This window comes from Rutidosis leptorrhynchoides, chromosome 3 (assembly GCF_046630445.1).
Source record: "Rutidosis leptorrhynchoides isolate AG116_Rl617_1_P2 chromosome 3, CSIRO_AGI_Rlap_v1, whole genome shotgun sequence".
Lineage (NCBI taxonomy): Eukaryota > Viridiplantae > Streptophyta > Magnoliopsida > Asterales > Asteraceae > Rutidosis > Rutidosis leptorrhynchoides.
The window spans coordinates 569,021,049-569,093,137 of record NC_092335.1 but is presented as its reverse complement, the minus strand read 5'-3'; the positions used below and the strand labels follow the sequence as shown (position 1 = coordinate 569,093,137).

Sequence of the window (72,089 nt, the reverse complement as noted above, 5' to 3'; positions counted from 1 at the left end):
ATCTAGGAGTTTGACAATCTCCTTTTTAACAACTTCTTGCATATTAGGGTTGAGTCACCTTTGTCTTTGTACACATGGCTTATAGTTATCTTCCATTAATATCTTATGCGTACAATAAGAGGGACTTATACCCTTGATGTCATGAATTTTCCATGATAGAGCCGTTTTATGGGCTTTTAACATGGAAACAAGTTTAGACTTCTCACTTACAGAGAGTTCGGATGAAATGATAACCGGGAGAGTAGAACCTTCTTGTAGGTAAGAATATTCCAAGTGTTTTGGAAGTGGCTTGAGTTCTAAAACGGGAGGTTCTTCAATCGATGTTTTACATCGGTACTCATTTCCTAAATCCAACTTTCTGTATTCTTCATCATTTGGCTCATAACCGTTAGCCATCAAGGTGGTCAACATCTCCACTTCTTCCAACATATTCTCTTCATCACCTTCCGCAAAAATGCATTCTCCCGTACCTTGCAATTCTGGAAATTCCTGCAACAACTCCGAATATGTGTCTATGGTTTGCACATAATAACATTGATCATCAGTAGACTCGGGGTATTGTAGGGCATGGTCAACGGAAAAGGTAACCTTCATATCCTCAATACTAAGGGTCAATTTCTGCCCATGAACATCTATCATAGCTCTAGCGGTATTGAGGAAAGGTTGACCTAATATAAGAGGCACACGTGTGTCCTCCTCCATGTCCAAAATTACAAAGTCAGCCGGAAATACTAGGGTACCTACTTTTACTAACATATTCTCTAAAATTCCACGAGGGAATTTAACAGAGCGGTCCGCTAGTTGAATTGCCATTCGGGTTGGTTTTAGTACCCCGGGGTTTAGCTTAACATATAATGAATAAGGCATTAAATTTATGCTAGCCCCTAAATCCGCTAATGCTTTAATGCATTCCAAATCTCCCAGGAGACATGGTATGGTAAAACTTCCAGGATCTGCTAATTTCTTTGGTATTTTGTTCATCAAAATTGCTGAACAATTAGCATTCATGGTGACGGATGAAAGTTCCTCCATTTTCTTCCGATTAGTAAGTAAGTCTTTTAAGAACTTAGCATACTTGGGCATACCTGAGATTACATCAATGAAAGGCATATTTATGTTAATTTGTTTAAACATATCTAGGAATTTTGACCTTTCGGCCTCTAGCCTTTCTTGTTGTTGTTTTCTTGGGTATGGGAGCGGTGGTTGATATGGTTTCACTACGGGTTTTTTCCGTTCTTCCTTTTCAACCACTTTTTCCGGCTCCTTAACCGGTTCATCATTTCGGTTCAACGGAACACTAAAATCAGAATTTTTGGGCATTTTTGGAGCATCGTATGCTAAACCACTCCGTGTGGTGATAACATTGGCGTGCTCATTTCGAGGGTTCTTATTTGTATCGCCCGGTAAACTACCTGGTTTTCTCTCACTAAGTAAATTAGCTAAACCACTCATTTGTTTCTCCAAATTCTGAATTGAGGCTTGTTGATTTCGAAACTGGTGTTCGTTTTTCTCGTTGGTTTGGTTTATATTTGTGACAAGCTGAGTTTGTGATGAAATCAACTTTTCCAACATACTCTCCAAATTTGACTTTTTTCTTCCTGTTGGGGTTTTTGATAAAAACCCGGAGTTTGTTGTTGGAACCCACTACTTGACCCTTGTTGGTAATTAGAATTTTGACCTTGAGGGTTGTAGGGGTTGTTAAAGTTCCGGTTAAATTGGGCTCTTCCTTGAAATTGATTGTTATTTCTTTGGCTTATGAAAGCCACTTCTTCTTTTTGAGCCATTGTTAAACCGGCATCACAATCTTTTCCTAAATGAAGACCACCACAGTATTCACAACCTACTTTCATACTATGAATTTCCTTGGTGATTTTATCCATGGTTCGAGCAACACCGTCTATTTTAACACTTAGGGAACTAAGGTCATCATAGGCGCCGGCGCTTTGGACTTGAGCATTACGAGTAATTGGACATTCTTGATGCCACTCATGAGAATAATCGGCTAGTTTCTCGATTATTTCATAAGCCTCTTGCTCAGTTTTGTCCATAAGAGAACCACCGGCCGCTTGGTCAATTGAAATTCGGGTTGCTACATCACAACCTTTGTAAAAGATTTGGACCTTTTGAAAGGTATCCAAACCATGGTTTGGACAACCTCTTAGCATTTTGGAAAATCGATTCCATGCTTCGTACAGGGTTTCCATCGGCTTTTGACAGAATTGGGTAATTTCATGTTGGAGTCTCGCGGACTTGGATGCTGGAAAATATTTCTTAAGAAATTTTTCCAACATACCATCCCACGTTTCTATCGTAGCCTCGGCCAATGAATCTAACCAACTTCGTGCTTCCCCTTGGAGTGTCCAAGGGAAAAGTCTTAATAATATGGCCTGGTTAGTTTCTGGTTTAAGTTTAAAAAGAAGACATATCTCTTGAAAGAGACGAATATGTTCGTTTGCATCTTCATTCGGACCACCACCAAATTGACACATGTTATTAATCATTTGAAGAATAGGTCCTTTTATTTCAAAAGTTACCTCACCAGTAGGTGGAGTAATAGCACTACCTTGTCCGGTCCGGGTTGCTTTCATCTTTGCTGCCATTGATTGTCGTGGTACCAACGGTCTTTCTCCTTCCATTTCAAAATTTGGAGGTTGAACGGGTTTACCAAAGTCTGAATATCGAGGCTTGGTCGTACTTGATTCTGAATCAAAGGTTTCTTGCTTTGATGAAGATTCAAAAATTTCAAGTACTTCTTTTGAAATCCTACCAAGCTTTCTATCAGGTTCTGTAAACGGTGTAAGTAATGGAGATTCTGAACTTCGGGTATGTGGCATATGCGACCTATAAACTGTCAATCACACAACTAACAAAAACTATTAAACATACCGATTCTATAAGTTTAAAAAAAAAATCAAAGACTATTAATAATTTAAAATAATTAAGAAACTACTTAATCACAAATCAGTTAATAATTCTATTTTGACACAAAACTGTTCCCCGGCAGCGGCGCCAAAAACTTGATGTACGAAAAGTGGTATATGAATTGTTGTATGGAAAATACCGGTTTTAAAGATTACACACACTAACGGGCAGTGTACCCGATCGTGTAGTAGTATAGATAATGGTAAAATCCGTGTATCGTTCCAAGGACAGTTGTATTAGTCAAACTAGAATTATAAACTATGTTATGATTAACTAAGCAAATGAAGCTTAAAGGTACAAGTTTTATGTTTTGTGGCTTATTTAACGATTAGCCAAATCAGAGAAGAGTTAAAGTAAAAACAATATTTTTGGTCTTTTAAATTTATAAGTGCAAGGAAAGCAATTAAGATAGTTTTGATATCAAAGAGATGAAATATGCTCATCTAGACTTTTTACCCTCGATGTGAATGTTTATTTAGGATTAAGATCGGATTGATTGGTTATGCACGAGAACTAATTGATCGGTTTACCAAGAGTAGTCTTGAATAAACACTCAAACGGGATTACACGACGCAAGTGATGTTCTTGTCATCTAAGACCTCCTATTTGTAATCAACTAATTCAACTAGTCTAAAGACTTGAAGAATGATCAAGTCAATGGTGTGTTGATCATGATCCACTCCTATGTCAACTAATGGTTTAGCTTAGTTCATTCCCTTGATCTGGTTAAATGTTCAATTCACCCAACCCAAGTAAACAATTAAGTGTGGTAATAAGATCCCTATAAACGTCACTAGATAAGGCAATTTACTAACACCTATTAGTTATATGGAATTGAGTAGTAAAAATATGTATAACAGATTCTAGGGAATTGATCGTTCACCTAGACAACTACACATATCAATTAAGCTATCTGAGAGTATCTACAAGAGTCGTTCTTACATTCCTATATAGATTGACCGTTTGAACGCAACTTACCCCTTTTGGTAAAAGATGGGCAAACACTTGCCACTAGGTGTAAATCAATATACTAAATCAGCAAGATGGTGTTTCTTAGTTGAACAAGTATACTAACTAGTTGAATCGAAAAGATTAAACTTAACAAGAATGGTTCTTGTATTCAAACATCAAACTATCGTACATGGTAACTATCAATCAAAAGTAAACATTCAACATCTCGGTTATTTATCTAGATGAACATAAAAGGAACTAGCCAACAATCATGCTAGAAAACTTAAACATAACAGTAACAAAGATAGAATTCATTGTAAATACAAGATTGACCTTTTTAGAGTAATCTTGGATGAAGCCCTTGAATGATCCTTGAATCTTTAATGATTTTAGTGTTTAGATTCACTTTGATAAGCTCAAGAACTGTTTTGAATGATATGTTTTCGTCTCTGAACAGAAAGAAAACTGGCACACTTGGAATGAAGCTGGAAAGAGGTTTAAAAAGGCTGAAAAGTAGCTGGAAAGCACTGTGCGCGGCGCGCACATAAGGGGTGCGCGGAGCGCACTACTCACCTACCACACTTTTACTTTCCAGTTCACGATCGCACTTCAATTAGAACGTTTCAGGTATTTGTGCACGGCGAAGTGCGCGGCGCGCTCTGTTGTGCGCGGCGCGCTCTGTTGAACTTGCGCGGGGCGCTCTCTAGTTTCCATTTTAATCAAATGTTCTGATCAAAGTCTTGAGTGCGCGGTGGTGTGTGCGGATAGTGCGCGACGCGCACTGTAGCTTTGATCAGAACATTTGATTAAAATGGAAACCAGAGAGCGCCCCGCGCAAGTTCAACAGAGCGCGCCGCGCACAACAGAGCGCGCCGCGCACTTCGCCGCGCACAAATACCTGAAACGTTCTAATTGAAGTGCGATCGTGAACTGGAAAGTAAAAGTGTGGTAGGTGAGTAGTGCGCTCCGCGCACCCCTTATGTGCGCGCCGCGCACAGTGCTTTCCAGCTACTTTTCAGCCTTTTTAAACCTCTTTCCAGCTTCATTCCAAGTGTGCCAGTTTTCTTTCTGTTCAGAGACAAAAACATATCATTCAAAACAGTTCTTGAGCTTATCAAAGTGCATCTAAACACTAAAATCATTGAAGATTCAAGGATCATTCAAGGGCTTCATCGAAGATTACTCTAAAAAGGTCAATCTTGTATTTACAATGAATTCTATCTTTGTTACTGTTATGTTTAAGTTTTCTAGCATGATTGTTGGCTAGTTCCTTTTATGTTCATCTAGATAAATAACCGAGATGTTGAATGTTTACTTTTGATTGATAGTTACCATGTACGATAGTTTGATGTTTGAATACAAGAACCATTCTTGTTAAGTTTAATCTTTTCGATTCAACTAGTTAGTATACTTGTTCAACTAAGAAACACCATCTTGCTGATTTAGTATATTGATTTACACCTAGTGACAAGTGTTTGCCCATCTTTTACCAAAAGGGGTAAGTTTCGTTCAAACGGTTAATCTATATAGGAATGTAAGAACGACTCTTGTAGATACTCTCAGATAGCTTAATTGATATGTGTAGTTGTCTAGGTGAACGATCAATTCCCTAGAATCTGTTATACATATTTTCACTACTCAATTCCATATAACTAATAGGTGTTAGTAAATTGCCTTATCTAGTGACGTTTATAGGGATCTTATTACCACACTTAATTGTTTACTTGGGTTGGGTGAATTGAACATTTAACCAGATCAAGGGAATGAACTAAGCTAAACCATTAGTTGACATAGGAGTGGATCATGATCAACACACCATTGACTTGATCATTCTTCAAGTCTTTAGACTAGTTGAATTAGTTGATTACAAATAGAAGGTCTTAGATGACAAGAACATCACTTGCGTCGTGTAATCCCGTTTGAGTGTTTATTCAAGACTACTCTTGGTAAACCGATCAATTAGTTCTCGTGCATAACCAATCAATCCGATCTTAATCCTAAATAAACATTCACATCGAGGGTAAAAAGTCTAGATGAGCATATTTCATCTCTTTGATATCAAAACTATCTTAATTGCTTTCCTTGCACTTATAAATTTAAAAGACCAAAAATATTGTTTTTACTTTTACTCTTCTCTGATTTGGCTAATCGTTAAATAAGCCACAAAACATAAAACTTGTACCTTTAAGCTTCATTTGCTTAGTTAATCATAACATAGTTTATAATTCTAGTTTGACTAATACAACTGTCCTTGGAACGATACATGGATTTTACCATTATCAATACTACTACACGATCGGGTACACTGCCCGTTAGTGTGTGTAATCTTTAAAACCGGTATTTTCCATACAACAATTCATATACCACTTTTCGCACATCAAGTTTTTGTGCGCGGCGCGCACTGTAGCTTTCATTTTTCTGTTTCTTCGTTTCTTGTTCTGGTTTTGATCTTTGAGTTGTTTCATTCATTATCTTCAACATTTCTTCAAGTATTCAATGATTCTATGCTTAATTACAATACAACGGAATAATAATGGAAATATTACAAATTCGTATGAAATAACCGACGATAGGACTTGATATTGTGACTAATGATATGTCTATTTTGAGTAATATCAGTCCTCGCGATCCAAGCCGCATGACAAGGGGGAAGATAAACCAACACGAATTCTTCGGGCTCCCAAGTAAACTCGGAACCCTTACTACGACGCCATTGAACTTTAAAAGTCCTAACCTCTTTATGCCTCAACCTTTTGACCTTCTCATCGAGTATGGCAATCGGCTCCTCAATATACTCTAACTTATTGTTTAGCTCAATTTCGTCTAACGGCACCCATGATGAATCATCCGCAAGACACTTACGGAGATGAGAAACATGAAATGTATTATGAATCCCCGCAAGCTCTTCGGGTAATTCCAAACGATACGCAACTTCACCAACACGAGCTAAAACTTTAAAGGGACCAATAAATCGAGGAGCTAACTTTCCCCGTTTTCGAAATCGAATAATACCCTTCCATGGCGAAACCTTAAGCATCACCATATCGCCTTCTTGAAATTCGATCATTCGTCTACGTTTGTCGGCATACGACTTTTGTCTATCTTGAGCCTTTCTCAAATGTTCCCGAATAATATCAATCTTGTTATTCGTGTCTAAAACCAAATCGGTACTCCCGATTTCTCTTTGACCCACTTCTCCCCAACAAATGGGAGTTCGACTCCTCCACCCATATAGCATCTCATAAGGTGGCATCCCGATACTAGTATGATAACTATTATTGTACGAGAATTCCACCAAAGGTAAGTGCTCATCCCAACCACCACCGAAATCAATAATACACGCCCGTAACATGTCCTCCAATGTTTGATTCGTACGTTCGGTTTGACCGTCCGTTTGAGGATGATACGCCGTGCTCAATTTCAATTGCGTACCCATATCTTCATGAAACTTTTCCCAAAACCGAGATGTAAAACGGGTATCTCGATCCGAAATAATAGATATAGGAACCCCATGTCGCGAGACCACTTCCTTGATAAACAACTTAGCTAAGGTCTCCGACGATATCGCTTCTTTAATGGGAAGAAACAAAGCGCTTTTTGTCAATCGGTCAACTATAACCCAAATCGAATCGAATTGGGTTCTCGCCGTCTTAGGTAACTTCGTGATGAAATCCATGGTAATGTGCTCCCATTTCCATTTCGGGATTTCTAACGGTTGCAACTTACCATACGGCTTTTGGTGTTCGACTTTTACTTGTAAACACGTGACACATTGCTCAACATACTTCACAACATCACCTTTCATGCCCGGCCACCAATAATCTTTCTTCAAGTCATGATACATTTTTGTCGCGCCCGGATGAATGGAATATTTTGACTTATGTGCTTCATTAAGTAGCACTCGTCGGTAATCACCCATCTTAGGCACCCATACCCTTCCTTGGAAAGACAACAAATCACGCGGACCCATAGTAATAAACTCCGATTGGCCCACGATTCGCTCCGTATGCTTGTTGTGAACATAAGCCTCTATTTGAATCTCACCAAGCTTTTCAAGAAAATCGTTGGTAATAATCAAACGTAACGATCCAACTCGTATCGCCAGATGTTGACTCTTTCGACTCAACGCATCCGCGACAACGTTCGTCTTACCCGGATGATAAAGTATCTCACAATCATAGTCTTTCACCACATCCATCCACCTACGTTGGCGATAATTCAAATCTCGTTGATTAAAGAGATGTTTCAAACTCTTATGATCCGAATAAATCGTACACTTGACACCATACAAGTAATGGCGCCAAATTTTTAACGCATGCACAACCGCCGCCAACTCAAGATCATGAGTCGGATACCTCGTTTCATGTTCCTTTAATTGTCGAGAGGCATAAGCGATGACTTTACCTCTTTGCATTAGAACACACCCGAGACCATTTAAGGAAGCATCACAATAAACCACCATGTCTTCAACACCTTCCGGTAACACTAACACCGGAGCTTGACACAACTTCTCTTTTAACAATTGAAAAGCAATTTCTTGCTCGTTCTCCCAAACAAACCTCGCATTCTTCCTTGTCAATTTCGTCAACGAAGAAGCGATCTTAGAAAATCTTGGATAAACCGACGATAATAACCGGCCAATCCAAGAAAACTTCGGATTTTCGTAGGCGTAGTCGGTCGTCCCCAACTCTTCACCGTCTCGATCTTCCCCGGATCTACTTGAATACCGTTTTCGTTCACAATATGACCAAGGAATTGAACTTCCCTTAGCCAAAATTCACATTTGGAGAACTTTGCATACAACTTCTCCTTTCGTAGCGTCTTCAATACTTCACGCAAATGATGTTCATGTTCGTTCATACTTTTCGAGTAGACTAGTATGTCGTCAAGGAACACTATTACCTACTTGTCCAACATAGGTTGGCATACTCGGTTCATAAGATCCATGAATGCCGCCGGTGCATTCGTAAGACCGAAAAGCATCACAACAAACTCAAAATGCCCATAACACGTTCGAAAGGCCGTTTTCTCAATGTCTTTCTCACGGACCCGCATTTGGTGATAGCCGGACCGTAGGTCGATCTTAGAGAAATACGTTGCACCTTGAAGTTGATCAAATAAATCGTCAATCCTAGGTAATGGATAACGATTCTTGATCGTCACTTTATTCAACTCACGGTAATCAATGCACATACGCATACTACCATCTTTCTTCTTCACAAATAACACCGGAGCGCCCCATGGCGAAGCACTCGGTCGAATAAAACCCTTCTCGAGCAACTCTTGGGTTTGATTTAACAACTCTTGAATTTCCGTTGGTGCTAAACGATAAGGAGTTTTAGCAATGGGAGTAGCTCCCGGAACCAACTCAATACGAAACTCAACTTGTCTTTCCACCGGAACACCCGGTAATTCGTCCGGAAAAACGTCTTCGAATTCACTAACAACCGGAATTTCACGAATAGGTGGTGGCTTATTGCGAGTATCAACAACATGAGCAAGGAAAGCCATGCCGCCGGTAACAACAAAATGACGTGCTCGTGCAAAAGTGCATATCGGCACCGGTCTCCTTCGCTTATCACCATGAATAATTAACTCTCCCCCACTTAGGGTCTTCACACGAATAAACTTATCATGGCATGCAATATCGGCTCTATAACGATCGAGCCAATCCATACCAACGACAATATCAAAGTCGCTCAAGGTCATTGGAATAAGATCAATTTTAAAGGTTTCGGCACCAAAAACAACATCACAATTTTCACACACATCAACCACTAGCACCGTCTTGCCGTCCGCTATTTCGACTTCTATAGGACGACTTAACTTAGCTAATGGTCTATTAAGTTTAGGCACAAATTTAGGAGACACAAACGACAAATTTGCACCGCTATCGAAAAGAATCCTCGCCGGATTAGAATTAACCATGAAAGTACTTGAGACAACTTCGTTCGATTGTTTGGCTTCATCATTAGTCATCATGTAGTTGCGACCCCTAACCGTACCCGCCGCTTTCTCTAACCGCTTCACATCAACATTTCGCAAATCGGGACACTCCGGCTTCTTATGCCCCTCTTTGCCGCAATTAAAACAAGTGACTTTGTTTCCGGAAGATGGTTTCGACACTCACGAGCCATATGACCCGGTTGCCCACAATTGTAGCACGTATAAGAAAACCCACCGGTAGTGCCCTTCTTTGCACTATTGACACTTTCGGCCCCCCTCTTGCTCTTGCTCTTCTTGCTTGAGGCGTTAGAGTAACTAAAACCTTCAAACTTTCTTTTGGAAAACATGAAATCACTCTTTCTTGGAACCTCCGGCTCAAAACCCCGAGCCAACTCGAACAATTCATCAAAAGTCTTAGCCATACCCCGACTAATCTTCCCCTTGTACTCATCATTCAAAGTACGATAGAAATCCTTCATGAGCTTATGATCATCACCAACATATTCCGGGCAAAAACGAGTCTTTGCCAAGAATGTGGACTTGAGGGTAACCAAATCCATGGAACCTTGTTGCAAATGGTGCAAATCGTCCCGGATTCTATCGAGGTCGGAAGAAGTTCGGTATTCTTTGAAAAACTCTTTCTTGAAGTCTTCCCAAGTCAAACCCATACATTGTTCTTCACCATACAAGTTGATTTTATCGTCCCACCACAACTTAGCTTCTTTGCGTAACATGCTAGAACCATACCTCGTCTTCTTTTCGGGATGACATTCCGCGGTACGGAAAGCTCCCTCAATATCGAAGATCTAACATGTACTTTTTAAAGGATCCCGCACCCCATTAAACATCGAGGGTTGAGCATCCTTGAAGTTCTTGTAGTGGAAGTCCCGCCTTCCTTCGCCTCTTTCACCGCGAGGATAGATATTCTTAGTGTCAAGGGCCTCTTCGATAGTGGCCTTCATTCGTTCATTAATTAGATCGGTTATTTGCTCATCAACCGAATCTTGAAAGACCTTTCGGACGTCCGTAAGAAAATCCGCTTTTAACTTTTTAAAGACGGCCTCAACCTTGGCCGAAAACTCGGCATCCTCGCTTGTACTTCCGTTACATGATCGGGACCGTTTCTCGTCTTCATTCTATAAAACGAAATAGGTTAAACCACAAAACGAAAGGACAATTTACATGTGTATATACATATATGCCACACTACTCCATCTCGCTCAACAATCGTCGTACATTGCTTGTTTAACACGATTTGCGCAGGTAACAATGGTAGCTAATCATTGTTACGAGAGCACGTCGCATTAACTTGCTAGTACAACGTCCATCTCGCTTGATGATTGCTAAAACAACACAAAACGATTAGTGCAAGGTTAGTTCACATAGACCTAAGCACTAACCAAATCCCCGGTCCGACCCGTCTCCTACAAGTCCCGCAAAAAGCGCATACACATTAAAGTCTAAGTCTAGGCACCTATCTCAAGTCGCCTAAATCCCTTAGACCATGCTCTGATACCACTTGTAACAACCCAACCCGATAACCGACCATAAACAGTCCCAAAAAAAAAAAAATTAAAAGCTGCTGGACAGGGGAGTGCGCCGCGCGCATCCCCTGTAGTGCGCGGCGCGCACAGAGCATTCCAGCTTCTGTCCGAACTGTTTTTAACACACAAAAAGATGGACCACTTCCCGACATTTTTAGACCGAACGCTTTTCACAACAAACTTATATATGTAAAACTAACACGAATCAAACATAAAAATGATGTTTTACAAGCGGGGCCCACACGACCCAAAATACAAGTTTAATACAAGTTTAGAGTTTCGACCACCAAAAAGTTTAAGTTCCAAGCTACACAATGAGCATGGCGTTTGGGATTAAACTACCCAACTACCGGTCAAACTCCAAGGGCTACTAAAGCCAAAAGCGTCCCCTAGCATCAACCGGGATCTCTAGTCCAATACGATGCCCTTACCCTTGTCCAAAACCGAACCTATAAAATGGTAAACAACGAGAGGGTAAGCAAAGGTTAGTGAATGCAATAATTAAACGAATACATATATAATTATACCTACTTGCATACACTTACACAAACCGCAAACATGCTAGCAACACAATTAGCTTATCGTCACATTAACAAGCTATAATCTCCAATACCACAAGCTAGCAACAGCCGCATAATAATATAACTCGAAATGATATAATATGATTACAACACAAGTAACCATGGTCGACCAATAGTACAAGGGAACGGCGCTCGCGAAAACGCCATCGGTGTTCATAACATCCATTAGGGCACTTAACACCTCGCACCACTAACCCTTAGGGTGGCACCTTAACACCTCGGCACATCACCCCGAGTGGCATCTTAACACCTCGATGCAACACTCATTATTTTACGGAGTGGTATCTTAACACCTCGACACTACACTCCTAGGTGGCATCTTAACACCTCGATGCTACACCCGAGTGGCATCTTAACACCTCGATGCTACACCCTTCACGTAAAACGTGGTGTCTTAACACCTCGACACTACACCTTTCACGCTACAACAAATAGATACATTATATACATACGCATATAATTATTCCACTCACCTTAACAATTAGATGACGATTTCAACCTCCACAAGCTTCAAAGCAAAGTACCTAATATAATAAGTACTTGATCAACACACAAGCTAAGTGGACTCAATACTAACACTTACACATGAGCATTTAATGACTTAATGTATTAAATCGCCCATTTATACCAAAACCGCCCAATTAAAGTCAAGACCACCACTAATCACTTAAAAGCTAGTGATTAAGGTCCAACAACACCAACTAATACATAATTAGGGTAATTCATACCCATCTTTCCAAACTAGGTCAATTTATTACCCAAATAACCATTTTAAGACAACACACCCATTTCAGGTCATCCACTAACTAACCAACACCCATTTACTAAATAACTAGGTGTGTTAGCAATTAACTCACCAATTAGGGTTCGTAAACATCATTTAATACTTTGAAACCCTAGACTAGTCACCAATTAGTATTCAAGACTCAATTTTACCCAAGAACACCCAAAATCACCAATAATGGGTTTTGTGTTCATCATTTACTCAAACCCTAACCCTTACACTAAATTAAAGTAAGGAAAATAAAATTAGAACATACCACACCTACCACAACGAAGCTAGAGATAAGATGAACGACTTTAATGCTTGAACTTTAACCCAAAACAAGCTCCTTCCTCTTGGATTTAAGCTTTCTCTCTCAAAAATCACAATCTCTCTCTAGAATTAAAGTTAAAGTGATAAGGTTGTTGATAATGGAGTAATGGTGCTCCACAAACTGACCTATCTGTCTTTAACCCGTCCATAAGTGAATTTACCAAAATACCCATCAAAATATCTGATTTAAAAAGCTGGAACCCGGCTACAGTAAGGGGTGCGCGGCGCGCTCCCTTTAGTGTGTGCGGCGCGCACTAGGCTCAGCTCACTCAGTGACTTCTGTTTAACTGCACAACATCACCCACACTCTATGTAACATATTTACACTGCTGTACAAACTGATTAGGGTCTTACAAAAAGGCTTTTCAAACTAATGATTATTATAGAAAACCATTACCGAATAACACAGTTAGGAAACCTAAATCAGAAGTTAAGAGTGTTCAAAATCCTGAAGGTCCTTCTGGATCTAAAGGACAATGGGTGGAGTTGCCAGTTGTTGGTGTTGATGGGAAACCTACTGCCATTAGGGCATGGGTGGCCCTTTCTAACTAATCCTCTTACTTTAATGTGCAGGTCGCCTACAATCCACGCTGCAGTACTTTGATTGTTGATAGTGGGGCGTCCAGGCACATGACAGGGAACTTGTCTTTGCTGTCTAATGTGAAAACAGTGAATGGAGGACCAGTTTCTTTTGCAGGTAGTGAAGGAGGTTTTATTACTGCTCAGGGTGTTATTACTAATGAGAACGTCAGCTTTGATAAAGTTAATTATGTAGAGCAGATGTCGAACAATCTGCTTTCAGTTTCATAAGTTGCTGACAAAAAGTATACCATTGCTTTTGATGATAAGTTTTGTTATATTTTGAGAAAAGAGTTTGTAATTCCGGAAGACATGATTCTGATGACGGCTCCAAGGTGCAAGGATCTCTATATCCTTGATATGCGTAAGGCTCATGTTAAAGCAGCTACAGGCCATCAGGCATTTGTTTCTAAGGCTACTGAACAGGAGTCGATTATCTGGCATAAGCGTATGGGTCATCTGAGTCTAAGGAAGATGAATAATCTAGTCCACAATGAATTGGTTGAAGGTGTGAATGTTAAGAGTTTTCATATTCCTGAAGGTTGTCTTCTGTGCAAGCAAGGGAAATAGACTGGAAGTCACATACTGCCAAGAAGCATCATTCAGTTAATATTCCTTTGGAATTGCTGCACATGGACCTCTTTGGTCCAGTTAACTGTAAAACTCTCACCGGAGAGTCTTACTGCTTGGTGGTTACAGATGAATATTCCCATTTCTCGTGGGTTGTGATGTTAAAACACAAGTCAGATACTTTTGATCATATTAAAGTTTTGATTCTGAAGCTCAAAAGTTTGTATAAGTTGAAGGTTAGAAAGATTCGTACTGATAATGGTACGGAATTTAAGAACAATCAGATGTTGCTATTCTGTAATGAGAAGGGGATACAGCAACAGTTCAGTCCTGCTTATACACCTCAATCAAACGGTGTTGCTGAAAGAAAGAACAGGACTCTAATTGAAACCGCAAGAACAATGCTAGCAGATTCATGTCTTCCAATTATTTTCTGGGGTGAAGCCGTGAGTACTGCATGCTACGTGGTGAACAGAGTTCTAGTGGTGAAGAGACATGGTATAACATGTTATGAATTGTTACACAAGAGAAAGCCAAACATTAAACATTTTGAACCCTTTGGTGCACCTTGTACTATTCTGGTACGAGACGCTGGAGAAAAATTTAATTCAAAGGTGATCTCTGGTATCTTCTTGGAATATGGAAATCCGAACAAACGGGTGTATAATACTGAGTCCAAGTGTGTGGAAGAACGTTATGAGGTTGATATTCAACGCAATGCTCCACCCCGTGTCAGTAAAGGATTCGCATGGCAGTTTGAATATGATAAGTTATTTGATTCCTTCAATCTTCCGCCAGACGCTACAGATGAAGAAGTTCTGACTCAGATATTGTTTGATTCTCAAAACACTTCTGAAAATGTTATCACTACTCCAGTGCAGGTTCAGAATCGGGTTTCTAGCTTGCAACCAAGTCCGCAGAGTGTTAGAGGTGATTTTGATTCAAATGAGGACGGGGTAGTATATACAGATGAAGATAGTGAGCTTGAAGATGACGAGGAAGTTATACGAACACAACTGACTGAGGAACATCTTAATCCTCTATATAATCAACCACCAACTGTAACAGTGACTGAACCGCCAACTGAAGCAGGAGGTGTACGTAGATCCAATCGTGTGATTCTACCACCTAAACGACTTGATGATTATTATGTGGATTCAAGAGGCATTCCGCACATTAGTATTCCTCTAGGGAAGTCTAATGAAGCCTCTACATCTGAAGTTCCGACTACATTAGAGGTTCCCGTGACTAGTGTAAGTTCAACAGTAGCGGAAGATGTTCAGACAGAGAGTGCGAATGTGGTAACAGCTTTTTATTCAACGTTGAATAAGACAGGAAGAATATTTGTGCTTGCTCACTCATGTTATGTGTGTCAAATTGAACCTAAAGATGCTTATGAGGCATTGAAGTTTGACGAGTGGGTTAGTGCAATGCAAGAGGAGCTTTTACAATTCAAACACTTAAAGGTTTGGAAGCTAGTCAATCCACCGCATGGTTGTGTACCCTATGGTCTTCGATGGGTTTTGAAAAATAAGAAGGATGAACAGGGTATTGTTATCAGAAACAAGCTAGACTGGTGGTAAAGGGATATCAACAGATCCCTAAAATTGAATATGATGAGGTTTTTGCTCCGGTTGCAAGACTGGAAGCAATCAGGATTTTCTTGGCTTTTGCATCCTTCATGGGTTTTAAAGTTTTTCAGATGGATGTTAAAAGTGCATTTTTGTACGGCGAGATCAATGAAAGAGTGTTTGTTGAACAACCACCTGGTTTCGAAGACCCGCATTTCCCAGAAAAGGTTTATCGACTTGAAAAGGCACTTTGTGATCTTCACCAAGCTCCTAGAGCATGGTATGCTACATTGTCAAGCTACATGATTGAAAATGGTTTCAGGAGAGGTGTTATTGATCAGACACTTTTCATCAAGAAGAAGGGACAACATCTTATGTTAGTGCAGGTTTATGTTGATGATATTATCTTCGGGTCAACAGATCAGGGAATGGTTGATGAGTTTGAGAAAGTCATGCAACAGAAGTTCAAGATGAGTTCAATGGGAACGATAAAGTTTTTCCTAGGTCTACAAGTAGCTCAGACAGATAAAGGCATCTTCTTGCATCAAACCAAGTATGTTGCTGATATTCTGAAGAGGTTTCAAATGGAAGCAGAAATACCTGCTAAGACTCCATTGTCTGTGAACCATGGGATATCACCTGATTGTGAGGGTGCTTCAGTGGACCAAACGTTATACAGGGAAATCATCGGTTCTCTAATGTATCTTACAGCTTCTCGACCAGATATCATGTTTGCGGTTTGTCTGTGTGCTCGTTATCAGGAAAATCCTAATGTTCATCATATGTTAGTGGTTAAGAAGATTCTGAGGTATTTGAAAGATACACCGAGCTTAGGGTTATGGTATCTGTGTGAGGATGGTTTTGATCTCACAGCGTACAGTGATTCTGACTATGGTGGATGTAAGAAAGATTTTAAGTCAACATCAGGAGGTTGTCAGTTTCTGGGAAGCAAAATAGTTACATGGCAGTGTAAGAAGCAGACAGCGGTGGCTCAGTCCACATGTGAAGCAGAATACATTGCCGCGACCAGCTGTACATCTCAAGTCATTTGGATTCAATAGCAACTACGTGACTACGGTTTGCAAATTTCTAACACTCCTATTTATGTTGATAATACTGCTGCCATAGCTGTCACTAAAAATCCCGTAAATCATTCTAAAACGAAACACATAGGGATTAAATACCATTTCATTAGAGATTGCTATGAGAAAAAGCTGATAGATGTAGTGCAGATAGACACAACAGCCCAAAGGGCTGATCTCTTCACAAAAGTTTTTGATAAACCGCGATTTGATTTTCGGTTAAAGGAAATAGGTATTAAATTGCTTACTGACGTGGTTCCTGAAACTGAGGTTCCTGACACAGAGGAATCTAACAAGAGACTGAGTTGTGAAGGATTTGCAACTGCCTGTATTATATGTGTTGCTTTGTATGGTAGTTTGTAGATCATCTGCATATTTACTTTTCATTTGCATGGTAGATTAGTTTTTGATAATATTTCTGCATGTTTGCTTATGTTTTTAGATAGTTTTATGTTTTTGTACAGAGAAAATCAAAAGGACATAAAAATCAGAAAAACCAGAAAACAAAAAAAAAATAGAAAACCCATAAAAATTTTAAAAAAACCTGAAAATGAGTTGCATATTCTTTATTGTGGGAAGTGATTGCAACACTGAACTGACATGTAAGTTGTGAAAACAAGTGATACAGAATGACTGATAATGTGTTAGTGGACTTTATTGATCTAATTCTAGATGGAGATGATCACATTAACAAAGCGTAAATATCATGATAAGGAAATCATGGAAAGGTTTACAGCGGTTGAGGGTAGTCACCTACTTATCACTGAATATGTACTGAGAAATGGTTGTTCAGAAACTCAACAGACGGTTGAGGTCTCCCCTACTACGATTTATACTCGGTAGCAAAAGGATAATTTTGTGAGTCCCCAAGGTGAGCATACTTTGTCTAGGATGCATACTTATTTCTATTTACCTTTATTACTTGGACCGAAATTCAATAACATACATATCAGGTACTCAAAGGGAGGTGTTTTCTCTAAAAGGGTTGAGAAGTGCAGTCTTGTATCACAGACACGGAGTGATTTGTATATTGCAACATCATCGGGTTCTAGCTTTCAACATCAGAAGTTTGACTTTCCGTGAAGTTTTTACTAAAGTCAAAGACAATGGTGCATCATCATCATGTATAGTTGTATTCACTTATTTATTTTGTTTGTTTTATTTATGGAGAAAAGGCAACATCGGAAAATTCAAAAAAAAAATAAAAAAATTGAATCTGTTTATTTCTTTAGTGTTGTATATAATATGGTGCATCACCTAACTGCCAGAGAATCTTGGATCAAGAATTGAACAAAGTTTCAGCGATTCCTATGTTATCTAAGTCTAAGACAACGGATAATGAACGATTTTGTTATCTACATCCAAGGGGGAGAAATTAAATCATTCAGATATAGAGAACTTAAATCATTCAGTTCAACTCACATTTGGTGATCTTTACTTCTCTTGTCTGTGGTATGGGATTGTACCTATTGACCTGGATAGAGGGAATATCTTCTGGAGGATATCTTAGCGTTCCATCACTCAAATATATTTATCACTTCCATCCATCAAACATCATACATCATACGATTTCCATTTAAGTATGGGGTTTATAGCGGCCGGTATGCGTCTTTTCAAAGTATGCAATAAATTTGAGATTCACAAGGTTATCTGAAACAAAAGGTGTAAGTTTAAGGTAGAAGCTCATGGCTGATAGGGTTGCTAGAAACATCGTGAGATGGTTCTGTTCAATCAAATTGAAAGTACATTGATGTGATAAGAGGACAGCGTCAACATGTTGTGCTCAATTGTTCTACTTGAAACATCGTGCGATCTCAAATGAGGACTGACTTCGTGATCAAAGTCTAACATTGAAAAGTGTTAAGGTAATTAATATAACGTGATCATCGAAGCCTAGGGTGAAAGTTGATAAATGTTTACTGATATATTTGAAAGTTGTTCTGTATATGCTTTATCAAATAAGTTTGTGAATGAACTGTGGAATAACTTGTCAATATAGTTCAGTTCTGATCCCCGAATCAAAATATTTAATCAATTTGATATATCAACTCACAAAAAGATGTGCTATACTTCTTGAAGTGTAATTCATGATAAGCACTTTTACTTGTTCTTATGTCGATAACATCATGCATTTGTTAATGTTAATATTTAATGAAACTGATGTTAGAAGTTAATTCACTACAGATATAAAAGGTTAAATGTTACTGATTACATCTGTTATAATATTGCTAATCATGACACACTGGGTCTTGTACAGTTATTTGCTTTGTGTATTTGCATGAGCATGCATATCTGAGATAGTTTGCATTCATATGTTAGTTGCATGTGCATTTCTGTTTCATCTTTTAAGGTTAACTCCTCAGTTCTCGGAAAGGTTTTCTATGAAAAGAACCCTATGTTTCTCATTAATTTGAAAATAAGTTGTTTAGATATTAAAGGAACAAAGTGTGTTTGATTTATACTGTGGAGATCAGTCCCAGGGGGAGTAAATGTGATAAAAGAAGTATAGTTTGAATTTGAAAAGGGTTAAGTTTTAAAGTTTTTCAAAAGCTCAGACCACCGGCCGATTGTAATTACATCCGGCCGATGGACAAAGACACTCAACCGAGTGTCAAGGCCCTCGGGCCGAAGGATTAGACCATCGGTGGATGGTCACTGACAGTGTATAAAAGGACCCAGAGTCCAACGGGTCAGTCACTTTGTGCAAATTGTGTGATTTTACCATCGATTTTCAAGTTTGAGGAACGAGCTTTTGATTTTAAGTCGTAGATACAGCTTTTTACTGTGATTCTAGCGCCGTTAACGAGGTAATCTAACTCGTTTCCATTTGGTTTTAAATTGTTAATTGTAGATTCGTAGTTTGTTTTTTTTTAAATCGATTGTCTTTTGCTCGATATCTGTTGAAGTTGTTGATATATATATATATATATGTTAATCGGCCCCTTTAGCAGTTATTGTGACCAGAAATCGATCCAGAAACAACAGATTGATCGATTTGAACTTTTTACAGAAACAGATCTGATGAACTACCTCCGGCCGATGGTCTTTGACCATCGACCGATGGTGTCTCACACTCGGCCGAATGACACTTCACTCGGCCGTAGGTCCTAAATTGATCAGTTTGTAGATGTGCTTTAGACCAACTGCCGTAGGTCTAGACCATCGGACCGATGGTCCAGTCCATCGACTGATGGTCACTTGATTGAACCGATGGTAGATTTTTATATTGAATTTAATTGAATTTTTTGGTCACTGGTATTTTCTGTTATGCCTCTCTAATGCTAGTGCTTGTAGTATGTATTAGAATGTCAGGAGGTTCCTTTGTTGGGCAATGGATGTTTAACATCGACCGTAGGAGAATTCTAGCTAGTGGACGACCCATCTTAGTGGAACAAAAGGTCATTGCTACTTGACAGACCTATATTCCTTGGGAACAAATTGGATGTCAAGCATTCTTAGACATTGGGGATTACTTTTGTCCTGATTTGTTGTGGGAATTTTATGCCAATGTTGCCTTAGAAGATGGTAAGAAGAAATTTGTGCACTCAGGCCTATTTAACCAACAGTATAAGTGGATTATGGAGGAATTCTCAGACCTGTTGAATGTTCCTCACACCGGGGTTAAGATACTGTATCCTAGCAAAGATCTGAGAAAGATCCCCAATAGATTCAAACTATCTGACATAGTTGCAAGGTTATGCAAGCCAGGGAAAGTAGTTAATGCTGGTAGGGTTGAGGTTAGAGATGATGATATCTTACAACAACATGAGATACATTTAAGGATTATCAAAAGGAATGTGACCTTTAGGAAAGAAGTAGATAATTTGCTGTCTGGTACCGAGGCTTTATTTCTATATTGTCTACTAGAGGGTATTCAAGTGAATGTGGGTCATTTTCTCATTCATGTAATGAAAGATTTTATTGAGATGGAAGAACCATTTCCATACGCAGCTTTACTATATACCTTGTTTGAGAAACTTGGTGTAATCCAACATGAGGAAAAGCTAGTGCCAGAGGATTCCATTATGGGATGAATGATTCTGAATTTATGTTTATGTGTTTGTTTATTTTCAGCTTGTTATGTAATTTGATAATGCTAGCTTGTTAGCATTAATACACTATTCTATGTCTGTATTAATTCTACTTCGGACATGTAATCGTGTAACTGAGATCCTGATCTATTAGTCTTTATAAGGTAATATATTCTGTGATGATCACACTGTGATATTGTCTTTATAATGCTGATTTGAATTATGTTTGCAGTTATTTTCATAATGTCAGGTGTTCAAGCTGATCCAGAAAACATTGCACATGATTCCGATACTGAGTCATCGGGAGGTCCGTTTTCTATTGATATTCCAGGATTGAAAGCTAACAGTGGCTCCAATCTCACTGCATGTCTAAATGAGAAAGGTCCTAATGCTGGTAAGTACAAGGGTGTAATTGAGTTTCTGAAACGTTCAAGAGTATTTGCAGCCATCTCTATGCCCTGTACGACATATTACTCACATCAGAGAGAGTTCTGGGAACGTGCAAGAATTGAGACTGTAGATGACATGAAGGTAATTATGAGTACTGTTTGTGGTCAGGAGATTCAGATTTCTGAAGATACGATTCGAAACACTTTCTTGTTCGAGGATGATGAGAATATGCCGAAGAAGTTGTCAAAGACAAAGATTACTGGATGTGTGTTAAGATGCAAGTATTCTGGTGATATTACGAGAGCAACGATTAAAAGAAGTGGATTCACTCCACCGTATAGATATCTGTCACTTGTTGTGCTGAGGTGCTTAAGCCCATTGCAAGGAGGGTTTGATGAACTGAGCGAGATTTATCAAGGAATGTTTGCTGCTTTGGTTTTGAAGGCTGATTTCAATTTCTCAGGAGTTATCTTTGATCTACTGGTGGAGAATGTGACGAGCAAGTCATATCTAATTTATCCGAGGTTCTTACAAATTATGATCAATCGTCAAACTGTTGATTTGCCTAGATTGAGAAAAGACGTCATTGAGTTGAAGCATATGACAGATCTTACGTTCAATCGATTGAATCAGATGAAGAGTGCTAATGATGGCAAGCTTGTGTGTCATCTTGCGAAAGAATCTTATCAGTGTCCTCCAGGAAAGAAGTGGAGAAATGAAAATAGCTTATCTGATCAAGAACCTAATTTTGAAGTAGCGAATAGTGATGAAGAGGTGGAACAACCGGTGAATACTCAAGCTGCTGGTGGGTCAGGTGCTGGTGGGTTAGTTGATGAGATTGGTGATGTTAATCCAAATGTTGGTGTTGAGGAAGCTTCAAGGGGATCAAAAAGGAGATTGGTTGAAGATGAGAGTTCTCAGGTTTCAACTAAGCTAAAATTGAAAAGAAGGTTCAAGTTAGTTTACAAAGATGCTGGTGGATCTTCAGCTGGAACTCAACCAGTGACACCAATACCGCAGACTCAAGGACAACAAACTTCACAACAACAACAACGTCCGTCAACGCAACAGTCACCACCTGTGGTTCAACAGGTCTCCCAAGAGACTGTTTCTACTCCTACTCCGAAAGCTCCGATTCATGCTGGAACTGAAGGAGGTGTTAGTTCCTCGACTCTTCGCAATTTGAATGATTTGTATGTTCAAGCTATGGCTGATAATTTGAGAATGAGGAAGGAAATGGATGAGAAAATTGAACAGTTGAAGGAGGAGAATCGTGTTAAGTCCGAAGATGTTACAAGGCTATCGTTGCAAGTTGACCTGTTGCAAAGAAAAGTTGGTGATCAATCGTTGTTATTAACTGATGCGAAACGAGAAGCTTCTCAAGCTAAGGAGTTGGCTGCATCAGCTCTGGCTAAGATGACTGCGTGGGAAGAGAAGTTTGATCTGGTTGAGATGCCTGAGGATGAGACTGATAATCGAATGGTGGAGGCTCCTGGTTCCTCCAAAGCTACAGCACTGTCAGTAATTCCTCTTAAAATTGATTGTAGTTTTAGTGATTTCTTTTCTAAACAGGATGAGCTCAAGCATTCTGTTGTTTATGATGAACTAGAAGAGGGAGAGATCCCTCACAACCTCTCTAGAGAAGAGCTGGACGAACAGGTGCGTCTAGAGCAAGAGGAAGCTAAAGCTGCTGACGCACAGTCCGACGATTCTCCATCTGAGGATGATTCTTTTGGCCCTGAGATTCCAGAGGATTTTAGTGATAGAGATTTAGATGATTTAGTTGAGGATGTTACTCATGAAGATTTTCCTACATATCAAAATGATAAGAATGAGGATCTTCCTGGTTTTGAGGAGTTGTTAAGAACAAATGATGAACTTTTGGATAGAAAGTGTAAAGAGAAAGAACGAACTGAAGTCCTGCCTGAAGGATTTTTGCCGGTCAAATATCACAAGGAAAAAACTGAAAAGTTGGAAGTTGATTGGAGAGATATCTTGAAGATTAGAAAGTATTGTGAAAAACCGAATCTTGAGCCGAAATATTTGAAGATGATTAATTTGAGAAAGAGTGCAAAAGAAAGAATTCTAGCCTGGGCTTACATTGAAGAATTCAACATGTTTGCGATTAAGAGAGAGTTTGGTGTTGATTATATTAAACATGGTCACGAATTCAAGTCACTGCCGTACTTTGAGCTAATGCAGATTGCCAGGTTGAGAATGTTGTATTGTGGAATGAACGATCGATCTTCGTTACTGGTGAAGAAGATTCGTATAGCTTTTAATTCAAAGAATTGGGAAGGTTTTAGGCCACAATTTCCTAGGATTAGTTTCAAAGTTAATCCTAGAACTGGTGAATCTCGAAGAATTGTGAAGTACAAGCGGGCAAAGACTATGAAGAAGGTACCGTTGAGAAAATTGCCGCAGAATTGGAGTCAGAGATTCAGATGGTGGTTTTATGATGATCGTTCTGAAGAAGTTGTGATTGTTTTGGATAAGCTGAAAGAAGATGATATTGAATGCATTCGTGTATTGGATCCGATTTGGTTGAGAAACTGTACCGAGGCTGATATTTTCACGTTGTATTACAATCGTATGCTCTATCGTCGAGAGAACAGGATACAGGCTGAACAGTATGTGAAAGTAGCTAAGCTGTGCTACTTGAACAACATGGTAATCGATCCGTACGAATGAAGTAAATGATGACTGAAGATTTTTGAAATAGAACTAGGTCTTAGGGGGAGTTTGTTGGTGCATAATCCCGAGTTCTATTATGTAATAAGTTCTATTAATTTTGTATTTCATATTTCAGTCATGTATGAACATCGTCATTAATACTTTGTATTTGAATTGCTTAGTATAATGTCGTGAAATGGTTGAGAGCAGTTGGTTGGCTGCTCAGACCATCGACCGATGGTAGGGACCATCGGTCGAGGGACTCTCACCATCGGCCGTAGGTCCCAGACCACCGGCCGATGGTCACTGGAATTATATATATATATATATATATATATATATATATATATATATATATATATATATATATATATATATATATATATATATATGGGTTTTATGGTTCATTGTTAGGTTACACACCACAAACCCTATTGTCGTCGTATTACTCTGTGTTTACCGTCCTAGCCCAATCCCCAACCGAATACAAGGCTCTAGGCATCGATTATATCAACTATTTTGTTGGTTAGATTGATCCCGATAGTTAATCAAGTATTCGACTCGCCCTAGTTATCGTTTTCGCCGTTAATCTAGGTTAATACGTTTGATCTAAGGTCCGTAGTACGTCTACACTTTTTTTTTTTTTTATTCCTTTAGTAAACAATAGAAAACATGTTTCTTTGGAACATATGTTTTGTAATATGAATATAATAATGTAAGTAAATTCACATATACATTAACTTTTTCTTCCCAACTTTTTATCCATTTAATTTTTAAACATACAATAACCGATCAAAATCACTAACCGTTAATCGATCGAAAACACTCCGCAGCGAAGCTGGTTTGTTTTACTCGTTGATTCTAATGTAAAACAATCATATTTTCATAATAGAAATGTGAGCACTAACAAAGAACGTTTTTCTTTTTTGAAGAACACTAAAAAAGAATGTTAACACTTCCTCATTCATTCACGTTGATTTTAAGTATTGGCGGAACATGATAACCCAAAGGGGTACCCGCTCCACCTGAATTTGGGGAGAATTTTTTTTTTTTACACTAAACATTTTTTTACTAAAAAATACGACTTTTTAGTGTTTACTCTCTGTCACTAATTTTACCCCACATGTGATCGGGACATTGGGTTCAAGTTTCGGCGTTGCTTTTAACTGTCAATATAAAACTTTTTTTCTGAATATGTATATGTATATGTGTTATGACTAAGAGCGTTCTACTTTAAAATTTGAACTATGAATTTTTGTCGTATATAATTTGGAAGCAGAGCCAGACCTGAGGTAGAGCCGCAGGTGCGACTGTATTGGACATCAAGTTAGAAAGGACATCAAATATAGAGTTCTGATTTTTTTTCAAAAAAATAAAAATAAATAAATAACCAAGTTGCAGGAATGGATAAAGAGATGAATGAGAATAGAGAAGGGAAATGTGCATGGAGTGACTTAGAGAGAGAAAATGTGTACATTACTTTATAGTATAAGTAGGTAATGCATTTACATGTACCTTTTAAAATATATGAATATTTAAGTAACAATGAATTGATAATTGTGAAATGATGGGACATCTAATGACTTTCAATACTTGATGTATTACAAATAATTTAATATATTTAGCTTAGTAAAAATTATTTATCTTTACATTTTTTTTTCATTCTATTTTGATTCTTTATTATATTAAACAAGCTACACAAATTTTCTATACAAATTTGATGTTTCTAGATTATGTTAAATACAAGAATTATATGGAGTAATTTTTATTTAGATAACTCTTGATTATGAAGTAGTATTTTAAATTATTATTGATATAATAAGTTATGATTATTATGCACTCTTAAATAAATTTTACCGAGTTTTTAATAATTTAGTAAAAAGTCAAATTATATTTTTGAAATCTAATATTTTTCTAGTATGAAGTCACACTATTCCGACTAGAAAAGAACTTAGTTTTGATATTAGAATTAATTTTTGAATATATCGATCTCAGACTTAACTTATAATATGAATTATCATTATCATTATCATTTTTAAATGTAGTTTGTGTCTTCAAATTGTTACACTATACTATACGGAGAATTTGTTAAGATATTAATGTGAGAATGAGCAAAATAAACTAAAGTTTCAAACACTCCATGTAGTAAGTTTAAAAATCTTAATATGGGCATCTTATTGTCATCTCACACCGGACAACAAAACACTCAGGGCCGGCCCGAAGAAAGGGTAGTTAACACATTAACATTAACATTTACGAAGTAACATTAACAATTTTAACATGCTCTATAAAATGATCCCCTAAACTTCCTTGTTATGAAAAAAGGAACAAAATATAAAAGTTGACAATCTTATAAAACTTAAAGGGGGTAAAATGAACATATAAATACAAAGCTTTGTTCATAACAAGAGGAAAACCACCACCAGTGAGAAACATAAATTAAGCCGCAACGAAACACAAAAGCATGGCGAGCAGATCAGTAGCTTCGATTAGCAATTCATGGAAACAGTTATCGTTCAACACAATCGTTCGAAATTTTAGCACATCATCATCATCATCATCACCTGCTTCTGCATCAGCAACAACAACAACATCATCTTCATCAACAGTTTCAAAATCAAAAAGAAAAAAGAAGAAAAACTTGTTTGAAGTAGCTCAATTCCTACCAAATTGGGGATTAGGTTATCAAATGGCTAAAACTCATTGGTCTGGTGTTGCTTATGAGATCACCAAAATCAATCTCTACAAGGTTTATTTCTCTTTTAAATATATTCGAATCATGTATGTAATTCTTTAGGGTTTAGTTAGGGTTTATGAGAAATGATACATAGTGATTGTTAATGTGCTGTGTATTTCAGGATGGTAAACATGGAAAGGCATGGGGAATTGTGCACAAGGATGGTGAGTTTTTTTTTTTTTTTTTTTTTTTTTTTTTTTTTTTTTTTTTTTGTGTTTGCTTGAATTAATTTATTTCCTCTGGTTGATTGGTTACTCAAAGGGGTTTTTTTTTAATTTTTTTTTTTTTGAAATTATTGTAGTTTTCATAGAAGATAAATTATTTGATTGTATAACACAAAGTGGATACTTTCATTCATGATAGATTGGTTAATTGAGAGTGTTTGAGATTTGGAATAAATAGGATTAGATAAATCACTTTTGTAAGACCTATATATATGCAATCGATCTCAGAAGCTAGTCGATCGAGAGCTGGTTACTAGTCTTCTCTGTTTTTAGTCACCTAAAGTTTTTCTTATACGGAAGCTGGTTATAACGTTGAATCTCATGTAACAGGGGATATATGGAATTTGATTTTCGGTATGTCTATCGTGTTTTCAGTACAATTCTTGACTAATTTTCACAAACTCTAGGAAATAGGTCACTGGCTAACGGTTATGAGTAGAGTTGGTTGCCATAGATTGCCTGCTTGTATGTCATGAAACTATTCATTTTTGGTGTTATCAGATCAGATTCTTTTATCATTTATCTAAGATGAAACTATGCATCTACAATAAGATGATTCTTCTATCATAAGATGTTAAAGACAGGTGTCGGTGTCTATCCACCTGTCTCTGTAAGTATGACTGTATATCTGAAAGTTCAAAACAAAACCGGTTAAATGATGAATTTTATGAATTATAGATTGTATATATTAAAAGGAGAAAGGTCTGTTTTACTTGTACTTTTACATGTTGCTTTCCTACATCTCTAACCTAATGAAGTATGTTGGCTGACCTCATATCTGTCCAACAAGCATAAACGTGAAATTTAGGTTTGTTCTTTAGAGTAAAAATAAAAAATAAACTATAAAAGTCACTGTAATGTTAGACAAAAGGACTGATCACATGACATATTTATACAGTTATACTCTCTTAATTGTAACAGTTGATTACATTTGTCCAATGCTAATCAAATCGCCGAACAAAAATATTACAAAAGGTGGAGTGGAAGAACAGTTTGATGGTGGAAGAAGTTAATAGTGTGAACTAGTTTTGGTGATTTACGTTAGATAATTGATTTGAGTTATGTGAAAAGATGATTTTGATATGGTTATGAAAGTTTATTTGTAGGTTATGATTAATCCTTTGCTTGAATAGTATAACTGAAAAAATGCTATACTTTGAAAAAGTTTACCAAGTTATTGTTACAGGTAGATTTGGACTTTTAAAAGTAACCAACGGTCGACCTTGTAAGCCACATTTGTGGATAAAATTTTATAAACTTTCTGTAAGCAACCTTTCTGTTTGTTTATTATTTTTTTTTTCTTCAAGGTTTTATCTACCATTTTTTCTTGCAAAACTACTAGACACTATCCTATTATTCTGGTTAGGAACTGAGGCATATGTTAGTGTATTCTATATTTAAGGCAATGGATTATACCTTTTGAAATTGCACTTAACCTTTGACCAATGACTTAGAGCTCTTTTGGACTGTTATTCTTGAAGAGTGTAAAGATCATAGGAAGTTAAAACTACTTTAGTTCTTGTATTCATAACATTGTAACCCACAATATTTTAAAGAAATAAAAGCTTCCAAATTGTTTGCTTAACTCACTCACATGTTATTTAAATTCTGTCTTTCATGTATATATATATATATATATATATATATATATATATATATATATATATATAAGTGTGTGTGGTGTGTATACTATACATGAATCATGAGTGTGTACTTGCTGGTTAATTTCTACGTGTAGGGTTTTCTAGAACTTTGTGAGTTGAAAAAGAGACCTCACTCAACAACCTTCTTTGATTAGCAAGAAAACAAAATAACCTCATTTTACAATTGGTTACTATTTCATTATTGAAAATTTTCTGCCTGCAAAAATTGTTACTAGTTTATTACTTAATATTTATATTTATTTCTTACTTATTAGTTTTAACAAGTGTTGGTATGGTATATGTGCAGGTGTACCGGCTGCTGATGTTCCAAAGAAAATTAGTGGCGTGCACAAACGTTGTTGGAAGTACATTCCTAACTCAAAGAAAGCTGAACATATCACACCTCAACCTCAATCAGAACCACAAGTTCAAGCCGCGTGATGCTCTCTAAGCTGAAATTTAGGTTGATATTTTTGATAAACTATGCAATGTTAGATGCCATTGATGTTTCCTTTTTGAACGATTTATATCTTTATTTCTGTTATAAGGTTTCCATTTTAAATCTCTCTCTAAGAAATTATTGATTTTTCAAGCTTGATCGTATTCAAGACTACTAGTGAGTAGTGATCTCATTGGATTGCTATAAATTTGTTTCAAGCTTGAAAAGTATGTTTTCATTTATTGATCCTATGGTCTGATGTAATAAAGTGTATTAGTACTAGTCTCATGCAGGGGACACAAAGATATATGTGTTGTGGAACGAATCAAAATGGGTTGACTTTAGGTTTATTTTGACGTATATTTGCAGGAAGAAATTTAGGAGAATAAGACAATATTTATGTGTTAAGACAACGTAACTGCACTATTATGATTATACTTTTAACTAATTCTTAATAAAGTGATTTAGAAGGTTTTACTTCATTAATGGTTTTCAGCCTGCTTGACCTTTAATCTTATGACAAGTTTTTAGCTTGACCTATCTTAATTGATAATCATTGAACTGTTACATAAAAAGTGTGCAGCGTTCAATATAAGACCATTTGATTATTGATTGCTTATGTTCAACCATAGTCAGCTGCTTACTCCAAACATTGGTCCAGAATGATTATTTGTTAAATTTCAGAACTCCTTACCATTAGCCAAAATCCGACTACATTTACTTAACACTTCTGTTAATCGTTCATCAACTCTTATTGCATTATACCATGGATTGGCCTTACTCAACAGCCATCCTAGTGACTCGATACATCCCATCTCCATCTTGTACACTTTTTTGCAACAAGGTTTATGAATTTCTTGCTTCAAGTTAACAAACTCGTACAAACGTGTATTACACCTTTGTGTCAAAGTCTTCAGGCAACTTTTCAGATATTTGTAGAAATTTTTTCTGGGTTCTGGGGGCAAATCTTGCACATCCCATGGCGACAACCATTTATGTTTGTTGTTGTCATCATCATAATCGTAGTCTCCATCATTCCAATCATCGTGACTTGCGTTAACATCGACAACACACTTAACTAAAACTAGGGATACAAAGAAGGAAATGCAAAATTTGTGATATTTGTTTGCCATGGTTTGATGGAGATCCAAGTTGTGGTTTTAATGACTTTAAGGGAACTTAAATAAGTATAGTTACAAGTTTGATATCATTCTTAGTTATTAGTTGGTACAAGTTTGCTATGATTTAGCTTGTAGTTGTTATGAGTTTGATAACTCAAATCCTTGACATTGAGTTAAGATATCATTCTCTGACATTTTGTTTTTTTAAGTTACTACTTGTGTCTATTGTTGTTTGGTTGCAATTCATTTAGGTGAGGGTGGTGCACTCACTCTCGATGTCAGTCGTGGGTTGTCATCTTGCAACTCGTCATGTGTGATGTTAGATTGGTCTTTTGTATTGTACGGAGTATAATAATCTTATTTCGTCCAAGAAAGCGAACAACGTTTTCTGCTTCTTGAACCCCATGATTGGATTAATCCCTTAATCATCTAAACTTCGGTTCACATATATGCTTACATTTAGGATGTAGCACTAATGTTGAACCGTCCAGCATCCAGTGCGTTTGTTTGTGACATTAGAATGACTGAACCATTATCGATTCTACATGATTCATTAAGTCATTCAAGATTATTATCAAACATGTTATTGTGGTTTAGATTTAGCTCAAATGTAACCTTTGATTTATTTAAATTGTGAATCATTAATCATTATGTTTTACCAAATTCTTCTTAGTGTGATGTATGCAATTTTTGGTATCATCAAAAAAAAAAAAGACTTAATTATGCTAATAGTCCTTAAAGTTTTACATTTTTTCATCCTGGACCTTAAAGTTTTTATTTTTTCATCCTAAACCTTAATGTTATGATTCTATTTCATTTTAGTCCCCAGGGTTATCATTCATTAAGTCCAATCCGTTAAGGCATTTCATGTGATTATTAACCAAGGGTAAAATAGTCATTGTGTCATACAATATAACAAACCCTATTCTACATTGCCGACTCTTCATTTTACTAAGATTTCTTCTTGCCCCTTCAATTGTTTGCCTCCCGTACACTAAAAAGATTGGGCACCACATTTGCAAATTGCACCATATGACGTGCTAAAAAGTATGGGCACGGGGCACCACCCTTTTTCCTTCCCAAATAACCTCTAAGATCCTGCCAGACGTTCAGATTGTGATGAGAATCTGCTACCGAACAGATTATAGATAAAACACAAATCAAAAAACCACACAACATAGTAAGATATAAAAATATTTCGACTTTTTAAGATCAAGACTAAAAATATATGTAGAGAACAATAGTTCTTCTAATATATCACACTAAAGAACTGCAACTTGCATATATGAATAATAATTTGTGCATTTTTTTTTGTACATATTCATATGTTGAAGGTAATGCATGCTCAATGATAGAAAATGAAAGTAGATAGATAGGGAGAAGTGGAAAAGACCGGAATACTCTTTTTCAATAAAATAATAGGGTGAATAGTAAAAATATAGTATATATATATATATATATATATATATATATATATATATATATATATATATTGGTAGGATAAGAGGGAAGTAACCATTCAGGGAGAAGCGGGGGGAAGCAAAATTTTTTTTTTTTTTTTCGTTTTTTGAAAAAACTTTGTTCACGAATATTATAGATGAGATGAAAATATGAACATTTAGTAGAGACACTTTGTGATAAATGTTTTTATTTTGGCGGGAAAACGCTCGAAGAAGTAATATTTAACAATTATCGTATTTTTCGAGCGTATTTTGAGGTTTTAGCTATTGGGGTTTAGATATTAGGGTTTAGAGGGTTTAGATATTAGGGTTTAGAAATTTAGGGTTTAGGGTTTAGATTTAGGATTTAGATTGAGTTTTTAACACGAACAGTTTAGAGTTTAGAGTTTAGGGTTTAGGGTTTGGTGTTTTGAGTTTATGGAATAAACCCAAAACACCAAACCCTAAACCCTAAACCCTAAACTCTAAATCGGACTAAATTTTACTTCACAAAACATGAAAAAAAACGTTCATATTCTTCACGAACAATATTATCTTGAATGTTATTTTTGTCGATCGTTTTCCCGCCTACATAATAACATTCATCATGAAGTGTCTCTTCTAAATGTTCATATTTTCGTGTGATCTTGATGTCGGGAAAAAAAATTAAAAAAAAACGAAATTTTTTTTTTTTGCTTCCCCCCGCTTCCCCCCGATTGGTTACTTCCCAATTGATCCTGCCCCTATATATATATATATATATATATATATATATATATATATATATATATATATATATATATATAGTCATCTCATATTCAGTGAATAAACACATATTTTGGTGAAACTGTACTGTCATCCCACTGAATAATCATAGGTTAAACTTAATAAATGATCATACCAAACTGCTATCTAATTTGTTTCAAGTTCAGTTCACGTTCATACGTTCAACCATCGCAAAAGATACTAATTCTCGTGTCAATTCGAATCCTAAAGGTAATTCAGCTCTACACTTTCTACATAATAGTATCAACCAGTTTTCGAACCCTCGCTTCGCGCCTGGAGTTCGGTTTTCAATATATTTTATTGCGTTTGGTTTGTAAAATTATTTCGTGGCTAACGATGATGTCGTTGAAGCGCAACTCGAGTCGAATTAAAAAGTATATCCCGTGAAAGATTTAAATGTTATTTTAAATTAACAATATATGTGCATCTCCAGGTTTCGCTATGGAATTGTCGACTTTTAAAAATTTAACGCAAAATCAACGTGTATGAAAAGTACCCCAAATATTTAGCGTTTTTTAAAAAGCGTCCGTTTTGCGTATAGTTAGTGACATTGTGTTCCTAAAATTATTTCGAGTTTAACGATGGTGTCGGAAAAAATTTAACTCATTGCGAGCGAGAAGATATGACTCGTTGAATATTTGGGTGGAGTTTATTTCAGATTTTTTATGAAAATAGTTATTTGACACTTTACCCACCTGTTTGGGAATCGATTTGAATTTTTGGTAAAAGTGTGGGGGGCTTTGTTGGTGAAATGAAATTTAGCTACAATTAAAAAAAAAGTGAAAAGTCAAAAATACTCCTAGTTACTATTCATAACTTTTGTCTATTAGATATAGTTATAGTTATAATCAAAAGAAATGTGAGGACAATCGAAACAGTAATTCCTCTAGGTAAAGGGGAACTATCCCTTCCCTCTTCTTAGACCACTCCCAACCATGACGTACTTCCTCCCCAGGACACACCGCCACATCAGTGCCACATCAGCTTTCTCTCTCCATTTATTTTTCACTTCCTCTCCATCACACACCACTACCAACCATGACATCCTCCCTCCCCATCACATGGCCCCATATTTTTTTTATTAATATTTATTACTACTATTATTATTATTATTATTATTATTATTATTATTATTATTATTATTATTATTATTAATACAAATTTTTTAAACAACACTTTTATTGATAAACAAAGATACGATTACATATTTTTTTTTTAAAATTACACAATTAAGCATATAAATACGAACACATAATATTAAGACTATCAATATCTTTTGTCAATCGTATCATCGCTAACTCATCCTTCCTCATCGCTACTCTCTCTTGGTAGACGATAATCGTAATCAATGAAAAGAAGATGCACTTTTATGGGTTCATTTGCCGTAATTGCTTTATTTTTAACGGCATCCTAATCTTCATCCGTATCCAGAAACTTGTATATTTTGTCATCGTCATTGTAATACACGAAGTCCGAGTGTTTGAAGTCCACATTTTCTTTGACAAACTTCAACAACTTCGAAAAATCCATTTCACTAACGTCAACGTTTTCGAACGTTCTTCTTTCGCCAATTTGAGTACACGATTTTCAATCATCCGAAAACTCACCGTTGAAGTAAACGTAAATAGGGACGAGAGTGGGTGCCATTTTGAGTGATTGTTTGAAGATTGTTTGATTTGAGAGTAATTTGATATATGGAAGAATGGTGTTGAGATATGAAAGATTGGAGGTGCATTATATAGGAGGAGAAGGAAAAAAAAAAAAAAAGAAGCCGTTGTAGTGCAACGGTTAAAAAATGCTGGGCAACGGCTAATTCATTTACTTTTTGCGTCCTCGAAATATTATAGCTACGACCGAAACCAGCACGGAAGAAAGAAAGAGAATCGAGGGCGGCCGAGGGCGGGTAGAATGCCAACGGCGCCCTCGAGGGCGGCCGAGGAAGGGTGTGAGGGCGGTTACCGTTGGGAGTGGTCTTATTAAAAGAAAAGCCAAAGTAAGTAAGATTTATTTCAATAAACGGATCTTGACCATTGATTTTAACTAAACAATTAATTACAACCATTGGATCATAATATGAAATGAATATTACTTAATACAAATTTCATTTAAAAACCAGATTACTAAGCTACCCTTATTTGTTTAAAGTTCGTTTATTAATTGTTAGTGCGGAAAACACGTAATTAATTGAAAATTAGCAAGAAATTAGGGAAACACGTTTTGTAATTAATTGAAAGTCAAAGCATTCAATACGTATATTTTGAATTTGAATTTGAATTGTTTTAAATCTGAACAATAAAGTAGAAAGTTAAATGCTGCATCAAGGATAATATCAATATTAATTAATTGTTTCTAAGCAATAAATGATAAATCCTCTCTAACTATTAAAGCAAAGCCTATATTAGCTAATACTTTAAAAAATCTCCTTTCAAATTAAATCATAACCCTTAAAAAAGATGATCTAATGGCTAACATTTGTCTTAGCTTGGATTATTGTATCTTAGTTAAGACTAATTGTATTTATCTATTTTACCCTTAAAACTTCCCCTTAAACTTCTCCTTAAAACTTTACAGTTATTCTTATAACTTCCCCTTTTATCAGCTCAAATTTATATCCGCTCATCACTGATAATGCTAAAAACGAACATATAATTCATAGCATTATTCCTCAAGAAAGACAAGCTTTTAGTTGCAATTGTTCTATTTACAAGTAATATTCGTTTAAATAATAAAAGGTGAAGACAAAAGACAGATTCGACGAATTGAAGACGCAAACAACCATAAAGCTCAAAAGTACAAAATACAATCAACGAGGTTCCAATTATTGATAAGAAACGTCTCAAAATTACAAGAGTACAAGATTCAAAACAAAAAGTACAAGATATTAAATTGTACGCAAGGACGTTCGAAAATCCGCAACCGGGACCAGAGTCAACTCTCAACGCTCGACGCAACGGACTAAAAATTACAAGTCAACTATGCACATAAATATAATATAATAGTTAAATAATTCTTATAATTATTTAATATATTATATTTATTTATAAAACCGTCGGCAGAAGAAAACAACCAAATGTGAGCCTCCCCAGCTGGCCATGCGATCGCATGGCCTTGAAGAGCAAAGCTCATGCGATCGCATGAGCTCCTTTTTCAGTTCACAGGCCTATAAATTCGCAGTTTGGTGAACGTAAAATCCATCCTATCTCTCTATCTTACAAACGTAATATATATATATATATATATATATATATATATATATATATATATATATATATATATATATATATATATATATATATATATATATATATATATATATATATATATTTTATAATTTTAATTTTAATTTTAATTCTAATAATAAGGGTATGTTAGCGAATATTGTAAGGGTGTAAGTCGAAATTCTGTCCGTGTAACGCTACGCTATTTTTAATCATTGTAAGTTATGTTCAACCTTTTTAATTTAATGTCTCGTAGCTAAGTTATTATTATGCTTATTTAATCCGAAGTAATCATGATGTTGGGCTAATTATTAAAATTGGGTAATTGGGCTTTGTACCATAATTGGGGTTTGGATAAAAGAACGACACTTGTGGAAATTAGACTATGGGCTATTAATGGGCTTTATATTTGTTTAACTAAATGATAGTTTGTTAATGTCAATATAAAGATTTACAATTAGGCGTCCCTATAAATAACCATTTACACTCGATCGGACACGATGGGCAGGGTATTTATATGTACGAATAATCGTTCATTTAACCGGACACGGGAATTGATTAATAGCCACTAGAATAATTAAAACATGGGTGAAATTATGTACAAGGACACTTGGTATAATTGATCACAAAATATTAAAACCTTGGGTTACACTCAGTCGACATCCTGGTGTAATTATTTAACAAAGTATTAAAATCTTGTTACAGTTTAAGTCCCCAATTAGTTGGAATATTTAACTTCGGGTATAAGGATAATTTGACGAGGACACTCGCACTTTATATTTATGACTGATGGACTGTTATGGACAAAAACCAGACGGACATATTAAATAATCCAGGACAAAGGACAATTAACCCATGGGCATAAAACTAAAATCAACACGTCAAACATCATGATTACGGAAGTTTAAATAAGCATAATTCTTTTATTTCATATTTAATTTCCTTTATTTTATATTTAATTGCACTTTTAACTATCGCATTTTTATTTTATCGCACTTTTATTATTCGCAATTTCATTATCGTTATTTACTTTACGCTTTAATTTAAGTCTTGTATTTATTTTTAATATTTTACATTTGGTTTTAACTGCGACTAAAGTTTTAAAATCGACAAACCGGTCATTAAACGGTAAAAACCCCCCTTTATAATAATAATATTACTTGTATATATATTTGTATTTTTATAAAAGTAAACTAATATAGCGTTAAGCTTTGTTTAAAGATTTTCCCTGTGGAACGAACCGGACTTACTAAAAACTACACTACTGTACGATTAGGTACACTGCCTATAAGTGTTGTAGCAAGGTTTAAGTATATCCATTCTATAAATAAATAAATATCTTGTGTAAAATTGTATCGTATTTAATAGTATTTCCTTGTAAAATTTAATAGTATTTTATATACACCTCGCGAAACATCAAGTTATTTTTGGCGCCGCTGCCGGGGAATCAATCTAGCTTAAAAGCCGGAAGCGCAACGCTAATATATATAGAAAAAAAAAGATTTTTATTTTTAGTACGCTTTTGTAAAAACACGTTTTAAATATTCAAAAATATTAAAAGAAAAACAAAAATATAATTTTTTTTTTTTTTAGAGTTTGGTAAATATTTAAGTTTTATAAAGTTTCTTTATTTCTATTTTTTTTAGTTTGTAAAAATATAAGTTTTATTTAATTAATAAATATATTTTATATTTTACAGCAAAAACAGAAAAAAAAAATATTAAAACTCGAGTCCGGTACTGTAGCAGCCCACTCTGTGGCCCGAAACCCTAGCCCATGCGATCGCATGGCCGGATTGTTTAGGACTCATGCGATCGCATGAGACCATTTGACACGCCAGACTGCAACTGCATTAATTACGGAGTATATTTTAATTATTATTATTATTAAAACCCTAATTAGGGTTTATTAGTTAATTAATATATTAATTTAGTTTTATTTATTATTTGTATTATTTAGTTTAATTAGTTTAATTAAATTGTAAAATTAATAGTTTTATAAAATAAATAATATAAAAATAATATTTTTATAAAAATTGTAATTTTTACAACTTTTTGTATATTTTTATATTTTGTCCCTTTTTAATCGTTTTAGCGTAATATTTGTATTTTTCGCTCATATTTAGTTTTAAACTTAGTTTTTCCCATAGTTATTTTTTACTTCTAGATTTTTAGGCTTTACCGTAAAATCCCTTAAGTGTTTTTCTTTAGACTAAGATTTAGGTACTTTAGAATTTTGCGACGCCTTTTTAAGTTTTAGTTTCTTTTTAAGTTATTTCCATTTGGGATATAGTTTTTCCTGTAAGCTTTAATATTTTTAGACACCTTTTACCTATGTATCAATTATCATTCCAATTAGTAATCTCAATTTGCGATTATAATTTTAAGTTAGTTGTAGTGATAAGGTTGGGTTAGTCAAGTGTTTTTAAGTTTTATAAGTTTCTTTTATTTTTCCGTCACCTTTTATTTTTCAACCATTTTTCTTTTTCGACCTTTTTCGACGAACTCTTTTTCTTTCTTATTTCTCGCTATTCTAGTTTTAGGACATAGATTTTTATTCTACTTCTTATCTAAATTTCTTAAAATTACGAAAATTTATTTTAAGTGGTTAAATTGATAGACATCAAAATTTTCTGGTTCGTAGTAATAGTTGGATTTGTACGTGGACCGGGTTATTGGAGCCAAACAGTCCTCAATTATATTGAGACCAAACGAATCCTGCCCCTCTGCTGCATCTTTTGGCTATTCGAAACGTGGGCAAAATCAGAAAAGTCTATTGATTGGATAACTTAGTATAATTTTTCTTTCCTTTTAAAAACTAATAGGATATTCAGTGAATGCACCGAGCAAGACGTTCACCACCTTTTGTACGTTCACCACCTGTAACTAGATCAAGACATTTAGCAAATATTACCACCGTTGATTTTTCTTTAGAATCGTCATCCAGTCGACCAAGTACTCCAGTTCAAATTTCCGATAATCCATTTTTTGAACCCAACCTCACAATTGAGAATCCGGAGAATATTCAGGAACGATTCGTAGATCCTGAACCACTAAACTTTCCTCCGGAACCACCAATCATTCAAATAGAGATTGTTGAGGAACTAACCATTAAATCAGAATCCTCTAGTGATTCCGATTCAACAAATTCAATTATGGAGAATCTGGAACCTTTAAGTATGGAAGACCGAATGAGAGCTAAACGCACTGGCCAAGGTCACGCAATTACTCATCCAGACATTAATGCGCCAGATTATGAAATCAAAGGACAAATTCTACACATGGTGACTAATCAATGCCAATTTAGTGGTGCGCCGAAGGAAGATCCAAATGAACATCTACGTACCTTTAATAGGATCTGCACACTATTTAAAATCCGAGAAGTGGAGGATGAACAGATATATCTCATGTTATTTCTCTGGACTTTAAAGGGAGAAGCCAAAGATTGGTTGGAGTCGTTACCTGAAGGGGCGATTGATACATGGGACGTTTTAGTTGAAAAATTTCTTAAACAATTCTTTCCTGCATCTAAAGCCGTAAGACTTCAAGGAGAAATTGTTACGTTCACACAGAAACCGAATGAAACTCTATATGAGGCGTGGACAAGATTTGGAAAGTTATTAAGAGGATGTCCGCAACATGGTTTAGATACCTGTCAAATAGTACAAATATTCTACCAAGGATGCGACATCACTACAAGGAAAGACATAGATATAGCAGCTGGTGGTTCTATTATGAAGAAAACCAAAACTGATGCTTACAAAATTATTGATAACACTGCTTCCCACTCACACGAGTGGCACCAAGAAAAAGATATCGTTAGATCATCTAAAGCAGCTAGAGCCGATTCTAGCCATGACTTAGATTCCATTTCTGCAAAGATAGATGCTGTCGAGAGACGAATGGAAAAGATGACTAAGGATATTCACTCAATACGAATTAGTTGTGAGCAGTGTGGAGGACCACATTTGACAAAAGATTGTCTCAGTATTGAACTAACAATGGAACAAAGAGAGAATATTTCATACATAAACCAAAGGCCTGGAAATAATTATCAGAATAATTATCAACCGCCAAGACCTATTTACAATCAAAATCAGAACTATAACCGAAATATTCCATACAACAACCAACAAGGTCCTAGCAATCAACAAGTATCCAATAATAATTACAATCAGCAAAGACCTAATTTTCAAAACAAACCACCACAACAAACCGATGATAAAAAGCCGAATTTAGAAGATATGATGACGAAGCTAGTTGAAACTCAAACGCAGTTTTTCACATCTAAAAAAAAACTAATGAACAAAATGCTCAAGCATTTAGAAATCAACAAGCTTCTATTCAAAATCTGGAACAAGAAGTAAGTAACCTAGCAAGGTTAATAGGTGAAAGAAAACCGGGAAGTCTACCTAGTGATACAAATGCTAACCCCCGGAATGAAACAGCTAAAACCATTACCACAAGAAGTGGTACAACACTTAAACCACCTGAAATACCTGTAACTTCTGATGAAGCTATTCCTACTCCACAAGAACCACAACCTGATCAAGATAAGGAAAAAGAACCGGTAGTTGAAAAGGTTAATGAAGATAACACAATTAAGGATAAACCTTATGTTAAACCATACCAACCACCACTTCCTTACCCGAGTAAAATGAAGAAAGAGAAACTTGAAGCCGAGCAATCCAAATTCTTGGATATGTTTAAACAGATAAATGTAAATCTTCCTTTCATTGATGTGATTTCAGGAATGCCTAGATATGCTAAATTCTTGAAAGATCTAATCTCAAATAGAAAGAAAATGGAAGAACTCTCGGCTGTTACTATGAATGCTAATTGTTTAGCAGTGCTGTTGAATAAGATACCAGAAAAACTATCTGATCCAGGAAGTTTCACAATTCCATATTTTCTGGGTAGTCTTAGTTCAATAAAAGCATTGGCAGACTTAGGTGCTAGTATAAATCTAATGCTGTATTCACTATACGCTAAACTAGACCTTGGAGAATTGAAACCAACCAGAATAAGCATACAACTAGCCGATAGATCAATAAAATATCCTAGAGGGATAATGGAGAACATGCTAGTTAAAGTTGGTACTTTAGTATTTCCAGTAGATTTTGTTGTTCTGGACATGGAAGAAGATTCTCAAGTTCCTCTCATATTAGGAAGACCATTCTTAAACACGGCTAAAGCAATGATAGACGTGTTCGGTAAGAAATTGACCCTAAGTATAGAGGATGAGAGTGTTACCTTTTTAGTTGATAGAGCAATGCAACAACCGCAATCTGCAGATGATACATGTTATTATATTCAAACCATAGATGCACATGCAGAATTATTAGATGAATTTCCAGAATTATAAGGAACAGGAGAATGTTCTTTAGGAGAAGGTAATGAACCAATTGATGAAGCTGAAATGTTAGCTACACTTATAGCTAATGGATATGAACCAACAACAGAAGAAATTCAAATTCTAAAAGAAGAAGACAGATATCGATATAAATCATCGATAGAAGAACCACCGAAATTAGAGTTAAAGCCACTTCCAAAACATTTGGAATACGCTTATTTACATGGTGAATCTGAATTACCTGTAATAATATCGTCTTCTCTTACTGAAAATGAGAAATCACAACTCATTTCTGTGTTGAAAGCTCATAAACCAGCCATTGCATGGAAGATTCATGATATTAAAGGAATAAGTCCTTCGTATTGCACACATAAAATCCTGATGGAAGAAGGTCATAAAACGTATGTGTAACGCCAACGAAGACTAAATTCTAATATGCAAGATGTAGTTAAGAAAGAGATTATTAAACTGCAAGATGTAGGTCTAATTTATCCAATTTCTGATAGTCCATGGGTAAGCCCAGTTCAATGCGTACCTAAGAAGGGTGGCATGACTGTCATTACAAATGAGAAAAATGAGCTTATTCCTACTAGGACCGTAACAGGATGGCGTGTATGTATTGATTATAGAAAATTAAATGACGCCACCAGAAAAGATCACTTTCCCTTACCTTTCATAGATCAAATGTTGGAAAGATTAGCCGGATATAGTTACTATTGTTTTCTAGATGGATTTTTCGGATATTTTCAAATTCCAATAGCACCAGAAGATCAAGAGAAAACCACATTCACGTGCCCTTATGGTACTTTTGCTTACAAACGCATGCCATTTGGACTTTGTAACGCCCCTGCAACCTTTCAAAGGTGTATGATGGCGATTTTTCATGACATGATAGAAGAATGCATGGAAGTTTTCATGGATGACTTTTCAGTCTTCGGTGATACATTTGAATCATGTCTAGTTAATCTGGAACGAATGCTTATTAGATGCGAACAATCAAATATAGTACTTAATTGGGAGAAATGCCATTTCATGGTTAAAGAAGGCATCGTTCTTGGTCATAAAATTTCAAAAGAAGGAATTGAAGTGGATAGAGCTAAAGTAGATGTAATTGCTAAACTTCCACATCCCACCAATGTTAGAGGAGTTAGGAGTTTTCTAGGGCATGCCGGTTTTTACCGACGTTTCATAAAAGATTTTTCTAAAATTGCCACTCCTATGAATAAACTCCTAGAAAAGGATGCTCCATTCATCTTTTCAGATGAGTGTATCAAATCTTTTAATATTCTTAAAGAGAAACTCACTAATGCGCCGATCATGATAACACCAAATTGGAATCTACCATTTGAACTAATGTGCGATGCAAGTGATTTTGCAATGGGAGCCGTTTTAGGACAAAGGATTGAAAAACGATTTCAACCTATATATTATGCTAGTAAGACATTACAAGGAGCACAAACGAACTATACAACTACTGAAAAAGAACTCCTTGATATTGTCTTTGCTTTTGACAAATTTCGATCATATCTCGTTCTAGCAAAAACGGTGGTCTATACCGACCATTCTGCTCTTAGATACCTATTTTCGAAACAAGATGCTAAACCAAGATTAATCCGTTGGATCTTACTCTTACAAGAGTTTGATATTGAAATCCGAGATAAAAGAGGAGCAGAAAATCTCGCCGCTGATCATCTTTCTCGTCTTGAAAATCCCGAATTAGAATTCTAAATGAATCGGCCATACAAGAAAACTTTCATGATGAATATCCATTGAAGATAGATTATAAAGAAATTCCATGGTTTGCAGACTATGCAAACTACTTAGTTTGTGGATTCCTTGAAAAAGGATTATCGTACCAAAGACGAAAGAAATTCTTCAGTGATATAAAACACTATTTTTGGGAAGATCCACATCTGTTTAAAAGTTGTCCCGATGGAATAATACGCCGATGTGTATTTGGAGATGAAGCTAGTAAAATATTAAACCATTGTCACACAGGACCAACAGGAGGGCATTATGGGCCTCAACTAACAGCAAGAAAAGTTTATGATGCTGGATTCTATTGGCCTACAATTTACAAAGACGCACACCTTCTTTGCAAATCCTGTGATGCTTGTCAAAGGGCCGGAAAAATAAGTCAACGTGATGAAATGCCACAAAATGTCATACAAGTATGTGAAGTATTTGACATTTGGGGTATTGAATTTATGGGTCCATTTCCAAAATCTCATAATAATCTATATATACTCGTAGCCATTGATTATGTATCTAAATGGGCGGAAGCACAAGTTCTCCCAACTAACGATGCACGAGTTGTAGTCAACTTTTTAAAACGTCTTTTTGCAAGGTTTGGAACACCGAAAGCTTTAATAAGTGATCGGGGTACTCATTTCTGTAATAATCAACTTGAGAAAGTTCTTAAAAGATATGGAGTAACTCATAAAATCTTCACCGCATATCATCCACAAACAAGTGGACAAGTTGAAAATACCAACCGAGCTTTAAAACGTATTCTAGAGAAAACCGTAGGATCAAATCCGAAGGAATGGTCCATTAAATTGGAGGATGCACTCTGGGCTTTTAGAACAGCCTACAAAACTCCAATTTGAACCACACCTTTTAGACTTGTTTATGGAAAAGCATGTCATCTTCCAGTAGAAATTGAACACAAAGCATTTTGGGCTTTGAAGACATGTAATCTTGATTTACATGAAGCCGGACGTCTACGATTAAGTCAACTAAACGAATTAGAAGAATTAAGACATGAAGCATACGATAATTCGTTAATCTATAAAGAAAGAACGAAGAAATGGCATGATAAAAGAATCAGAAGTTCAAAAGAATTTAAGGAAGGAGACAGAGTTCTTCTTTTCAATTCACGATTCAAGCTATTTCCTGGAAAATTGAAATCAAGATGGTCTGGACCATTCATAGTCAAAAGAGTTTTCCCATACGGAACGATAGAATTAATAAATTCAAATGGGATTGAATTTAAAGTTAATGGTCACAGAGTTAAACACTACATAGATAGTCCGATGGAAGTCGACAACGAAGTTAATCACAATTTCGACACCATAGCTAACTAAGTGTGGGGAGAATCAAGTCTTTAAAGGATAATATGTATTTCTGTTAGAGTTAGATTGTCTGTTTTCGTGTAGTTCTCGAAAATGGAACCCGAATGGTCTCTCCCTAGCAGACCCTAAAGAACTAGTCTTCTCCCCCCATTCTGAATTTTTATTTTTTTAGGTTTTTACAAAATGAAGACTGCCTGTGAACTAAACCATGGTCTAATGCTACACGCTTTGATCACTAAACATAATAATGACACACTACCGAGTGAAATAGTATCAGTAATCAGAGAAAGATTGGACGGAGTTAGAAAAGAATCCAGATGCGAAGATAATAAGTTACAATTTGGTAAAGGAAAATCAAAATCCGCAGCGAAAAGAAGAGCACGACACCTAGAAAGATGTCACAAATGCGGAAAATGGTCACATGGAGGTAAATGTTCAAATAATCAAACCTATTCAAATACCGAATTTGTTACTTTATGCAGAGACGGACCGTTCATATGTTTAGAAGAAAAAACACTGAATGCTCGAGGTTACGCCTATGTAGCTATGGAAAACCAATTAAACCGACTATCTTATGAATGGGATAGATCATATAACTAAGAATACTATCTCACAGGTAAGTCTGTACAGTTTTTTTTTTAACCTTTTGATAATAAACGCTAATTTGTTCGCTATAAAGTATTAAATTGGTATTGAATAAAATTAGGTTTGGCGACCGAAATTATTGATATCATACAAAAATTTATTACATCACTGCGAAATTTAACGTTTATTCTTAAGGTATAAATATCTTTAATCAATCAACACAAAATATTTCAAAAATTCGTCATGAGTTAAATTAGGTTTTGGAACCAAAATTACTTTATCGAAAAGAGGGGCGTATATTTTTGATAATATTTGATTAATTAAAGTGGGATAAAAAGCCAAAAAGATTTTTAATTTTATTTTTACCATATTTTTAAAATTAATATATAAATCTTAAATTAATATTGTAAACTTTGTAAAATCAATATATTTAAAATTGTAAATATTTGAAAAATTAATATAAGTTTGGTGTGAATTTATAATATGAATTTTTAAATTAAGTTTGGTGTGAATTTTTAATTTTTAAAATATGAATTTTATGCATTTCAAATTTTAAGTTTGGTGTGAATTTTTAATATTAATTTTGAATTTTATATTTAAATTGTGTGAATTTAAAAACAAAAATTTACTTTATCTCATTAAGTTAAAAATATGATTTTTAAAATTCGTCGTAAGTTGAAGACTAGGTCTTTAAACCGAAATTGCTTTACCCAAGGGAGGGACGAGAACTTTTATTATCATTATTTTTAATCTTATTGAATTAAAGTATGCCAAAAACATTAAAAAACCCAAAAATATTTACTTTTAAAAACCGCGCTTTGATTTGACAAATTTTAAAATTTTGTCAAGTGACAGACTAGGACAATGATCCGAAACGCCCTCGCTCCTAAAGGAAACCAAAATTTTTAAAATTTAATTAATTATAAGTTTTATAAAGTATAAGGTTTTATAAAAAAAAAAAAAAAAAAAAAAACTGAAATCACTGTAGCCGGCACCCCATGCGATCGCATGGGGTTTGCACTTGGAACCCATGCGATCGCATGGGGACCAAATGCAGGCCTGATACATACATCAGCTCGGTTCTGCCTCAACACAAACACACACATACATTCACGAAACTCACCCAAAAATTCACCAATTTTCGCCATTTTTCCACCGTAATTCATCAAAATTCTTGCTCTAATCATGCCTAGATTCTCATTCTTCAGCAAATTGGTAAAAATTACACCCCTAAACTCTATAAATTCCTAGTTTTTGTGATAATTACCAATTTTTTACCTAATGCAATTTTGTAATTTCTAGTATAATTAGTGTTAAATTGTTAGTATTTTATGCATGTATAACCTAGATTGATGCTATTTAACATGATTTGAAGCCAAAATCTTCAAAATTTTTAGAAATCTAGGGTTTGTGTTCTTGAGCAATTTGGGGCTTTTTGATATAAACAGGTTATGGCCGATTTTTGTCATGAATTATTGCTAAATTGAGTAGTGTAACATGTTTAGATAGTTAAATGATCCAAACAATGATCCTAAACATGATTTTTGGAGATTAAAGTGGACTTTTTAAGTCCAAAATTCATGAACTTGATTAATTTGATATATTTGCCATTTGAGACTTGTTTAATTATTAGTAATGAATATTTTGACATGTTATTTGAGTTAAATGCTTATGAATTTTGTATACATTTTCATATGTGCTTATTTGAAAAGTGTAGAATTGTGAAAAATTTTGAAAATGTGTATAAGTTTAATTTTGATTTAACATGTTATAGTGATTGTTTTAAGTTGTTATTTTTCTAACACTAATGAATATTTGGATGCACAAATTTTGTGTTTAATGTGTTTTGCAGAAAGCCGATACTGGAGGTTCAGGAGCATCATCATCTAGACGACCAGCACCAGAACCAGAACCAGGAATGCAACACGAACAAGAACCACAACAGGAACAACAACAACAGCCTGATCAGCACATACCTTATTATGATCCGGTACAGTTTGTTGATGAATTCATAGTATTCCCAATGAGGCCGTCAGTAGAATTCCCAACGATTCCTGAGCACACTCTACATCCTAATCTGAGATTTGATAGAAGATGGAGAGATTACGAGACATATCAAAGGAACAAATTCAAATTGGTAACAAAAAATGTAGAGGTGCCAAGGGTAATCGATTGGGCCCCTTTGGAAACGGTCCATCTAGCTGACCGTGTTAGACAGCTTTTAGTTCAAAGGTATGGCAGTTCTTCTTTTACAGATTGGGAACGTCTTTTCACCATTCGTAGACCTGTATATAAGGAATGGTGTGTTGAGTTGATGAGTACTGTATCACTTGATACAAATATAGTTAGAATAGATGATAGAAGATTTCTTAGGTTTATCCTTGGCGGTAGGATGTACAGAATGTCCATGCTGGACATGGCCAGGGCCTTACAGATATATACTCCTGGTGAGTTGCTATTACCCGATTGTACAAACTTGATTCATTATGGTGAACGGGTAGATAGTAACTTTGACGCCGACGCCATTTGGAGGCGTATGTCACATTTTGATATTTTTACACGAGCAGGAGGACACTCCTATACACATATTGACAGAGCCGAGCTTCGTATTATTCATAGATTTTTGGCTAACTCGATTACACAAAGAGGTCATAATAAAGAAAAAATTACCTTATATGATTTATTCTACCTAAAGTGTATTCGGGATCCTAGAAGCTTTGTCAATATCCCTTACTGTGTTGCTTTTTATTTATCTAAAATGGTAGAGGGAATGCAGGACGGGAGTATAATAGGAGGAGGTATTTTTGTTACTCTCATTGGAGAGTATTTAGGTGTTGATAGGAACCAAGGGGGTCCATTACAGATTTGTAGAGAACAGGTTGAGCCCTTAGGATTAAAAGTTTATGTGGGTGCTAAGGTATTGAAAAGTAGACGTAACCAGGCAGTACCCTATGAGGGATCTCATCCTCAGGTAGAGAGAGGCTCAGACGAGGAAATGGAGGAGGCGGAAGACATTAGGGATGTCTTTCAAGATGCTATTCTTGACGTCCACGTTCGTATAGATGAGGAAGCAATGACGAACGCGACAAGACATAGTATGTATGAGCAGTGGAACTCCGAGCGAGTATACGAGGATTATAGGCGACGCCAACACGATAGCTGGTTAGTTCATCAGCACCAAATCATGAGCCAGCTATCATATCAGGTACCAAATAACTATGTACCTACGCGACCTGCTCATTTTCCGCCACATAGCCCCGATATCCGACCACCCTTTAACCGGTATGACTAAAACCAAGCCTATCAGAACACCTATAACCAATAATGGAACCCACCTGATGAGATGAACTGGAACCCCTATTCAGACTGATTTAGTTCCATTTGGTTATTTTTATGATTTTTACGTTTTTATCTTTTGACTTTTTCATGTTTAAACTTATGTTATTGGATATATTTGTGTAATTTTTATTATTTTATTATTATTGTGTACTAATATTTCATATTTAGAATTTGAAAGTGGGATATTAAGTCCCATTTCAAATTGCCATGCATGATTATATTTGTATGTATGTATATTGTCGATTGTACAAAACAGGGTAAAACAGCGCATTTTCAAAGACTGGCATTAAGTTCAGCAAAAGCTACTAATTTTGACGACAAGATGACAAATAAATGTGATATAACAACAGACGAAATGAACAAATGATATGCACCATTTATCATTCAGCAAACAAACGCCAATATGTTTGGAAACTTTGGTAAAATTTAATCATTTCTACGCTAATCACCCTCAATAATTTAAATTGTACTGATTTCTTGCAAATGAGGGCATTGCAAGATCTTAAGTGTGGGAAGGGGTTAAATTCTTTCGGATTTTTAAAAATTTTATCTTTATACACTTGGTTACCATTAAAAATACTAGTAACGTAGTAGTTGTATTAGAATCTAGTGCTCTCTGATAATAAAGAACAGCCCTAGTCTTATATACTGACTACCCAATTCTAGTAAAATTTTTCAAAATTTTCAATTAAATGAACTCAAAATCTTGTTTATACATATTTATGAACGATAAAACTAGGTGTTAACACCGAATTATTGTTACCTCGGAAAGGACATAAATTGAGAAACAAACCAAAATGTTAAAATTCATTTAAAATGGAATAGAGAACAATAAAAAGGAAAATAAAAGCCAAGTGTGGGAAAAATTATCAAGTTATCTTAAACATATGTCACATATTTCTGTAACAAATAACTGAAAATACTTTTGCTTTGGACTAAACTAAACTATTTTACCCGATGAAAGAAAAGAAGAGATAGATCTACACAATGAATCAATTCCATCATTAAAAGGAAGTAAAGTCTTCCGAAAAAGAAACGCGCTTCTTGAGTTAGGTCATGAAGTTGTCATCCAGACCAGCTGTAGGTTGATGAAAAACCTAGAAAAGTCATCACTAAAATCAGCAGGAAATCCACGGACCTCAGCATCAAACAGGGTCGTCAAGTGGTCAGATTTATCCTAACCATGAGAAGGATTTATCTCGTAAAATGGGGGGGGCACCGTGCAAATTAGCTGGATAAGACTAATGAATCAGATCCCCAGAAAGGATAATCTCTTTAAAGATTAAAAATCAGCTTTTAAGCCTGATATTACTCAATCCTAGAGATTGACCTTAAAGATTGAGAATTCAAACTCATGGAATTCAATGATATCTAAACTCGAGCTTGAATGAGAAAATATTTTGATCAAAATTACAAACCGATTTGTTTTCTGAAAACCCTATTTTCAATGCGTTCATTACCATTGAACGTAAAATCCTAGGAATTCACTTGGAATTCATTAGGTCACCTGAACCAAATCGGGTGTCAACCGTAAGAACGGTGATTGCATAGCATGGTCGAAGACAGGACCTTGTACCAGCCCGAAAAATCATAAGGGTGAGCTTTACTATTGCTCCTACCAAGGATAGTAATTACGTCCGACACGTTATAGACCATAATTAAAAGCATGTCAGGGGACATTGCCTTAACAGTTGCTTGTTCAACGCTTTCCTTTACAACCGGACGGTAGTTTATCGAAAGGTAATATACAGGACAAGTAAACTGGACGTGTTGCTTTCCTAATACAAGGTTAGCAAGTGGGTGACACAAAACCGCAAGTTTTGAGCTAAAATTTTCAAATCTGAAACCCACCAAGCCCACAAAAATATTTTGCAAACACCGGTGAAGGGTTATTCCGGAAAACTTATCTAGGGTAAAAACTAGATTTAATTTTCAAAAGATCAAATGTTTTTATAAAGATCCAATTTCCTTAATGGATCTAAATTTTTATATAGTCATATGGGACTGTAAACCACATCGTTACTACCATTATTTATACCGCCGTATAGAAATCACTGATGTACAAAGTGTGAAGAATAAAGAAGTGATTCTTGTATTTCAAGACTATATTGCTTGAGGACAAGCAACGCTCAAATGTGGGAATATTTAATAATGCTAAAAACGAACATATAATTCATAGCATTATTCCTCAAGAAAGACAAGCTTTTAGTTGCAATTGTTCTATTTACAAGTAATATTCGTTTAAATAATAAAAGGTGAAGACAAAAGACAGATTCGACGAATTGAAGACGCAAACGACCAAAAAGCTCAAAAGTACAAAATACAATGAACGAGGTTCCAATTATTGATAAGAAACGTCTCAAAATTACAAGAGTACAAGATTCAAAACAAAAAGTACAAGATATTAAATTGTACGCAAGGACGTTCGAAAATCCGGAACCGGGACCAGAGTCAACTCTCAACGCTCGACGCAACGGACTAAAAATTACAAGTCAACTATGCACATAAATATAATATAATATTTAAATAATTCTTATAATTATTTAATATATTATATTTATTTATAAAACTGTCGGCAGAAGAAAACAACCAAATGTGAGCCTCCCCAGCTGGCTATGCGATCGCATGGCCTTGAAGAGCAAAGCTCATGCGATCGCATGAGCTCCTTTTTCAGTTCACAGGCCTATAAATTCGCAGTTTGGTGAACGTAAAATCCATCCTATCTCTCTATCTTACAAACGTAATATATATATATATATATATATATATATATATATATATATATATATATATATATATATATATATATATATATATATATATATTATAATTTTAATTTTAATTTTAATTTTAATTCTAATAATAAGGGTATGTTAGCGAATGTTGTAAGGGTGTAAGTCGAAATTCTGTCCGTGTAACGCTACGCTATTTTTAATCATTGTAAGTTATGTTCAACCTTTTTAATTTAATGTCTCGTAGCTAAGTTATTATTATGCTTATTTAATCCGAAGTAATCATGATGTTGGGCTAATTACTAAAATTGGGTAATTGGGCTTTGTACCATAATTGGGGTTTGAATAAAAGAACGACACTTGTGGAAATTAGACTATGAGCTATTAATGGGCTTTATATTTGTTTAACTAAATGATAGTTTGTTAATGTCAATATAAAGATTTACAATCGGGCGTCCCTATAAATAACCATTTACACTCGATCGGACACGATGGGCAGGGTATTTATATGTACGAATAATCGTTCATTTAACCGGACACGGGAATGGATTAATAGCCACTAGAATAATTAAAACAGGGGTGAAGTTATGTACAAGGACACTTGGTATAATTGATAACAAAATATTAAAACCTCGGGTTACACTCAGTCGACATCCTGGTGTAATTATTAAACAAAGTATTAAAATCTTGTTACAGTTTAAGTCCCCAATTAGTTGGAATATTTAACTTCGGGTATAAGGATAATTTGACGAGGACACTCGCACTTTATATTTATGACTGATGGACTGTTATGGACAAAAACCAGACGGACATATTAAATAATCCAGGACAAAGGACAATTAATCCATGGGCATAAAACTAAAATCAACACGTCAAACATCATGATTACGGAAGTTTAAATAAGCATAATTCTTTTATTTCATATTTAATTTCCTTTATTTTATATTTAATTGCACTTCTAATTATCGTATTTTTATTTTATCGCACTTTTATTATTCGCAATTTCATTATCGTTATTTACTTTACGCTTTAATTTAAGTCCTGTATTTATTTTTAATATTTTACATTTGGTTTTAACTGCGACTAAAGTTTTAAAATCGACAAACCGGTCATTAAACGGTAAAAACCCCCCTTTATAATAATAATATTACTTGTATATATATTTGTATTTTTATAAAAGTAAACTAATATAGCGTTAAGCTTTGTTTAAAGATTTTTCCTGTGGAACGAACCGGACTTACTAAAAACTACACTACTGTACGATTAGGTACACTGCCTATAAGTGTTGTAGCAAGGTTTAAGTATATTCATTCTATAAATAAATAAATATCTTGTGTAAAATTGTATCGTATTTAATAGTATTTCCTTGTAAAATTTAATAGTATTTTATATACACCTCGCGAAACATCAATCACTAATTAAAAAAAATGGGCGGCCCCTTTTCAATTGATTTAACCAACTTCATAATTGTGATCTTTCCAGATTTTTCCTACATAAGAAATCCGCCAGAAATCAGGACGGTAGAAAAAGTGCTATTTCATCATCATACACACATAGATGTGTAGATTTGCTCAATCCGACGTTCAAACCAAATTACATAAGCAAAAAATCACGTCTTCTCTGTCTAAACCAAATTACATAAACAAAAGCCTACTGAAATCATTCTTCGAACCAAAAATCAGAGAAATCCATCGAATATGTATCACGAAGCGACAAAAAATTTGATCTGAACATAAAAAATTGTTTGGTGATTATAATTAATTGCTTCTCTTTATCTTCTACCCAAATCGATGATGTCAGTGTCGCATAAGATCCAGGGTTCATCCATATTTTCCCAACATTTGCATCTATCATACCGTGAGGTTTGTTACTTCTCCTTATATTGTCTATTTTAATTAGATTGTATATATTTTTGACCTAATTGTACAAATATGAAATACTTGCTAATTGAATTCTAAATCTGATGTGACTTAATTGAATATACTTGATCTTGTGTTACCCTAAATGTGTGTTTCGATTTCCTTATTCTTGAGGATGGATTTTGTTAATCGTCAATTTTATATTCACTTATAGGTGTCAATTAATCTCTCTCGGAAATTATGTTTTGAAAATTGGTTTACTATTTATAATCCTCAATTTTCAGTACATGTGTTCTGCAATTTAACTGCATTAAAATTGACTATTAGCTTATTTCTCTTTCATATGGATGAGTTTGGAACGGTTGAGCTTTGGGTTAGTTCACGTAAAGTCAAATTTGTATGGGTCGGAGATGTGTTGTTGAGCAGAACCACTTTATGTACAAGATTATTTGTATGGGTCAATTTTTCTATGCTTGATTACGACCCAAAGGTTGTTACTGCTAACATTGAGTAAGGTGGAAACACTTACGGGTAGAAAAATATCTTCAAATGCTTATACACTGTTTCATGAAATGTCAATTAGAAGGAAGGTCGATAACGGGTAAGTTCAAAACTAATAATGATCCATTTATTTTATTATTCAGAAGGTCAATTGATTCCTTGCACCCACAAAGTTATTCTTCCTCATGGCCACGGAGGTTCGCCTGCAATGACTCCGGGCTACTCGCAAAGCGGGAAGTCGCCCTGAGATTAGTCAGTTAAAAAAAAGTTGGATACCCAGGTTACAAAAAAAAAGAAGGTAAATTGATAGATGTCAATTGATGCTTACATAGATGTATGTCTAATTGTTTGTATGGATATATTGCAAGCCTAATTAATATTTTACAATCCTTATAAAGTGTTTCATGAAATGCAGAACACAAGTCAGTAACGGGTAAGGTCAATTTTTGTGTTCCGTAATCCTTTCGTGCTTTTCAAATTGGATGTCGAAATTGCATTTGAAGTTTTCCTACTGAAAAGTTTGACCTTTTTTCCCAATAAGGGGAGGATATTCATATTCATATGAACCTCTATGGTAGGCATGGTAGTCAATGAGTTCCTCTATTTATTTATTTGTGTAGATGTGTAGACTTAAATGTTAAAGATAACGGGAATAGTGTTAATGACATTCATTTTCTATGACTATGTTTCCATACGTTTGTAGCATTATTGAGCAATTTACTTGAGTATGTGTCACTTCGGGTTATGCTTTGGTTATAGCCAATTGAATGTATAAAAAATTAAAAAGTTAGCTTAAAAGGAAATAATTAAATGGGTTGGAATTTAACTTCATTTCAGTCAATGAAACCTTCTGTTTTCTTAATATAGTTTTCATCATCATATACGACACAATAGTTCTACGGAACTCGAAAATTATCAAGGACAACAAGTGTTTTGGTTTATCTAACCAGACTGGTGTTAACCCATACAAAATGCATCCAGTTTCGATCTGTTCCAAAACTCGCACATCTTGGAACCTCTTCTTTGGTAACCTTTCTTATGTATTAAAATATAAAATTTCAACTGTATATAGTTGTTTTATGATCCTTGCAGCCTTGGACCTATATGGGGAACTGGTGTTAGTAGCTGTATTTATACTTGTGTTACATTGTAGTCGATTATATGGTGAGACACACGTAATGTGTTACTTTGGAGTTTGTTCGCTAATAGGTTCTTTGTTGGTATGTAACTTCATCTGTGTTTTTTCAACCAAAATTATTCTCTTCATTTATTCATTTATGGTGTCTACACAAACTTATTTTGTTATGCATGTCATGAGCGTGAAAGATCTAACCATACAAATAGTAGCAAGTCTAATCGTACAAAACATGTATCGTCATGTGTAAGTTTGCTGATTAAGTATCTGATTATGTGTGAGCGTTTTTGCTGATTATCTACTTCGATTACGGACTATTTATAATCACCTATTATGAATTATGATTCCTCGATTTCTCCTTATATCAATTAATGTATGTTTCAGGTGATTTCACAGGGTCCTTTAATGGTTGGTACGAACTCTCCAAAAATTTCATGTACGCATTCCTATCGTTTATATAATCATATAATTACTGACTTGTAGTATTACATGTTAATTTTGTATTACCAATTTACATTTAATTTGATTTTTTTGTTATTCAATGGTCGAGTCGTCGATCGTTCATTTACTTTACATCAATTGTATAATGGAAATTCTGGGGAGGCTAATGGTAAAACACTAAAGCTTGCATTTTTTATTATCTATGTTCAGTTTTTATTTGTATTTTACAGGTTATACCCATATAACTGTTTTCTATGGGGAAAATTGAAATGTTTAATCCAATAAACAGTTACTACTCCTTCATGTACTCTATATTTTTCACTCGGTTGAAGAATTTGAATTGGGATGGAGAGAAGTGGTTGATACGTATAGACTCCATGGAAACAAGCACAGTGTCATCCTATATGCTTCACGCACGATCTGGCGATGCCATTCTTAAGATGTTACTTCTTTGCTGTAATGACAAGTCCGTTTCAGACGGAGTCAATTAATGCTTTCATCCAGCAGTTTTTAAGTGCGCAAACCGCCCTTGAATTATTTTTCAAGCAGGTATCCTTTTATTTCCTTTGATTATATAGCAGGTAAAAATGATACCCACTTAACGAGTCAAAATGAGTTTCGGTCGAATCGTTGTCTTAAAACAAATTGAAACTGACCTCGGTTAATTTGACCAACAAACACTTTCTAATAAATAATTAGTGCATTAATTATAATCATGTCTTACAATATTTTCTCAATAATAATTATTTATTGTGAAAATATTGTAAGAAATATCTAGATTGTGATTTCACAAATTAGAAAAAAATAGTAACAGTTGAAACGTTATTTATACATTACTGGTTTTTATATAATAATGTAATTAAATTAACTCATTTGTTGTATATTTATGTTGGTATTTGTAATATTGGTTGAATGCTGATGTTGTTCGACTATATTGTTCTACTAATATGGGTTTAAATTCTTTTGTGCAGGGCAACAGATCGTTGCATCCATATATAAGAATTTGATCCCATTTTTTGAAGAATGGAGATACCTAAGATGAGACATGTTACTTTGAATCTTAGGAGAATAATTCCACCACAACCTCAAAGTTCGGAAGTGTAATGTGGCAAGCCATTAAATGGATAAGTGCGTATCTATAAACTTATATTGCATTCACAATTGCTATCAAAACAACTTTATTTACATCTTGTGTATCTTCAACTTTGTTTCCTCATCTTTATATGCTTTTTGTCTCCTTATAAACTTGTACAACGTTTAACCTTATATGCATCATGTTAATACAAATATGTTTAAACCCAAGTGTAAAATATATTTATATCAAATTAAAATAAGACAAGCCATTCACGGATGAATTTAAATTAATTGCATTTATTGTATTTATTTAGGATTTGAATGATCTTTTTTTATACATAAAAGATTCCTTTAATAAAATCTCAAAAGTGTAGATTGCCTAAAATCTTATTTAACCCGTTAGGCTTCACAAAATCAATCCACCACTTTGAGATGAATTCGATCATACACAACTACTATATCGAAGCAATTGCGGCGATCGGTTCAATTGGAACTATTGACATCCATTTATCATATATAGTTCTAGAATAAACCACTACTGCCATTCTTAATCTTCAATCATATGATCGAAAATCAAAGTACTTCGACGTATTTTCATTTGAATTAATTCCCGTCAATTTCAAGGTATGTTCATTTGCATCTATAAAACCTAATTTGGTTCATGAAATTGTGACTTGTCGTATCTTCGGGAAAAAAGCTTGTTGGTTGAATGTGGGTTAATGCACTAAATGATAAACTTAAGTATGATTAACCAAAAGAATATGTTTTGATGATGACACATACATATGCATACGTGATGACTGACATCTTAACATAAAGCACGCAAGATCACTAATCCATACTTTATCTTGCAAACGACCAAGTCAAACATAGGTTAAAGAATGAAATTAAAAGTTCAGCTAAATACACGGTCGAGGTACGGTCGACCGCATAGCCAACCGTGAAACCCCAAACTGAACTGCAACGCAGTTTTGTGAAAACAAGTTGCACGGTCGCCACCACAGTCAACCGCAGTGCGACCGCAGTTTTCTCTATTACCGTTTTTAACCAAATAAAGTTTGACTAGTTCCCAACATCTATAATTCATGAAACATTTCTCAACATGCTTAGAATATATGCCTTCTCCATACTCAATTGAGTTTTGGTCATAAAAACACTAATTGTGATTAATTACGCCTAATGACATCTTAATGACAAATTAACCAAGATTAGGCATAACACATAAGTGTTAATCAACAACTTGAGATCTTAATTCTTATCTAGATATCCTTAGTATGATCATCAAGTACCAACACACTTAAGCCAATGTCACTAGAACAATAATTGCTATTAGAAATGACTTAGTGATTAATTAAGGCTAAATGAGGAACAATGCTCTCAAGGTTAACTAGTAATGACTTGTAATCCTAAAACACACTTAGATACATTTAGGATGATCACCAAGTCCCAACTAGAGATTTGCTCTTCCCTTGTACATGTGTTGGACATTAATGTGTGCTTACACATTAATCAAGCAATATGTTATATTGCAATTAAACTAGTTAAGAACTTGAATTGTAAGTTGTGCAAGTATCTATATGATTGATCCTAGAATAACTATCTCTTGCTATGTGAGTATTACTTGCTACTTGCCAATATGATTAATACTCATAAACTTGTCAACTTGATTAATATGTTTGCTATGTGCTCACTAGTTAGGATTCAAGCAACTAACCTACTCCAATAGATTAAGTGTAAAATGGTTCACAATGAAAGTATAGTCAATTGTCTATTTGGTCTAGTCTAAGTAACTAAGGGTGATTACTTAAGACTTAACTTTGATGTCTCTACATATTTCATGATTATATTATAGAGACATTATTCAATTAATCTCTAAACTAAACTAAAAAAGAACATAACTTGTGATTAATTGAAACTAGAAAGTTAATGACATAGTGACTAGTCTTTAGAATTGAACAAAGGGCATTAAAGTGATTAACTAAGTCTTGACCAAACTGAGATTTCTCAAAATATCACTCAAGACACTTCTCCAAGAATGTTGGGTTTGCCACTTTTGGAATGATTAGTCACTTTCATGCATTAAGACCAAATGTCACACACTTAATGTATATAGTACTTGTATAGGATGTTTGGTTTCTTTTGCAGGTGCTAGAAGGAGTAAAGGTGCCAAAATGTGGTGTTCAAATTTGAGTTAAACGGCTATACAACGGATACTAAATTTGGACTGGAGCATGCACGGTCGCACCATGGTCGACCGTGATGACAACAATATATATATTACGGGTCATTGATGATTAAACATCGGGAGGATGTAATCATTCAATGTTAGGTAAAGAAAACTTGTCCTCAAGTATTCTATAGAACCTAAGAATCGTCAAAATGCGCTCAAAGAAAGAAGAAGTGAAGAAATAAGTGATCAGAAGGATCCACGGCAGCACCATGGCTGACCGTATACACGACCTCATATTCCTGTCCTGTACGTGTACAAATTCCTGCATGGATAACACCACGGTCGACCGTGATTCGACCGTGCGTGGTCTGATTCTGTTTTAAATTAAACCCTCACTTTTATTTCTTTTCAAACCACTTCAAAACACACACACTTACACACGGCTGAGGAGATCAGCCGCACGAAGAAGAACACCCATTCCTTCAATCTCAATTCCTACTTTCGGTATGATTAATCCTTGTTTTCCTAGCATTCAATTGTGTTTGTATGATGAATTAGGGTTATGAAGAAATCCTAACTAGAGTAAGTCAAAACTTGAATTGATGCAAACAATCAAAATTGTTCTTGAAGAACAACTTGGAAACGATTGTAGTAGTACCTATCTATGCGTTAATTTAACAATGACTAATTCTAGGGTTCATTATATATCTAGGTTAGATTTTCATAGAAGCATTGTTCATATGATATAAATGACATTGTTGCAAATTGAGTGTAATAATGTTGAATGTCAAAACATGTGTTGATGATGATCTCAAAAGTCTAGAACACATATGAACTTTGTGAAAATCCTAATCTAGTTGCAAACTCATTGACACTAATGAAGAGTGAAAATGTGAAGAATATTAACATCAAAACTTCTAAGTATTGATGATAATTAAAGTTTGCAAAACTTGTTGCCTACAATTGATTTGTACACTTTGAATTAATTTGAAGTATCAATGCGCAGAAAATGGCCAATCAAGGAGAAAGTGTAGCGACCCGACAAAATCGTCATTGACGGCGCCGCTACTTAGGTCCCGTTACGTGGCCATAAGTCTTTAAAACAACGTTTGACCAAAAATATGTCGCATGCATTTCAAATGTAAAGATGTTTCAAGTTTACAAAAGTAGTTCAACAACTAGTTACGTTACAATGTTTTAAGTACAAATGAAACCTATGCGACACAATTTAAAGTAAAGTCAAAAGACGCTCCATGTATGCATGTATACTCGACATCCAAGCAAGTATCAAAATAGAGTGCGGAAGAATGTAACACATATCGTTCAAAGACCTGAGAAAAACATAGAAAAACTGTCAACGAAAACTTTGGTGAAATCATATGTTTAGTAAGTGAGTACGTAAGTAAGTAAGTTGAACCACAAGATTTATAACGTTGAAGTAATAGTAAAAATCATTCTAAAAATTGTTATCACGGGCACCCAATTATCAAGGCTTAACTAACATTACCCCATCACATAGTGTTAAAACCTACACTTATTCTCGAAAATATATTTCATTCGAATAACGGTAGCGAACCGTCCGAATGAGGGTTTGTCAAACCCATATGGCCATACAACATAAGTTATCGCTTACACCCGGCAAGTGTAACTAATGATAATCGAATTGAGGCATTTTTGTTATAACTCGTACGTAGAATGTTTGTTTTCGTACTTGTGTTCACTTTGTAAAACGAAACGTTTATGTTTTCTCATCCCAAATATAAGTATAAAAGAGTAAAAGTGGGACTATGATCTCACCTTGAGTGCACGGATAAATAGGTACTTCACAAGGTAAACGTGTGCAAGAACAAATGCTAGTCTTGACCTAAACAAATAGGTTGTATCAATATCGGTAAACACAGTCGGTCAAAGTTGTTTAATTAGTCCTATGGCTCGTTACGACTCGATTAATATAACATGTTAGTCACATTGTCAAGTTTCATGCAAGGTACATATGACAACCCTCAATTTTTCTTTTCATTTCTGCTATATCTATTATTTCTGTTCCATTAATAGGACTTTATGTACTCGTAAACCTTGTTTAACAACCGTTGATTGAATATTAACTTTTGATCGATATTTCATGTTATATAAAGTTTATGTTTTTGTGTATTATCTTTATTATACAAACTGTAAATGTATATAAATACTTATAAGTGATATTGTATAAACTATAAAAATTACTACAAACTAATTAGAACCAAAGTTAATTAATAGAAGTTAGGGTCTAATATATATAAATAAAATGTATCTAAATAAATGTAACCCTAATATTTACAATATTAATAAATAATAATAATAATAATAATAATAATAAAAGAAAATATATAATACATAAATAAATAAGTAAAAAGCCGTATAAAAAAAGTAAATAAGATCATATGTATCTGATATGTATCAGCTGTATATTCTGCAGCTTGAACTCCAAGTCTTTTTATCCTAGTTTATCTCTAATTTCTTCCTTAATCCCCAAGAATCATAGTGCAATTAGGAAACCAAATTTATCTATAAAAGCTATCGTGAATTATCAGATTAAATCACCACAGATTCACCTGCATTCAGTCAATCAAATCACCTGCTTTCTCTCCAGTTTCATTATCGAGTACCTCCTGCTTTCCCTCAACCATCCTGTCAACAAAAACCCTCATTCAACTTTCACTTGTCGACTGAATTATCACCTGTAATCCAGCCTGCTTTCCATCTAAAGTTTTGTCGAATAAAAACTGCTGCTGTACCTGTTATTCTGTCGAACCAAACAGCCCAGGAAATTGAGTAAGTCTTCTTCTGTTCTCTATTGAATAATTCGATACCTTTTTACAGCCCAAGGTCACTCATTGTTCTGCTTGTTGCTGCATTTATTTTCTGTTTCTGTTGCTGCAAATCGTGATCAAAACCAGCCCAGGTTACTGCTGTTCTGTCATGTTGATTCTGACCCAAACAGGCCTTGTCTGGGTCGTGTTGCTGCTGCTGCTTGCTTTCTGTTTTTCTGTACGCACCGTTGTCATCATCATTCTTGGTCATTAAACCCTAAGGTATCCTAATAACCCTAGTGATCTTGTCTTTATTTAATTACACATAAGTATTGCTAGGTATTATGTTAAGTATAATATTGAAGTATGAATAATAAGGTTTAAAGTTTATAAAGATTTATGAATTGTTGTAAGGTTAATTATTATGATTATTGAAAAGGATTATGATCAAGTATTATAATTAGTTATTAATAGTAGTTATGATTTTATGTAGTAACTAGATTGTGATAATGATAAAAGATGTATGAATTATAATTATGGAGTAATAAGGTAAAGTAGGTTTAATGAAAGTTGATTAGTAATAATATAATGGGTATGATTAAAGTAAAAGTATAATTAAAAGTATGATTAAAAGGTGATAACAAGTATGATTATGGCTGTTATGATTAGGGTAACTAGTAATTATGAAGAAAACTTATGATTTTATGTTAAGTATAAAGATTTTGATTAAAAGAATTAGGTTAAGTTTATGGATTAGTAAGGTGATCATGGTGTACGTGCATGCATACATATGCATGTGCATGTATACACTGTATGTATATGTGTGTGTGTGTATGTAAATATATGCATACGTGTATATGTATGTGTATATAAGTATGTGTATGTACGTGTGAATGTATGTATGAATATGCATTATGTAAGATACATAAGTTAGTAAACTTAATAATAAAAAGTAATGAGTATATATATATGTAACATCTTACACCTATCTATATGTAACACCTAATGTATATATAAATATATTGTATAGTAGTGAACACATACATGAATAATAATGAATAAAGAATATATGTATGTATCACATAGATATAATTATATACATAATATATAATCATAACTTACTCAATAGTTGAATAGTTAATGTAACTAATAATACTAATATTGGTGTAACATGTATACATACCTAGGTAGTAACACTTATAACACTAAGTATATTAGCACATATATACATATAACTTTCTCGAAAACGGTCACTGTTAATATAGTTTACTGTATTAATAAACAAGCTATATGTCTATTGGACATTACCTAATCGAATATTATATATCTAGGATGAGATCCTCGATTACACATTTCGTACTTACTACTTGCGTGGAATACCTATCTGCTAATAAGGTGAACTTCATAGCCCCACTTTTTAAACTTTCTCTATTACTTATTTTATAACTGTTGGGGTGAGACACATGCTTGCTTTCAAACTGTTTTACGCTTAGACACAAGTACCTGAAAACTGTTTAACTGTGCTGACATGCTTTGATTCATGCTAAATCCCTACCATGATATCGTTAATTGCTACGTATAAAGGCAAGCTTAGTTATTGTGAATAGCGCTATTGAGAGTGACGTCTCTATCCATTTGACCGTTGGTCTTTGGTTACATAATAATGATTAAACGACACTGACAGTTCAAGGTGTCCTGGGGTAACTTTGTTTACGTCTCGATATCATAATTTTAGCATTTGCTTTTGATAACTAAATCTTGTCGTCTAAAACTATATATTAAACCTATGTTGTTCACTCAACCTTTTTGATTGACTCTTTAAGCATGTTTTGTCTCAGGTGAAGATTGCTAAAGACTTTGTGTGCTATTTTGGACTTTGCTGCTTTTGGAGTCCGCATATTATCATTTACATTATTGCATTAAAACAATTTAGTTTACATTTACATTTTGGATTTACAAATTGTAATGACTTATTACATTCCGCTGCGTTAAATACATTGATTTTTAATTAAAACATCTCATATAGAGTAGTTCTCGCTTTACACTTGTGTTATGATATTGGTTAGTCACAGATTACCCCCGGTTCCATTTAGGGGGTGTGACAGATTGGTATCAGAGCCAGGTTGTTATAGAGAACCAGGATTGCATTTTATGTGTGCCTTATGTGTTAGTTAGGGTGCCTTAGTAATCCATAGGTCTATAACCTTTCCTGCCTCGATTTTTAAGTACTTTCCTTTACATTTTAATTCGTGCTTTTGCGTCTTCCTTAGAACTTGCCTAACTTAGTTCTTTCGTGTCTTTTAGGATGTCTCGCGTTAGCCCGATCATCATCTCCGACAACGAGTCCGAAGGATCAGTTAACTCACCGGTCTACACACCTACTACTCCACCCGCATCACCGGTTTATGAACCTGCTACACCGCCCACATCACCCGTTTACACGCTCGCTACTCCTCCACACTCTCCTTCTATGGGAGAATCCTGCACTGATGCAAATTATGACAGGGATGACAAGGAGGAAGAACCCAAATCCAAACCCCCTGTTGACACACCTCACTCTCTAAAGAGGAAGGAACCCGAGACCCTTACTAGTGTTATCCCCAGTCCTTCTAAAAGACAAGACACCACCGACTTGGCAATGATCATTAAACGCCAAGATAGGTTGGAAAAGGAGCAAGAGAGCATCTTTGATTTCATGTCTGATTTTATCAAGTACCAAAGGCAAAAGCACCAAGTATTTGAAGGTTTCATGAAAGATGTTCAAGATCTCCTAGGGGATAAAGAGCAAGCGCCTGTTCATGCCCGATTGGCTAAGGTCGAGAAGAACCAAGATCAATTGGGGAAGATAATGGTCAACATGAAAGCGCTTCAAGATAAGTCAATGAAGGATTTTGAATATTTCTTCAAAGAGTACCATTAGATAGTGTCCTTCTAGCACATGTTTTCCATTTTCGTATTAGTGTTTCCATTCATTGTAAAGGCTTTGCCTAAAACTACTATCTTAGTTTCGTTTCGTGTTTATTCTAGTTTTTGTACCGTGTAATAAAAGATGTTAGTTATCTTTGTGATGTTTAATAAAATTTAAGTGTTTTTACTACATCTTGTTGTTTTCTCTTACATATATTCCCTATTACTTGTTGTGAGAAAGTTGTGCATTTATTAAACAATTTATAACTTATTAGCACCATAACTCTTCAACTAATACTGTTTTTATGTATTAAAGATCATGGCTCAATCAACTCGTGGTGCTAACACTCTTCCAAACGTCACTTTGACACCCGCACAATTTCAACAACTGCTTGCTGCCGCCCAAGGCAACAATAATCAAGGGAACAATCAAGGGAATCCACCTACATCATGCACCTACAAGGAGTTCATGAACTGTAAGCCTCCATCCTTCAATGGGAATGAGGAAGCAGTTGAGCTAACTCGTTGGTTTGAAAAAGTCGAATCAATCTTTCGTATTTGTAACTGTGCGGAAACCGACAAGGTGAAGTATGCCACTCACACACTAGGTGGCCTTGCCTTGACTTGGTGGAACGCTTATGCCCAAACTGTGGGGCTAGATGCTGCTAATGCTATTCCATGGGCCGTTGTGAAAAGAATGATGACGGATAAGTTTTGCCCAAGGAATCAAATTCAAAGGCTAGAAGTGGAGTTTTGGGAATTGAAGGTCATTGGTACTAACATTGAAGCTTATATCAACAGGTTTATAGATTTGGTTTCTTTGTGTCCAGATATGGTACCAACTGAACAAAAGAAGATTGAGCGATACATAGAAGGTCTTCCTGATGAGATTCAAGGAAACGTTATTGCTGCTAGTAAGGAGACCTTGGATGCGGTGATACTTATGTCTCAAAATTTGATGATGGCTAAGAGGAGAAAGGCCGCAGCTAATAAACAAGCCGAGGCTAAGTCTAGTAAGGGTAAGAGAAAGTTTGAACCATCTCAAGGTTTAAGTCAAGGCTCAAACAAGAAAGCTGCCGATAGTTCTAGAAGTGGTTATGCTGGGACAAAACCACAATGTAATCGTTGTGATAGGCATCATAATGGGAAGTGCATGGCTCATTGCACCAAGTGCAAGAAGACTGGTCATATAGCTAAGTATTGTAAAGTTCCCGCTACAAAGGCAAACGTTTTTGTTCCAACTTGCTATGATTGTGGAGAAGTTGGACATTTCCGTAATCAGTGTCCAAAGAACAAGGGCAACAATGGTAATGGTAAGAGTCGTGCTTTTGTGATAACTGCCGAAGAAGCCCGTGAGGATGATGAAGTGATAACGGGTACGTTTCTTGTTAACAACATCTATACTACTGTTTTATTTGATTCTGGTGCCGATAGAAGTTATGTGTCTACTGAATTTTGTACCTTATTCACCGAAAAACCAAAAGCCTTAGAAATTAAACGACTTGTAGAAGTAGCTAATGGAAAGGTTATGAAAGTAGATAACGTGTATAAAAACTGTGATCTGATCCTAGCCGATAAACACTTTAAGATCGACCTTTTGCCAGTCGTGTTAGGAAGCTTTGACGTAGTTGTAGGAATGGATTGGTTACGCCCATTAAGAGCTGCAATCATGTGCTATGAGAAAACCATTAACATCCCTCTAGAAAATGGTGAAACCCTAATCGTTCAAGGAGAAACAAGTGGTTCTAAACTAAATATCATCTCTTGTATCAAAACCTGCAAATATCTAACGAAGGGATATCAAGCTATCTTAGCTCATGTTAAGAAAGTCGAACCGGAAGAAAAACGTATTGAAGATGTACCGGTGGTTAGAGACTTTCCCGAAGTATTTCCTGAGGAACTCCCTGGTCTCCCTCCTCAACGACAGGTTGAGTTTTAAATTGATTTGACTCCCGGTGCTGCACCGATTGCAAAGGCACCATACCAACTAGCTCCATCCGAAATGAAAGAATTATCTAGCCAACTACAAGAAATTTTGGAGAAAGGTTTCATTCGTCCTAGCTCGTCTCCGTGGGGAGCACCTGTTTTATTTATCAAGAAGAAAGATGGCACATTGAGAATGTGTATTGATTACCGAGAACTCAACAAGCTAACCATCAAGAATCGTTATCCTCTCCCGCGCATAGATGACCTATTTGACCAACTGCAAGGGTCGAGTATTTATTCGAAGATTGATCTTAGGTCGGGTTATCATCAATTGAGAGTCAAGGAAACTGATGTTTCTAAGACTGCTTTCCGAACTCGCTATGGGCATTATGAGTTTCTTGTTATGCCTTTTGGTTTAACCAACGCTCCTACTGTATTCATGGATCTTATGAACCATGTATGCAAACCTTACCTCGATAAATTCGTGATTGTTTTCATCGACGATATCCTAATCTATTCCAAAAACGAGAAAGAACATGAGCAACATTTGCGATTGATTCTAGAGCTCTTAAAGAAGGAACAACTGTATGCCAAGTTCTCTAAGTGCGAATTTTGGTTGCGAACCGTACAATTTCTCGGACATGTAGTTGATAGTGAAGGAATACATGTCAATCCGGCAAAAATCACTGCTATTCGGAATTGGGAAGTACCTAAGAGTGCGAAACATATTCGCTAATTTTTAGGACTTGCTGGTTATTACCGAAGATTCATCAAAGATTTTTCTATTCTAGCCAAGCCTCTCACTAAGTTAACTCACAAGGGGAAGAAGTTTGAGTGGTCCGAAGAACAGGAATCTGCTTTTAAGGTTCTAAAGGATAAATTAACCACAGCCCCGATTCTATCACTACCCAATGGCAATGACGATTTTGTAGTCTATTGTGATGCGTCGAATCAAGGTTTTGGTTGTGTCTTAATGCAACGTAACAAAGTTATAGCTTATGCATCTAGACAATTGAAGAAACATGAGAAGAATTATACCACGCATGACCTGGAGTTAGGAGCTGTGGTATTTGCATTGAAGATGTGGAGACATTATCTCTACGGGATTAAATTCACGGTGTTCACCGATCATAAAAGTCTTCAACATATCTTTGACTAGAAGCAACTAAACATGAGACAAAGGCGTTGGGTCGAGTTATTAAATGACTATGACTGTGAGCTTAAATATCATCCCGGTAAGGCGAATGTAGTTGCCGATGCCCTTAGTAGAAAAGATCGAGTCAAACCAATCCGAGTCCGAGCTTTAAACATACGTATTCGTACGAATCTTACATCTCAAATCCGTGAAACACAACTTGAGGCATTGAAGGAAGAGAATGTTCAACTCGAGGGACTTAAAGGTCTCGTAAAGCAACTTGAACTCAAGGGAAACGTAATAAGGTATTTCAATAACCGAATCTGGGTCCCAATTTTTGGAAATCTTCGAGAACTAGTCTTGGATGAAGCACATAAGACTAGATATTCTATTCACCCGGGCTCTAGTAAAATGTATCACGATGTGAAAGAGTTTTATTGGTGGCCTAATCTTAAATCTGATATTGCCGATTATGTGAGCAAGTGCCTTACTTGTTTGAAAGTTAAGGCCGAGCATCAAAAGCCGTCTGGTTTACTTCAACAACCGGATATTCCGCAGTGGAAGTGGGAATGTATCACTATGAATTTCATCACTAAGTTGCCTAAGACTTCAAATGGCAATGATACTATATGGGTCATAGTGGATCGTCTTACTAAATCTGCACACTTCTTGCCAATCAAAGAAACCGACAAGATGGAGAAATTGTCACAACTTTATATCAAAGAGATTGTCTCTCGGCATGGAGTCCCTATTTCAATCATTTCAGATCGCGACAGTCGATTTATCTCTAGATTTTGGAAAACTTTACAATCTGCTCTTGGAACACAACTCGACATGAGTACTGCTTATCATCCGCAAACTGATGGTCAAAGTGAACGAACCATTCAAACATTGGAAGATATGCTTCATGCTTGTGTTATCGATTTTGGCAAAGGTTGGGATAGACACTTGCCTTTAGCCGAATTTTCTTACAACAATAGTTATCATTCGAGTATTAAGGCTGCACCTTTCGAAGCCTTGTACGGACAAAAATGTAGATCTCCACTGTGCTAGGATGAACTAGAGGATAGACAAATAACTGGTCCAGAAATCATTCATGAAACAACCGAAAAGATCGTTCAAATTAAGAAACGATTAGAAACTGCCCGAAGCCGACAAAAGAGCTATGCTGATATTCGTCGGAAAGATTTAGAATTTCAAGTTGGTGATACAGTCATGTTGAAAGTATCCCCTTGGAAAGGAGTCATTCGTTTTGGTAAACGAAGCAAACTAAGTCCGCGTTTTGTTGGACCTTTCAAGATTATCGAAAGAATTGGTCCCGTGGCTTATCAATTAGAACTACCTGCCGAGCTTAGTAAGGTGCACGACGTGTTTCATGTCTCAAATTTGAAAAAGTGTCTTGCTGATGACACACTCGCTATTCCTTTGGATGACATTCGCATTGATGAAAAGATGCACTTCATTGAAGAACCAATTGAGGTTATTGATCAAACCGAGAAACGCTTGAAACAAAGCACTATACCTATCGTTAAAGTCCGTTGGAATTCGCGACGAGGCCCCGAGTATACCAGGGAACGTGAAGACCAAATGAGACGGAAATATCCCCATCTCTTCTCAAACGCAGTTGCATCCGAGAAGTCCACCTAAAACTTCGGGACGAAGTTTTTATTAACGGGGAGGTACTATGACAACCCTCAATTTTTCTTTTCATTTCTGCTATATCTATTATTTCTGTTCCATTAATAGGACTTTATGTACTCGTAAACCTTGTTTAACAACCGTTGATTGAATATTAACTTTTGATCGATATTTCATGTTATATAAAGTTTATGTTTTTGTGTATTATCTTTATTATACAAACTGTAAATGTATATAAATACTTATAAGTGATATTGTATAAACTATAAAAATTACTACACACTAATTAGAACCAAAGTTAATTAATAGAAGTTAGGGTCTAATATATATAAATAAAATGTATCTAAATAAATGTAACCCTAATATTTACAATATTAATAAATAATAATAATAATAATATAAATACTTATAAGTGATATTGTATAAACTATAAAAATTACTACAAACTAATTAGAACCAAAGTTAATTAATAGAAGTTAGGGTCTAATATATATAAATAAAATGTATCTAAATAAATGTAACCCTAATATTTACAATATTAATAAATAATAATAATAATAATAATAAAAGAAAATATATAATACATAAATAAATAAGTAAAAAGCCGTATAAAAATAAATAAATAAGATCATATGTATCTGATATGTATCAGCTGTATATTCTGCAGCTTGAACTCCAAGTCTTTTTATCCTAGTTTATCTCTAATTTCTTCCTTAATCCCCAAGAATCATAGTGCAATTAGGAAACCCAATTTATCTATAAAAGCTATCGTGAATTATCAGATTAAATCACCACAGATTCACCTGCATTCAGTCGATCAAATCACCTGCTTTCTCTCCAGTTTCATTATCGAGTACCTCCTGCTTTCCCTCAACCATCCTGTCGACAAAAAACCCTCATTCAACCTGCACTTGTCGACTGAATTATCACTGCAATCCAGCCTGCTTTCCATCTAAAGTTTTATCGAATAAAAACTGCTGCTGTACCTGTTATTCTGTCGAACCAAATAGCCCAGGAAATTGAGTAAGTCTTCTTCTGTTCTCTATTGAATAATTCGATACCTTTTTACAGCCCAAGGTCACTCATTGTTCTGCTTGTTGCTGCATTTATTTTCTGTTTCTGTTGCTGCAAATCGTGATCAAAACCAGCCCAGGTTACTGCTATTCTGTCGTGTTGATTCTGACCCAAACAGGCCTTATCTGGGTCGTGTTGCTGCTGCTTGCTTTCTGTTTTTCTGTACGCACCGTTGTCATCATCATTCTTGGTCATTAAACCCTAAGGTATCCTAATAACCCTAGTGATCTTGTCTTTATTTAATTACACATAAGTATTGCTAGGTATTATGTTAAGTATAATATTGAAGTATGAATAATAAGGTTTAAAGTTTATAAAGATTTATGAATTGTTGTAAGGTTAATTATTATGATTATTAAAAAGGATTATGATCAAGTATTATAATTAGTTATTAATAGTAGTTATGATTTTATGTAGTAACTAGATTGTGATAATGATAAAAGATGTATGAATTATAATTATGGAGTAATAAGGTAAAGTAGGTTTAATGAAAGTTGATTAGTAATAATATAATGGGTATAATTAAAGTAAAAGTATAATTAAAAGTATGATTAAAAGGTGATAACAAGTATGATTATGGCTGTTATGATTAGGGTAACTAGTAATTATGAAGAAAACTTATGATTTTATGTTAAGTATAAAGATTTTGATTAAAAGAATTAGGTTAAGTTTATGGATTAGTAAGGTGATCATGGTATACGTGCATGCATACGTACGCATGTACATGTATACACTGTATGTATATGTGTGTGTGTATATGTAAATATATGCATACGTGTATATGTATGTGTATATAAGTATGTGTATGTACGTGTGAATGTATGTATGAATATGCATTATGTAAGATACATAAATTAGTAAACTTAATAATAAAAAGTAATGAGTATATATATATGTAACATCTTACACCTATCTATATGTAACACCTAATGTATATATAAATATATTGTATAGTAGTGAACACATACATGAATAATAATGAATAAAGAATATATGTATGTATCACATAGATATAATTATATACATAACATATAATCATAACTTACTCAATAGTTGAATAGTTAATGTAACTAATAATACTAATATTAGTGTAACATGTATACATACCTAGATAGTAACACTTATAACACTAAGTATATTATCACATATATACATATAACTTTCTCGAAAACGGTCACTGTTAATATAGTTTACTGTATTAATAAACAAGCTATATATCTATTGGACATTACCTAATCGAATATTATATCTCTAGGTTGAGATCCTCGATTACACATTTCGTACTTACTACTTGCGTGGAATACCTATTGAAATGTCCCGTTCTTATTGATTAAAAACGTTCCATATTAATTGATTTCGTTGCGAGGTTTTGACCTCTATATGAGACGTTTTTCAAAGACTGCATTCATTTTAAAACAAACCATAACCTTTATTTAATCAATAAAGGTTTAAAAAGCTTTACGTAGATTATCAAATAATGATAATCTAAAATATCCTGTTTACACACGACCATTACATAATGGTTTACAATACAAATATGTTACAACAAAATAAGTTTCTTGAATGCAGTTTTTACACAATATCATACAAACATGGACTCCAAATCTCGTCCTTATTTAAGTATGCGACAGCGGAAGCTCTTAATAATCACCTGAGAATAAACATGCTTAAAACGTCAACAAAAATGTTGGTGAGTTATAGGTTTAACCTATATATATCAAATCATAATAATAGACCACAAGATTTCATATTTCAATACACATCCCATACATAGAGATAAAAGTCATTCATATGGTGAACACCTGGTAACCGACATTAACAAGATGCATATATAAGAATATCCCCATCATTCCGGGACACCCTTCGGATATGATATAAATTTCGAAGTACTAAAGCATCCGGTACTTAGGATGGGGCTTGTTGGGCCCGATAGATCTATCTTTAGGATTCGCGTCAATTAGGGTGTCTGTTCCCTAATTCTTAGATTACCAGACTTAATAGAAAGGGGGCATATTCGATTTCGATAATTCAACCATAGAATGTAGTTTCACGTACTTGTGTCTATTTTGTAAATCATTTATAAAACCTGCATGTATTCTCATCCCAAAAATATTAGATTTTAAAAATGGGACTATAACTCACTTTCACAGATTTTTACTTCGTCGGGAAGTAAGACTTGGCCACTGGTTGATTCACGAACCTATAACAATATATACATATATATCAAAGTATGTTCAAAATATATTTACAACACTTTTAATATATTTTGATGTTTTAAGTTTATTAAGTCAGCTGTCCTAGTTAGTAACCTACAACTAGTTGTCCACAATTAGATGTACAGAAATAAATCGATAAATATTATCTTGAATCAATCCACGACCCAGTGTATACGTATCTCAGTATTGATCACAACTCAAACTATACATATTTTGGAATCAACCTCAACCCTGTATAGCTAACTCCAACATTCACATATAGAGTGTCTATGGTTGTTCCGAAATATATATAGATGTGTCGACATGATAGGTCAAAACATTGTATACGTGTCTATGGTATCTCAAGATTACATAATATACAATACAAGTTGATTAAGTTATGGTTGGAATAGATTTGTTACCAATTTTCACGTAGCTAAAATGAGAAAAATTATCCAATCTTGTTTTACCCATAACTTCTTCATTTTAAATCCGTTTTGAGTGAATAAAATTGCTATGGTTTCATATTGAACTCTATTTTATGAATCTAAACAGAAAAAGTATAGGTTTATAGTCGGAAAAATAAGTTACAAGTCGTTTTTGTAAAGGTAGTCATTTCA

The 72,089-nt window shown here is 35.0% G+C and overlaps 1 protein-coding gene and 1 long non-coding RNA gene across 2 annotated transcripts; both read left to right on the top strand.

Annotated features, from left to right (window-relative positions):
• Window positions 1-26,370: 26,370 nt before the first annotated feature.
• LOC139898630 (uncharacterized) lies at window positions 26,371-29,308 on the top strand. Its single transcript, XM_071881383.1, has 3 exons — window positions 26,371-26,685; window positions 26,795-26,837; window positions 28,848-29,308. Exons 1-3 carry the CDS (start codon window positions 26,401-26,403, stop codon window positions 28,979-28,981), a joined length of 462 nt encoding a protein of 153 aa, XP_071737484.1. The 5' UTR covers window positions 26,371-26,400; the 3' UTR covers window positions 28,982-29,308.
• Window positions 29,309-52,053: 22,745 nt separating this feature from the next.
• On the top strand, window positions 52,054-55,847 carry LOC139898629 (uncharacterized). Its single transcript, XR_011777081.1, has 4 exons — window positions 52,054-52,487; window positions 54,505-54,556; window positions 54,792-55,110; window positions 55,533-55,847. It is a non-coding gene; the product is annotated as an uncharacterized lncRNA (long non-coding RNA).
• Window positions 55,848-72,089: the final 16,242 nt, after the last annotated feature.

Coding starts and splice junctions, on each gene's coding strand:
- LOC139898630 (XM_071881383.1), top strand. CDS start 26,401: ATGGCGAGCAGATCAGTAGCTTCGATTAGCAATTCATGGAAACAGTTA. Junction 26,686..26,794: donor CCAAAATCAATCTCTACAAG/GTTTATTTCTCT, acceptor TGTGTATTTCAG/GATGGTAAACATGGAAAGGC. Junction 26,838..28,847: donor GGGAATTGTGCACAAGGATG/GTGAGTTTTTTT, acceptor GTATATGTGCAG/GTGTACCGGCTGCTGATGTT.